Genomic DNA, 60,948 nt, shown 5'->3' on the forward strand with positions numbered 1-60,948 from the left:
GGAGCATGGATGGGCATGGATTGGGAGGGCAGGGCTCAGGGAGAGAGGGGAATTGCTGGAAAAGGATGAATGGAGGGGGCAGGGGACAGATGGGCATGGATTGGGAGGGCAGGGCTCACACTCTCTCTCTCATATACAATGTCTTTCTGACTCTCACTCTCACACACTCTGTCTCACACTGTATCACATTCACTCTCTATGTGCCACACAGTCACTCACACACTCGCTTGGTCTCATACACTCACTCTCACAGAGAATCTGTGTCTCACACACACTCTCTCTCTCGCCCACACACACACACTCTCTCTCACACTGTGTCTCACATACACACTTGCACACACTCTCATTCTCACACACACACTCTCTCACAAACACACTCACACCCAGACTCACTCTCTCTCTCACACACTCACACTTTCACTCTGACTCTCAAACAGTCACTCTCACATACACTCTCCCAAACTTACACACTCCGAGGAAAACCTTGCTAGCGCCCGTTTCAATTGTGTCAGAAACGGGCCTTTTTTACTAGTTAATAATAATTTTAGTGGTTAACAAAAATCCAGCAATGTTTATGGTAGGATATATTTGTATTATATTTTTTCTGTCTGAATTTAATATTCATTTTCATTTCTTTTCTAGGATTCCCTGTAGAATGCTGGAAGTGATGGACTAGGTCAGATATCCCGGAGTATTACAAAAAAAATAATTATATTGGCCTTTCTCAGATAATGGTCCACACCACCCAAGAGATGCACTTATGATCAATGTGAACTTGACCGATGAGCAAGAACAGCAGATATGCCGGTAAAAGATGGGGGAGAATCTTGGTGAAAAGATCAACATTATAGAAGTGAACAGACATGAATACCTGTCACAGATGCCAACGCAGTCAGAGGTGGGCAGTGCTTTTTTTTAATGCAATTTACATATTACAGTATACACTTGTACAGGAAAATGCTAAAGATACAAACTATTATATAAATGCAATTACATATAATAAAGGAAAAATATCTCAATAGCATCTATCAAGCCCACACTCGGAGAAAGACCAGGACAGAAAATAGAGAAGAAATAAATAAGTCAGCAGTAAAACTAACAGCAAAAAAGTAACTATGGGGTCCTTTTACTAAGGTGCCCTGAAAAATGGCCTGCAGTAGTGTAGACGTGTGTTTTGGATGTGCGCAGAATTATTTTTCAGCGCACCTACAAAAAATGCCTTTTTAAACTTTTTGCCGAAAATGGACGCGCGACAAAATGAAAATTGCCGCATCCATTTTGGGTCTGAGACCTTACTGCCGGCCATTGACCTAGTGGTAAAGTCTCACGCGGTAACCGGGCGGTAATGACCTACGTGCACCTAATGCCACTTGGTGCGCGTCCGATATGTGCAGCAGAAAATAAAAATTACTTTTTGGACGCTCGTATCGTCCATGTGCCAAAAATGAAATTACCACAAGAGCCATGCTGTAGCCTTGCGGTAACTCCATTTTGGCGCGTGTTGGGTGCGAGTAGACACTTATGCGGCTTAGTAAAAAGGCCCATATATTCCAGGAGCATCTAGATTTACAACAGAAACAAATCTTAAACAAGATGTACAATCAACGCTTCCTCATATTATCATAGGTTTTCAAAGGGAAAAAAGAATTTCTTTGTACCTTAAGGGTCCTTTTACTAAGCCGCGTAGGCGCCTACACGCACCCAAAGTGTGTCAATTTTGAGTTACCGGCTGGCTATCGTGTGGCCCTTGTGGTAATTTCATTTTTGACGTGCGTCCGCTATGCGCCCTGGAAAATATTTTTACTTTCTGGCACGTGGACGGTGATCGGGTGGTAATCAGCATTTTACGCACGTAGACTATTACCGCCCAGTTACCGCATGAGACCTTACTGCTAGGTCAATGGCTGCCGGTAAGGTCTCAGACCCAAAATGGATGTGCAGCAATTTTCATTTTGCCGCACGTCCATTTTCGGCAAAATTTTTAAAAAGGCATTTTTTTTTTACTGGTGCACTGAAAAATGATTCTGTGCACGCCCAAAACACACGTCTACACTACCGCAAGCCATTTTTCAGCGCACCTTTGTAAAAGGGTTCCTTATTTTGTTTGGAGGATTTTGTATATTATTGGAAAACTGGAAACTCCAAATTGGAGTGGTAAGATGGACAAACTAATAAATTTAACTGGACACTGTATGCTGTCACATCCTAAAGTATAAGTTAAAGCTATGAGTTTAAGAAAACGGTGTGGCAGAGGGCTTCTGCCAGCCCTCGGCGTAGTAGTTCTGTAAATTAGAAAAAGCATCCTCATGTGCTTTAGAGAAATACCATGATAAAGCGGACATTTTTTCCATAGTCTGCAGGTTAACAGTGCAAATTCACTTTCCACGTGGGGATGATCCAAAGGCAAGCTGCTAGTAGAGACGTTGAATGCAGACCAGGATCAGAAAGTCCATATATGAAGAGCAGCACATGTATAAATATAAGTCTGTTCATAGGAAGTGCTGAAGGGTATCATTTAAGATCGGTTTGTGCACATAGGGGCTCATTTTCAAAGCACTTAGACCTACGAAGTTCCATAGGTTACTATCCAGCTTATTTTCGAAAGAGAAAGACGCCCATATTTTGACCCAAATCGGGAGATGGGTGTCCGTTTCCCGTGGGCGCCCAAATCAGTATAATCGAAACCCGATTTTTGGCGTCCTCAACTACAGTCCGTCACGGAGACGAACAAAGATCACGGGGGCGTGTCGGAGGCATGGCGAAGGCGGGACTGGGGCGTGGTTATCGGCCGAGGAGAGATGGGCGTCTTTAGCTGATAATCGAAACAAGAAGGGTGTTTTTGACGAGAATTTGGTCCGCTTTATTTGGACCCTTTTTTTTCAGGTCCAAGTCCCAAAAAAGTGCCCCAACTGACCAGATGACCACCGGAGGGAATCGGGGATGACCTCCCCTGACTCCCCCAGTGGTCACTAACCCCCTCCCACCAAAAAACCCCCACTTTACAAACTTTTTTCCCCAGCCTGTATGCCAGCCTCAAATGCTGTACCCACCTCCATGACAGCAGAATGTGTTCTATCCTCTGACAGCCTTTCCCTGGTTCTGATGTGGGTCTCGGGTGAGTGTGACACCTTTTCTGTTAAGGGCACTGCAGAGTCACATCAGCAATGCATTGTGGTGGGTGTAGGGTATTGGGCTCCGTGATTCCACTAGCTTGTGTTAAATGCTCACGATGTTGGTAGGCCCATGGTGCTTTTCCCTCTGCTTACTGGGTCAGAGTGTGCCCTGCTTTGTTTCCGGTAGTCCATGAGGTAGTGGCCATTTGTGTAAGACACTTTTAGATCCCTTTCATGTGTTAGCCACGTTACAGCACTTAGTTCTTACCTTGAATGTTGCTGAAAGAGGGCATTGTACACCATTCTGCCAGCTCTGACCTACTGCTAATCTCAGTACCAGCCAGACTCGTTGCCAGTGGGGCACAACCTCTGATCTGCAGTTAACTGTGAGTAAAGGTGCTTATTCAAATAAAGGACTTGTGGTGGTAAATGGGAGGCCTCTAAAACCCACTGTACCCACATGTGGTTGCCCCCTATGGTAGTGTTGTACATTTGTCCCTCCCACAACCAAATGGCTTGGATTGGGGCGTTTCTGAGCTGGGCGTTTTTTAGTTTCCATTATCGCAAAAAAAAAACCCCCGCCCATCGCAGAAGGGACCAAATCTATGGCATTTGGTCTGTCCAAACCGTATTTTCGAAATGAAAGATGGACGCCCATCTTTTTCGATAATACGGTCTGTCCCGCCTCTTCACATACCCGTTTTCGGACATAGACGCCCATGGAGATGGGTGTTCGCGTTCGATTATGCCCCTCCACGGAACTTAGTCTAAGTGCTTTGAAACTTCTATGTGTAGATCTTGCTTCAGTAGTATTTAACTTGTCAAATCCCCCAGTTTTAGCCAGGTATGCTCTGGAGCCCAATTTGAATTTGCACATAATCACAATAAGCCACTCTACCTTCCTTTCCATTTAGAGCTGCCACAATACACAGGTCAACAACTGTAGCCAATTTTTTTTGTGAACTGAGCATTTGATAGTTGAAGAATTTGTTCATCAAACTGTTCGGTTTACTGTTTCTGTTCCTGATGCAGCCACCTTCCCTTTCACTGCAGTGACCACAAGGAGGTCTTCTCATGGTAATAATAATCCTGTTCAGAAAATGGAAATCCTCAAGTGTTGCTTGATGGTTCAGTCTTTTCTTTTCATGATCCCAGTTAAAACTGGAATGTTGTTATAGTTATGAGCAAGGGTACAGCATTTTCCTGTGGTAGGATGTTACAGTTGGCAGAGAGAAGGAGCATTGCAAGGTAGATTGCTTGCTAAGAACTCAGCCACGGATGCTGAAGGCATTTTTCTGCTGTTGCCCGTTTGTCTGGTGCATATGCCAACATCGGCAGAAGGAAGCTGGCGAACAGTTCAGCCTCATTCTTCTGCCATTTGTGTTTTTCAACTAAAGTGTCGTACAGCCCACAGGGATGAAGATAGGGAATCCGTAGAAGAAAACCTGCTAAACAAGATATGTACTTCAGAAAAAGCCATGGCTATGACCTAGTAGCAGGGACGGCCCTACCATTAGGCCACCTGAGGCGGGGGCCTCAGGCAGCACTCTTCTGAGGTGTCATTGCCTCCCACCCTTACTTCCCACCAATTTATCTTTTCTTTCTTGTTTTTCCAAGGCGGTGGCAGCGATTCCCAGAGGCTGCCCTGCCGCCAGTCCCAGCCCCTTTCCTCCAAGGAAACAGGAAGTTATGTCTGAGAGGCAGGCCACATTCTGCAAAATGGAAACCCCATTGGGCTTGTAACAATTAAGATAAGTGTGCTATTTTTCATTTGAATGCTATGTATATACGTATGGTGCAAGATATGAACATTTAGAAAATTTATATTAAAAAATTGGTGGTTGGAGGTTTTGACCGATGATGAATTATAGCCAAAGAAGGCTTGAGGCCTTGAGCAGAGGAGTAGCCTAGTGGTTAGTGCAGCGGACTTTGATCCTGGGGAACTGGTTTCAATTCTCACTGCAGCTCCTTGTGACTCTGGGCAAGTCACTTAACCCTCCATTGCCCCAGGTACAAATAAGTACCTGTATATACTATGTAAACTGCTTTGAATGTAGTTGCAAGAACCACAGAAAGGCAGTATATCAAGTCCTGTCCCATCCCCCCATCCCTTGTTTATAAACTGTCATGATGTGTTCAATGAACAGCAGTATAACAAATACTCAATAGAATAAAAATAGCATAGAATTCAAGAGTTCTCCTCCCTTTTCTTATCCCTCAGCCTCACTATGAACTGATTTCTCTTCTGAATGGCCAAGGATTGTACAGTTAGTCAAAGGATCTGAAGGCTGAATTCCCAGTCCTCACCTTGCCTGTGAAAGAATGCAGGCGAATGTTTTCCAGAGAGTGCAATTTTCATAGGAATGTGCCCAAGGAGTTCAATGATACAGCCTATGTGATCTACAGAGAGAGAGAGAGAGAAAGAAAGAAAGAAAGAAAGAAAGAAAGAGAAAAGGTATGTGAAAATGATTAGAAAGAGAAAATGAGAGCAAGGGAGATAAAATGACGAGAGGTCTGGATTTCATAATCTTTTGAGAATGAAATTACTGAATTGGAAAGGTAGAGGATTCATACCTTGGTTTCTAGAGAAACGCTTTCCAGCATGAGGCTCAAACAGGTAGCATGCAGTTGCCATCTCAAAGGCCTACAGGGAAAAAAATGTGCTTATTACCTTGACCACATCCAATTAAAACCATATACATGTTATGATGGAACTACCTATCTTCATGATTTTATCACTTCTATCCAGGTGCCTGTTATCTATTTCAAGGACCGTAACTTATCATCCATTATGTCTGTAACCAGTACTGAAAGTCAGTTCATTTGGTTACTATATTTATATTTCTTCCAGTCATAGCCAGTAGCTAACTACCTAGTCCAAAACCTCCCTCCATATTTATAGATACACACAATCATTATCGTCTTAATTTACTTCCTAATCAGCTCTGCTTTCCAAACACATCATTGAAACTCTCCCTTTGACCATAATCAAGATTGCTTGCTTTTTGTTTTCCTCTATCAGTGCAGCTTAGTAACCCTAAAATTGTACTTGCCTTCATGTAATACTAGGAATGAGTTCTATTTATTTATTTATTGCATTTGTACCCCACATTTTCCCACCTATTTGCAGGTTCAATGTGGCTTGCATAGTACCATCAAAGGCGCTTGCCCAGTTGGTTGATAACAGATACAAGATTGTATAGTGATCATATAAGTTATAATTGGAGGGTCGGAAGGGATGAAGATTGCTTCACTCAGATCTAACATCTCTCAAACCACCTCTACCAACTGTTGCCACTCGGTTTTTTTTCTGTTGGTTTGGCAGCTTCTCTTTCTCACCACCTTGTCATGCAGGTGCAATATTTAATCAGAGTTTCCCGTGTGCCTTAACTGCTGTCCATTTTTTCCAACTCAGTAGCACTATTGTTGCTTTGTGTTCCATTCCATAATAATCTCATTCCCCAAAGCTTTAGAAGTGCCTCTTTTTCCGTTATCCCATACTTACACTGAAAAGAAAAGTGAAATAATAATCGTGATTTACACACCATGCATGCTGTGCTCCAGATGTCTGCTGGAGTACTGTAGCCTGAACCCAGCAGAACTTCTAGAGCTCGGTACTGCTGCGTCTGGATCTCTTCTGAAAAGGACTTGTACTGAAAGAGTCACATGGCTAACATCAATGTTGTCGTAAGCTGAAAGCAGATACTTACAGGGACATCTCACTCTCAGAACTGGGTGAGGCTGTACAGGCAATGAAATTAATAGATTTTAAGAAAGGAAAATAAACAGGAAAATGATTTGTCAGGGAAATTACTTTTCCATAAAAAATGGTACTCAACTTTTTATTTTAATGTTTTTAGTTAAATCCTGGGAACAGAGAAAGGGTCTACCAGGATATGACTGCAAAAAATAAAATAAAATTTAATTAATTTAAAAAAAAAAAGGGGGGGGGGGGGAATGAAGAGGTTGCATAGGATCTTCATACCAGTTCAATGAAAAGTCTATGGTACTTTCTCAACACGTTCAATTTCACATCCACTTTTAGAGTATCTGATGTAAGTCAGAGCAAGATTATGGGTTATGAGATAGTTTTCAACCTATAACCATCTTTCTCACAATTAGTATTCTTTTTCTTTTTACAACATGGTCATCGTTAATATTTTTTCAGTAGGAAGGAGTAAGCCTGCATGCGTAGGAAGGAAGAGGGGAATGGGATACTCACTGTCCAACATGCGTTTCCCAGGTCTGCGATTTTAACTCCTACATTAGAGCCAAACAGATGAGTTGGGAAAATGAGTTCAGTCCCTGCACAGACAATACTATAATAAAGAGCAAGTCTCACAAATTGAGGTGCATTAAAGTCTTTTATCATTTGTTTTAACTCTCCCAGGTAATTTGAAAATGTTTGGATTCTCAGTTTCAAAATAGTAGAACACCTCCCACTCCAAATGTAAATTTTTATCAAAATCCAAAGTGATTTCGCGATGTATTACTGTATGGTTGTTCTTATGAACTTCTTCTGAGATAATGTACATACAACTCTATGTTTAACCACAATCTTCTAGAAAGTGGATCCACAAAAGACTTTAAACTTTATGGAGATTTTAAAGAGACAAGAATTCTTAGCGCGGGAAAATGCCTTTGTTCGTCAGCGGACTGAATCTCTTTCAACTTAACAGACTCGCTGAACTGACTCTTCATTGGGAAAAAACCCCGATATGCTTGCTTGTTTCTCTCTCTCTTTTCAATTTTTATTTATTATTTTTTAATATTGGAAGCAGATCAAGCTGAAAGCAAAAAGGATCCAAAATTTTACTTATCTTCAGGTCCCAACCAGCCTACAGGTCCCGTTTCGCCCTTGTATCTACGTCGGCATCGTCAGGGAAAACCTTTGTTGTTCAGACTATACTTCCAGTATGTCTTGTAAGCCTTTCCTGTATCGTTGTTATTTCTCTTCAGTATGCTGTTACAGTGACTGGATTATGTGGCATTGAAGGCACTATGTCAGTGGCCAAGGAAGTTTTTCAACTTTCCAAGCTAAGATAAGTGGGCAATAATAATTTTGTATTGAACTATTTTGAACTATCAGTTGGACATTCCACTTTTAGTGCAATGATAGAGAACAGTGACCTTAGCACTTAAGTTGGTCACTTTCAGGCTTATTTTTGAAAGAGAAGGGTGCCCATCTTTCGACACAAATCGGAAGATGGGCGTCCTTCTCCCAGGGTCGCCCAAATCGGCATAATCGAAAGCCAGTTTTGGGCGTCCTCAACTGCTTTCCGTTGCGGGGACGACCAAAGTTCAAGGGGGTGTGTCAGAATCATAGTGAAGGCGGGACTGGGGCGTGCTTAACACATGAGCGTCCTCGGCCGAAAATGGAAAAAAGAAGGGCGCCCCTGACGAGCACTTGGCCGACTTTACTTGGTCCATTTTTTCTTGCGACCATGACTCAAAAATGTGCCCGAACTGACCAGATGACCACCGAAGGGAATCGGGGATGACCTCCCCTTCCTCCCCCAGTGGTCACTAACCCCTCCCACCCTCAAAAAAAACTTTTAAAATATTTTTTTGCTAGCCTCAAATGTCATACCCAGCTCCCTGACAGCAGTATGTAGGTCCCTGGAGCAGTTTTAGTGGGTGCAGTGCACTTCAGGCAGGCGGACCCAGGCCCATCCCCCCCACCTTACACTTCTGGTGGTAAATGTGAGCCCTTCAAAACCTACCACAAACCCACTGTACCCACGTGTAGGTGCCCCCCTTCACCCCTTAGGGCTATGGTAGTGTTGTACAGTTGTGGGTAGTGGGTTTTGGGGAGCTCAGCACCCAAGGTAAGGGAGCTCTGCACCTGGGACCAATTTGTGAAGTCCACTTCAGTGCCCCCTAGGGTGCCCAGTTGGTGTCCTGGAATGTCAGGGGGACCAGTGCACTACGAATGCTGGCTCCTCCCACGACCAAATGGTTTGGATTTGGTGGTTTCTGCGATGGGTGTCCTCGGTTTCCATTATCGCTGAAAACCGGGGACGACCAACTCTAAGATCAACCTAAATGTTGAGATTTGGGCGTCCTCGACCATATTATCGAAACGAATAATGGACACCCATCTTGTTTCGATAATACGGGTTTCCCCACCCCTGAGCACTAAAATTATTCTTTTTTTAAATATATTATTTTTGCTGTTATAGGAGCAATCTGAGTCTCATATATAGTATTTACATACTTGTGTCTCAGGATAGGATAAAGATTTGTGTTATATTAAATCCCAATTGGTAGAAATGAATATGCATGAGATCTATTTGTGTGCACTGCCTCCATTATATTTAAATAGATCTATGGTTTACTGTAGTGCTGCCCCTTTTCCAGTTCTAACTATAAGGTGTTTTTGCCCATTTGCACCCCACCTGCTGAGGTGTCCTGAAGTCCTCGGCAGTGACGCCATGTAGGGGCATCTGTCATGAGCAGATGCAGGTTCTCAGCTTTCATGCACAGCAGGATATTCTCTGGTTTAATGTCTGTGTGGATAATCCTGCAGTTCTTATGTAAGAAATTGAGGCCCCGGAGTACCTATATGAAAACAGAGACAGAATTAACTTTGTCAGTTGTTTCCATGTTAGTGTCCAGCTCTTAATGAATACATGAATTCTTCAAACTGAGGAAATTCAGAAGGGCAAAGATGCTTCATGCAGTTGGGTGAGCTGGAGCTTATTTATGACAATTTTGCAACATTTTCAGGAAGTATGCAATTTCTCTAAATCCAAACAGGCCAGATTGAACATGGAATGCAATTCTACTCCGTCAGTGAGGTTTAGGTGTAAATCTATTTGTATATCCTTTTTGGAACTCTGCACTCCACCAAATGTAAAGCCTCAGACTCAAAGTGAAACCTCCAACTCTGTCGTGGTCCATCAATACAAAATCTGTTCTCCTGTTTGGTAATTCTTCCTCTATCTCCCTTCAAAGCCCAATCAATTAAAAAACCTGCTTCTCCCTTCCTGCGTCAAGCCCCCCTCCTCACAACTCTATGAGACTGGGCCAAAGACTGTCTCCCTATCCTCACCAAAATGAGGTGTAAGAGCCTTGACCCGCCAGGGAGGTTCATCAAGACCTCTCAGTGTTTTTCTTTCAGGATTCTCCATGCCATTTCCATCCCTTATCTCAAATGAATCTCATCGCCCTTGTCTCTCATCCTGAACAAATCTTCATTATTCCCATCCCTTATCCAAGGTATATCTTCATCACTCCCATCCCTTATTCCAGGTGAATCTTCAGTGCTTCCTTCTCAGATCCCATGCAAATCATCCCGTCCCTTATCCGAAATCTTCACCACTCTTGTCCTGAATGATTGTTATCTGAAGTGAATCTTCATCTCTCCCATCCCTTATCCCAAGTGACTCTTCAATACTTCCATCTCTTTTACCATGCGAATCATCATCCCTTCTGTCCCTTCTCCAGAGTGAATCCCTAGTGATACAGTCCCTTATCCTGAGCAAATCTCATCACAGAGGAATTTTCAGAACTTCATTCCCTTATCCAGAGTCAATCTCCAGTGCTTCTGTCCCTTTTATACTGAACAGATCTTCAGTGTTTCTTTATCTCAGGTGAATCTTCAGTGCTTCTGTCCCTTATCCCATGCAAGTCTTTAAGATTTACTTGGAATAAGGGTCCTGTCCCTTATTCCAAATAAATCTTCACAGGAAGCAGCAGAAGCAGAAAAGGTGTCTTTCCTGTGCAGCTGTGACAGATTCAAAGTGGTGCCCGGCAGCTTCCCATTGATGTACGCCACAACTATATTTACCTTTGGCAGTTTTGTAGCCCAATAATGGGCACCTAACTCCATGTTTAGGCACGTAAATCCCTTTGGAAACGATGTGTCCCTTGAAGTTTTAAAATCGGAGTGTATAAAATATGAGACCTCAAATATTGTGTTCATTTCTGGTCACCGCATCTCAAAAAAAGATATAGTGGAATTAGAAAAGGTGCAGAGAAGGGCGACGAAAATGATAAAGGGGATGGGACGACTTCCCTGTGACGAAAGGCTAAAGTGGCTAGGGCTCTTCAGCTTGGAGAAAAGGTGGCTGAGGGGAGATATGATAGAGGTCTCTAACATAATGAGTGGAGAGTGGAACGGGAAGACGTGAATCGCTTGTTCACTCTTTCCAAAAATACTAGGACTAGGGGGCATGTGATGATGCTACAAAGTAGTAAATTTAAATTAAATTGGAGAAAATGTTTCTTCACTCAACGTGTAATTAAACTCTGGAATTCGTTGCCAGAGAATGTGGTAAAGGCAGTTAGCTTAGTGGGGTTTAAAAAAGGTTTGGATGGCTTCCTAAAGGAAAAGTCCATAGACCATTATTAAAATGACTTGGGGAAAATCCACTGCTTACTTCTGGGATAAGCATCATAAAATGTATTGAGCTTTTCTGGGATCTTTCCAGGTATTTATGACCTGGATTGGCCACTGTTGGAAACAGGATGCTGGGCTTGATTGACCTTCGGTCTGTCCCAGTGTGGCAATACTTATGTACTTACGTACTTATGAGACAGAGAGACATGAAGTAGTGGTAGAAATGAAGAGACTGGAAGTGTGGTATAATAATAGCCTCTGGGGAAAGAGCCGGGAATCAGTTTCACCATTGCTTTGCAGAGACTCCAGACCCAGAGCAGCAGATGCGCCGTGGACCAAGCAGTTTGCAGGGAAGAAGAGGGGAGGAGTGAGGTCGGAGCAGAGCAGAGGACATTCTACTCCCTAATCTAGCCCCTGGCTCACTGCAACCAGTCCTCAGTTCCACCATTTCACTTCCTCTTTGTCCACAAATTAAACACTGAGCAAGATGATGCTGGAGGTACTGATTCTGCACAGACTGTGACTCTAAACTAGCTGCAGTGTGCTAGACATGATTAGGCCCAGGGCAGACGCTAGGGAGAAGGCCCCAAAGCTTGCTTGCAGGCTGTCTCTCTTTCAACTTCTGGTAGGCTTGGGGCCCCCTTTAACAAGGGCAGTTGCCCTGTTTGCCCACCCCTAATGCCAGCCCTGAGTGTGCATGTAGTAGAAAGAGCAGGATTATGTTCAGGCCTCTGACCAGTCCACATCACATAGCTCTTTCCACTGTAGTTCGTCTCTTTCTGGGCTTGTGATTAGCTCAGTTTTTACTTTTCTTTCCTTTGGTTTCTTTGTTTTGTTTCTGTTGTTTGTGGTTTTCTTGTATTTTCTTAAGGTAATAAATAGAAATAAATCAAAACAGAGAAAAGAAAATAAGATGATAGATTTTTATTGGACTAACTTAATAGATTTTTTGATTAGCTTCCGAAGGTAACCCTTCTTCTTCAGATCCAAAACCTTGTATTTTCTTGTATTCTGACTGTTTTTATGTTGTGTGTATTGAGCGCCACTTTGACCGTCTGTTTTTGGATCAGGAATGTAGTTTATAGCTTTCTGGTAAATAAAATATGCATCAGCGAAATAATGAAAAGAGATTGGCCAGTTCAGGTTTTCCTTCTGCATGCACTGATAAGCTGGAGTTGTAATTTTCTAAGGGAAATCAGAACAAACCTCCACATCAAATGGCAAAAAATGTAGACAAATTTAAGCTATACCTTATTATCTAAAGTCATCTGGTAACCCTATAGACTGTGATGGCTGACTGGATTTATGCACAACTTACGCAGGGCCAAAAGACTCTTTTAAAGAAAGAATCTGGCCCTACAGGGGAGAGATACTGTATTACTGGAACCCCCTACCAAGTTTTTCTATTTCCATTCTCACCTGTTGAATGATCTTCTTCACACAGATTAGGGGAAGGCCATGAGGTCTATGGTTCTTCATCAGATGCAATAGAGACGGCCCCAACAATTCGAACACAAGACACACATATGAGACAACGTCAGGGATTCACTAACAGACAGGGAAAAAAGTCTCTTCTTTGCCCTCAGTTGAACTCAGCTATCACAAATACAGCAGCAGGGGTGGACTGACCATATGGGTAACCTGGTCAGTGCCCAAGGTCCCAGAGGCTCTCTCTTCTCTCCCCCCGCACACTACAGCCCCTGAGTCTCAGTGGGCCTCCCTGGTCCTACCTTGAAGGGCTGTGGTGGTCTAGTAGCTTCTGCAGGGGCAGGAAAGAACCCCACTCTTTACTTCCCTCTACTGCAGCTCTGCCGTGCCCTGAAGAAGCTCATATTAGCCCTCTCCTCAAGTCACTTCATTGGCTCCCTATCCGTTTCTGCATACAGTTCAAACTCCTCTTATTCACGTACAAGTGCATTCACTCTGCAGCTCCTCTCCACTCTTATGTCTCCCTACAGTCCTCCCCGGGAACTCCGTTCACTGGGTAAATCTCTTTTATCTGCACCCTTCTCCTCCACCGCTAACTCCAGACTCCATTCCTTTTATCTTGCTGCACCATATGCCTGGAATAGACTTCCTAAGCCGGTACATCAAGCTCCATCTCTGGCCATCTTCAAATCTAGGCTAAAAGCCCACTTTTTTGATGCTGCCTTTAACTCCTAACCCTTACTCACTTGTTCAGTACCCATATTTTATCATTAGTAATTCCCTTATCTCTTAATTGGCCTGTTTGTCCTAATTAGATTGTAAGCTCTATCGAGCAGGGACTGTCCATGTTCAAGTGTACAGTGCTACCTACTGTGAAGAGTATTTATTTATTTATTTATTGCATTTGTATGAGGACATGGAGTGGGAAATGGCCAGGGAAGGGGAGAGAAGGGCTCCTTCGGGGTGGCCTGAGTCCGCCTGTAGGGGTGGTTGCTGTAGATTCCGGTCCCCAAGGATCCAGCATGTTAGAAACAGCAGTTGGTCACCTTCCTCAGAGGAAAGTCCTCTGAGGTAGTCCAAAGACTACAATTCCCAGCAGCCCCTGACGGAGACACAGAGTAGAGCCAGGTACTACAATTCCCAGCAGCCCCTGAGGGAGACACAGAGTAGAGCAAGTAAGAATTATTCACACTACCAGTCCCAGAGGGCTAACGGGGAGACTCTGAGTAAGGTCAATCGGGAATGAAGAGCAGCTTGGAGGGGACAGGGTAGAAAAACCCATGGATTGGCAATCAGGGGACGGTGGGGAGAAAGAGAGAGAGGAGAACCTGGAAGAGGAACCCATGGATATCTCAGCTCTTGCCAAAGCAAAAGGTAGAGAGTTAAGAGGGCAGATGGCAGCGGCAGCCTGGCTCTCTGGCTTGATGCAGGGAGGCAAAAGGTGGCTGCATCATAGATGGGATTAAGGAACGAATGTTTCAACTTGGGTCAAGTGGGAGGTTGTCAGGAGTTGGTGCTGACAGTGAAAGGGTGGGACCAGTACATTCCCCTGGCCTGGTAATAGGTGGACGGGGGGGAAAAAGGTTGAAGCAGAAAAGTGAACTGTTTAAATTGGGGTTTGTGCTGTGATGAAAGTGAACTGTTTATATTGGGTTTTGTGCTGTGATAAAAGTAAGCTGTTTAAATTGGGGTTTGTGCTGCAGCACTGACTCTCTCCCTAATCAGGAAAGTTGAAGGAACCTGAGAGAAATGGGGGGGGGGGGGGGAGGAGGAGGGAGCGTACAGAGACTCCCTTTCCGTAGGAAAGAGGAAGGGAGAGAGAGAGGGAGTTTGGAGCTGAGTGGGGAAAGTGGTGGTGGAATCCAGGATGCACTTGGGGGGCCACACCCACCTAGTAGTCTTAGACCCAAGCAGGGGACAGCAAAGAGGGAAACCTCCAGACTTCAAAAGCGAAGAGGTTGAGCGAGATAGCCCTGACTGTGGATTACAATATAGCTCTCCCCGTGGTCTGGTGGATTGCAAAGGACTCTGTGGAATTCCAAACCCCAGAACGCGGAGGGTAAAAAGAAAACTTCCAGACTGTAAAAGTGCAGAGACCGAGCAGGGCAGGACATAGGCTGTGAGGGGGCCCTATCACGCTCCTCCGTGGCTGGGAGCTTTACAGTACATCTAGTAGCGCTATAGAAATGATAAGTAGTAGTAGTAGTAATACTAAATCACCCCTTTAAGATAGGACCAGGAAGGGCCTACTGAGGCTTGGGGATCTGTAGCATGTGGGAAGAGGTTGGCAGTTGCTGCAGTAGGGGGGGGGGGCTGTAATGTGAGGGAGTGGCGGCAGCAGCAGCAGTAGCGGTGGGGGAGCAGTAGTGTGGCGGTGGGGAACAGCAGACAGTAGGTAGCAACCAGTGGGGGACCTAATGACCTTTACTGCCTGGGGGCCCAGATCACCATCAGTCCGTCCCTGTACAGCAGTTATTCCCCCAGACTAAGCCCTCTAATTTCTTACCAAAGAATTCGTTCACTCAGCTCTTCGTGAACTCCCAGTTATGCTACGTGTTTAGGGTTTTTTGCTGCTGCCATTTTTTCCGATCCCTGTTGAGGATGGGGAGAGGTGCTTGTACTGAAATATGAGAACTCTGCAATGTGGTTGGGAGGAAAGGACACGCCTTCAGTGGCTATGTGTATGCAGTGTTACAAACAAATCTTTTGGGAATGAACTTCAACCCTTTCAACTAGACAGGTGATTTGGAGGCTCAGTCCAATCCTTGTTGGCAGTATTACTATAGATTTATCACTGGCCAACACTCCCTTATATGATACCCAAAGGACTATCCCCCGGATTGCACATAATTCGCTCAAATTTGCATGCAGAAATTTGACCACAGTCCTGAGATGCATGTGCAACTTAATAGGTTAACCAACCATGAATAGTTAATAATTGGATGATAACAATCAATTATTGACATTTATTGGCACCTATTGAAATTTGCATGCACATCTGGCTGCACACTGTTCTATAACATTGAACACCCAAGTCCCATAGTGCCCATGGCATGGCGACTCAGGGGCATCCCAAAATGTTGTGCGCAGTGCTATAGAATTCCGGGGATTAGCGCTCAACTAGTGTTTTCAGCAGGTTTCAGTTGCTATAAGTCCTTGTGCTCAAAGTTGGCCTCAGAAATCGCCACTACATGCTGTTCTAGAAAGATCCCACATCCAAGAGCACCCTCTAGAGAATACCAACGGGTGCCAATTTTTCAGCACCATTTGCTGAATCAGGTCCGTATGTTTTCATTTATAGCTTTCAAAAGGTTTCTTATTCTCGGTGTTTCCCTTATATAAAGGATATGAAGACCATTCTCTCCGATCAGTTTGAAATCATCCAGTAAGTGGACAATCAGTGCTCCAGCAGGCTCCTTCTTCCTGGCACCATTCACCTGAGGAAGAGATGATATCAGAGCAGCCCTGAATAAATGTAGCCAGGAAGCAGTACCTTCTTCAGAGAAGAGAAAGCTTTCTGTCACTGCTTTTTGAGAGACACACTCTGAATACAATTTATGGAAGTTATCTCTAATGCTTGTTTATTGTCTGTAGTTTATTTATTGTGATTTATTAACCTTCTTCTTGAAGAGATTCAACCAACGCAATGTACAGCAGGTGCAGCTTGACATAGGAGTAGCCCCCACGCTCTGGAATTACTCCCAGAGGGGCTACATATAACTCAAGGCTATCTTTACTTCAGGAAGCAGGTGAAAGCCTGGCTCATCTCCCAAGCCTTTAATATGTAGGGTGACTGACTATATACCCATTCTGCACTTGGATTAGCTTGCTATACACACTGTAACTTAGACTAGTTGCTTATTTCTTGTTTAACTTGCCTTGAGTTGAGCTAACCACCAAATTATCCCAACTGACTCTGTACCACCATCATAAATCTGCTCCTGGTCCCTCAGCTATATGGTAAACCATATTGTAGAAACTATTTAACATCATATCTATGTTAGTTGAATGCTCTAATTCATGTTTATTAGGTGTATCAATGTTATGCTAACATTGTATTATATTAATGGTATTTGAATTTCAGTGTTGTTCAGTGTGTTTATTTTTGATATTGTTTCACGGTAGTTCTATTATTAGGTTTCAATTTACTGTTTTCAAGTTTACTTCATTTGTTGTATTTAGTTTATTCTTGGTTGTTTTACTATTGTTATGCTTTTAATGAAATTGCATGTTTTATGTTAAACTGTACCTTCTGTACACCGCCTTGGGTGAATCTCTTCATAAAGGTGGTTAATAAATCCCAATAAATAAATAAAATAAAATAAAACTTCCAATGTTGTAAACAGCACGACAATGACCAAATAGAAGCATAAATTCAACAATGAGGTAAAGCTGAATCCTAGCAATAGGACTAACATTTATTTATTTATTTATGGCATTTATATCCCACATTATTCCCACCCACGGGCAGGCTCAATGTGGCGTACAATAGTCTATTAAGCAACATTAATACAAAATACAGTAATTAGTGTCAGAGGAGGGAAAGAGGAACAACAGGAGGGAGAGGGAGAGAGGGGAAGGTGACAATTTGTCGCTATGGCAGCTGTGGTTCAGAAGGATGTAACACCAGGAGGGCTCACGGCATATGATCTACCGAAAAGGAAGGTCTTGAGCCGCTTCTTAAAGGTCGGGTGATCAGGGGTGAATTTGACTATTTGGGGCAGTCCGTTCCAGAATTGAGTGCTAAGATAAGAAAAAGAGGAAGCATAGACAGTCTTATATTTTAGGCCACTGAAAGCTGGATAGTGGAGATTGAGATATGAGTGAGCTGACTTGCGGCAGTTCCTGGGCGGCAAGTTAATGAGAGTGTCCATGTAAGCAGGAGCGTCTCCATAGATGATTTTGTGCACCAATGCGCAGATCTTGAAAATGATACGGTCCTTCACAGAAAGCCAGTGCAACCTCTCACGTAGTGGGCTCGAACTTTCAAATCTCGATTTACCGAAGATGAGTCGAGCTGCTGTGTTCTGAGCAGTTTGCAATTTTTTTTAGTAGCATGGATGTGCATCCCCCATAGATACTGTTGCAGTAATCGAGACGACTTATAACTAGGGACTGAACTAGGTTGTGGAATACCTCTCTAGGGAAATAAGGCTGAATACGCTTAAGCTTCCAAAGAGAGAAGAACATTTGCTTGACTACAGAGTTCACATGCTGCTCCAGTGTCAAAGATCTATCAATTATGACTCCCAAGATTTTTAGGGACTCCGAAATTGGCAGGACGAGCTCAGGAGTGATTAGTGTAGGAGGTCTGAGTTTGTTAAAACGAGAGGAGAGGACCAAACAATGTGTTTTCTCGGCATTGGTTTTGAATCGAAATGAGTTGGCCCAGCCCAGTCAAGCATGGTGTTAAAGCCTTGTCGGATCTTACTAGTTATTTCATTTAGGTCTTTCTCGAAAGGGATGAAGATAGTGATATCGTCAGCATAGATAAATGGGTTTAGACCCAGTTTGGAAGGAGCTGCTGCCAAGGGAATCATCATCATGTTGAAAAGGGTTGGCTATAGTGGGGAACCCTGTGGCACTTCACAGTCTGCTTTCCAATGAGATGATAAGGTAGAGTTGGCGTGTACTTGGTAAGTTCTTGATGTAAAAAAGCCTCTCAGCCAGGCCAGCACATTTCCACAGGCAAAGAAATAATCTAGGAGCTGCAGCAGGATGCCATGGTGCACCATGTCAAAGGCACTAGACATGTCAAACTGCAAGAGCAAAATACTCTTCCCTACTGCTATTTCCCTCTTGAAGTTGGACAGAAGAGTGACAAGCACAGTCTCAGTACTGTGGAGCGGCCGGAAACCCGATTGCAAGGTATGCAGAATATTGAACTTGTCCAAGTGCTCATTAAGTTGTTTATTCACCAAACTCTCCATAAGTTTCACGAAAAGGGGAATGGAAGCTATTGGTCGGTAGTTGGACAGATCACTACTCTTTTTCTTGCTATCTTTGGGCCCTGGGGTTAGTAAGATGTTAACGTAATTTACAGGGAACTTGCCATTACCAAGCATATAGTTGAGGTGCAGCGTCAGGTCATCCAGGAAACAGGCAGGGGCACATTGGAGTAAATAATTGGGACACATATCCAGCCTGCAGTATTTCCTGACAAATCTGCGAAGCTCCAGTTTGACAGAATCTACAGATAGAGGTGAAAAGCTGGAGAACAGACGGTCTACTGGTTGCTCGTCAGGCCCCGGATCCAAGCCACTAATAAAATCACTAATGCTGGGATTGTTCAACGGAAGGGAGCTATGCAGCTTGATGATTTTGTCTTGAAAGAATTTGGCTAAATCTGCAACTGGAGGAATGCCTTCACCAGTTGTGGTAAGCACAGTGGTATCCATTAATTTGTGCACAAAAAAGAAGAGCTTTTTGGCATCATTGTAATCCGGGCCAATCTTGGTTTTGAAGTAATGTTTTTTCGCCTGCCTAATTGCATAATTGTACTGTCTGTGAGACTGCTTCCATGCAGTGAGATGTTGAGTATCCTGGTGCTTTCTCCAGGCCCTTTCGAGTCTTCTGGTTTTGGTTTTGAGAGTTCTAAGATCATCGTTAAACCACGGGGCCGCGAGTTTCCTTTTTGTTGAGCACACTTTGAGTGGAGCTATGGCATCTAAGGTATTTCTACAACGGTTATCCCAATTGAGGAATAAGCTATCTGAGTCGACCGGGTCTGGCCAGTCAGACTCATAAGCAGACCGCCAGAATGCCGCTGGGTCGACATACCCTCTTGTCGTGTACGACGTAAGGGGATGCGCGCGCTGTGGTCCTTTTATCTGCCACAAAAGTGAACAATTGAGCTTAAAGTAATCAAACTAAGGGACAGCTGACCACAAGGCTTTGGTGATGCACAATCTAGTGTGATTTGCTGATTCGAGGGAGAGGAGGTAAAAAAGTGTGTCCTTTTGAATGGGTAGCCTGAGTATTCTAGTAGGTAAAGTTCCAAGAGCTGAGGAAGTCTAAGCAGTCATGCGTATCTGCTGAGGAATAGTGCTCAAGGTGTAGATTGATGTCTCCCAGGACGAGTACATTGGGACTGGACAAGCATGCATTTGAAATAAAGTCTGCAAAAATAGGCTGTGCTCTGCTCCAGTTGCTGGGCAGCCAGTATAGTAGGATACAAGCAGTGCTTTTTTGTCCCGCCCTTGCGGAAGTTACATCAGAGGGCGGGACAGAGTGGGAAGGCCGGCCGACGAAGCGATTTTTTCTTCTTTTACTCTCAGACGCGAGCAGCGGGCCTCCGCTTCGTAGAATTTTTTTAAATGCTGGGTCGGGTGGCAGGAAGGTCGTCTGGCGGCACAGAGTAGCGGAGGGACCCTGTAGGTTAGCTCGGGGGAGGGAGGGGTCGGGGAGGGGGGGCTCAGACGGGAGGGGGGGCTCAAATGGATATGGTGGCTGGAGGGAGGGGGAGCAGGGGAACGAGGAGAGTCACTGGACATGGGTGGAGGGCAAGGGGGACCGGAGGGGGTTGTTTGCTGGATGCCTGGACATAGGTGGAGGGCAGGGGGGCAGGAGGGTCGCTGGACATGAGTGGATGGAGGGGAGGGGGGTTTCTGGACATAGGTGGAGGGCAGGTGAGGGCAAGGGGGACAGGAGGGTTGCTGGACATGGGTGAATGAAGGGGAGGAGGGGTTTCTGGACATAGGTGGAGGACAGGAGGGTCGCTGGACATGGGTGGATGGAGGGGAGGGGGTTTCTGGACATAGGTGGAGGGCAGGGGGGACAGGAGGGTCGCTGGACATGGGTGGATGGAGGGGAGGGGGGTTTCTGGAAATAGGTGGAGGGCAGGGGAGGGCAGGGGGGACAGGAGGGTCGCTGGACATGGGTGGATGGAGGGGAGGGGGGTTTCTGGAAATAGGTGGAGGGCAGGGGGGACAGGAGGGTTGCTGGACATGGGTGAATGGAGGGGAGGAGGGGTTTCTGGACATAGGTGGAGGACAGGAGGGACAGGAGGGTCGCTGGACATGGGTGGATGGAGGGGAGGGGGGTTTCTGGACATAGGTGGAGGGCAGGGGGGACAGGAGGGTCGCTGGACATGGGTGGATGGAGGGAAGGGGGGTTTCTGGAAATAGGTGGACGGCAGGGGGGACAGGAGGGTCGCTGAACATGGGTGGATGGAGGGGAGGGGAGTTTCTGGACATAGGTGGATGGCAGGGGGGACAGGAGGGTCGCTGGACATAGGTGGATGGCAGGGGAGGGGGTTTCTGGACATAGGTAGAGGGCAGGGGGGTCGTTGGACATGGGTGGGTGGAGGGGCGGGGGTTTCTGGAAATGGGTGGATGGCAGGGGAGGGCAGGGAAGACAGGAGGGTCGCTGGACATGGGTGGATGGAGGCGAGGGAAGGGAGAGAGAGAGAAGAAATGCTGGACATGGCTGGATGGAGGGGAGGGCAGGGGGCAGAGGAGGGTTGCTTGCTGGACATGGGTGGATGGAGGGGAGGGCAGGGGGGAGAGGAGGGATACTGGACTTGGGTGGATGGAGGAGAGGGAAGGGAGAGAGCAGAAATGCTGGACATGGGTGGATGAAGGGGAGGGCAGGGGAGAGGAGGGATGCTAGACATGGGTGGATGGAGGAGAGAGAAGAAATGCTGGACATGGATGGAGGCGAGGGAAGAGTGAGGAAGGAGATGAGGGAAAAGGAAGAGAGGAGAAAAACTGCACATGGATGTAGAAAATAGGCAGAAGCTGGATCCACTGGACAGTCAAGTCTGCGGAGGACCCAGCTTTTACTTAACGGATGTAGGGCAAGAAATGAAGAAGAAAGGCGGAAAATAAAGAAATAGATGGAAAGGAAGCCCTGGAAATGGAGTTAAGAGGACAGATAGCAGCAGAATTGGATACTGGGCCAGCATGATCAGAAAAAAAAAGTCAACAGACAACAAAGGTAGAAAAAATCCTTTTATTTTCATTTTAGTGTCTGGAATATGTCCAATTTGAGAATTTACATCTGCTGTCTTATTTTGCACTGGCCAGGGGCATATTTTCAAAGCACTTGGCCTTCCAAAGTTTCATAGGTTTCTATGGAACTTTGGAAGGCTAAGTGCTTTGAAAATACTGGAGCAACAGCTTTCAGAAATTATTTATAATGAAAAAAAAAATCATATTATTTTTTTCTCCTATACTAGTATAATATTTTCAATGATGTCTGTTTATATGTGCTATGGCTGGTATAAGGGGTGTGGCTAATGTGGGGGTGGCTATAATAGGGGTGGAGTCATTATGTGGTGACTCCGCCCACAATGAGTACCGGCACCTTTTTTTCTACAAAAAAAGCACTAGATACAAGTCAGGTGACCAAACAAGGTTTTGTTATGGATTCTTATTGAGGCAATTTCAAGTTGTGGTGTAATGGAGTCAGCAATGGGTTCTATGATGAAGGTGGAATGATAGATGAGCGCAATACCTCCACCTTTCCTCCCAGGACGAGGCCAGTGCACAAGCTTATAGCCTGTGGGGCATAAATCGAGCAGGATGGGATCAATTTGGTGTTGAGCCCAAGTTTCTGTAATGAAGACCAGGTCAAGGCATTCCAGCGTGATCCAATCAGTAATGATTGAGGCTTTTTTGATTACGGATCTGGCATTTGCATAACCCACTAGGACATGACCCAGTATCAGAAATACAAACGTTTAACAATGCTGTAAAAGAATCATATAATCTGCTTGATTTTCAAAGCGATTTATTTATTTATTTTATTTATTTATAGCATTTATATCACACATTTCCCCACCCAAGGGCAGGTCCAATGTGGCTTACATCAGTCTGAAAAAGGCATACATAGTGAGTAATTACAGAGAAGGGGAAGGGGTAATAGAGTTGAGGATGTCATTATGATAGTTACAGTTCAGTAGTTATGGATGCAATGGCGGGACTTTTGCATAAGCTATTCCAAATAAGGTGGTCTTGGGGGTTTTTCTGAAGGTCAGATGATCGGGAGTAGTTTTAACAGATTTAGGTAATCCATTCCACAAATGAGCACCAACATAGGGGAAGGTGGATGCGTAAGTGGCTTTATACTTGAGGCCAGAACATGTAGGGTAATGGAGAGTTAAGTACGAATGAGATGATCTGTGAGAGTTCCTAGGTGGTAAGTTGATAAGGTTATCCATATAAGCTGGAGCTTCACCGTAGAGGATTTTATGCATCAGCTCCTGGCTGATTAATCACTTGTTTGGGGCTAACTGGTCATTTTCAGCAGCCCTTAACCGGTTAGTACAACTGAAAATGTCTGGTTATCTTAAAAATGGCTATTTTGGGGGCATTCCGGGGGCAGAGTCAGCAGTTAGCCGGTTAAGTACTATCTTCGGCACATAACTGGCCAAGGTAACGTCATAAAAGACAATCCTATCTTTATATGGTGTCCCATAGTCATTAAGTGCTGAATATCGCACTTAACCAGCTCCACAGACTTAGATATTCAATGCCAAAACCCAGACATGGCCTGGCATTGAATTTCAGAGCATCACACCAGCAGCAGTCGGCAAAACGATGAGCATTGCCAGCTGAATATTGACCCCCACAGAGATATGATAAATGTCAGTGGAATTATCAATGATACCATACTAGGTAGCGTGGAAGAAAATTCAAAGAATACAGACATGATGATGCTCACAATGTTGGCATAATACAATTAAAACATCTTAACAGGCTCACATTAGACACATTAGAATATTCAAATGACATAGATATTAAGCTAACACTGTTGGTACAATACAATGAAACAATAGGTAGCCCATGGAGCAAGTGCAAGATCTATCTATCTATCTATCTATCTATCTATCTATCTATCTATCTATCTATCTATCTATGACAAGATGGGTAGGACAAAGCCATTAGGATAAATAGGCTGGGGAGGGGGCTAAACTGAAGACTTCTGCAGGAATCTCGGCTGCCATTTTTAAAATACGGTGGTGCTGGGTGGGGGGGAATAGCGGCAAGAAAGTACATAAGTATATAACTATTGCCATACTGGGAGAGACCAAGATATTGTGACTGATACATAATTGCTTTGGGGTGGTGGTAAAAACACTAGTTATAACACCCCTGATCTGCACTGTCCCATGTTAGCGTACATTAACTTTTTTTAATGCAATGGATAACTGCAAGGCAGAGGCCCTGCCCATTCGCCATCCATTCTCCACCCCATTCGGTGTTGGTTAGTTAATGGTGTAACTGCCTAGCACAGCTTAGTAAATAGCCCCATAGTGTCAAGTATCAGTTGCTGAGCATTTTATTTATTTTCTCTCCGTTGTTTGATTTCATTATTGTTGTTTTATCTTGCCATGTTTTAACTGTGTTCATTGTGTCTTGCTTTGTGCTTTAGTGTATTACTCATTCTACTGGGCTCATTTTCGAAAGAGAAGGGCGCCCATCTTTCAACACAAATTGGGAGATAGGCGTCCTTCTCCCAGGGTCACCCAAATCGGCATAATCAAAAGCCGATTTTGGGCGCCCTCAACTGCTTTCCGTCACAGGGATGACCAAAGTTACTGGGGGGGCGTATCAGAAGCGTAGCGAAGGTGGGACTGAGGCGTGCTTAACACATGGACGTCCTCGGCCGATAATGGAAAAAAGAAAGGCGTCCCTGACGAACACTTGGCCGACTTTACTTGGTCCTTTTTTGTTTACGACCAAGCCACAAAAATGTGCCCTAAATGACCAGATGACCACCGGAAGAAATCGGGGATGACCTCCCCCTACTCCCCCAGTGGTCACTAACCCCCTTCCACCCTAAAGAAAAATTTTTTTTTTAATATTTTTTGCCAGCCTCAAATATCATACCCAGCTCCATGACAGCAGTATGCAGGTCCCTGGAGCAGTTTTAGTGGGTACTGCAGTGCACTTCAGCCAGGCAGACCCAGGCCCATACCCCCCCTACCTGTTAAACTTGTGGTGGTAAATGTGAGCCCTCCAAAACCCACCACAAACCCACTGTACCCACATGTAGGTGCCCCCCTTCATCCCTAAGGGCTATGGTAGTAGTGTACAGTTGTGGGGAGTGGGTTTTGGGGGGCTCAGCACACAAGGTAAGGGAGCTATGCAACTGGGAGCTTTTTCTGAAGTCCACTGCAGTGCCCCCTAGGGTGCCCGGTTGGTGTTCTGGCATGTGAGGGGGACCAGTGCACTACGATTGCTGGCTCCTCCCACGACCAAATGGCTTGGATTTGGTCATTTTTGAGATGGGCGTCCTTGGTTTCCATTATCGCCGAAAACCGGGGACGACCTAAATGTGGAGATTTGGGCATCCCCGACCGTATTATCGAAACGAAAGGTGGCCGCCCATCTTGTTTCGATAATACGGGTTTCCTCGCCCCTTCGCTGGGACGTCCTGCGAGGACGTCCTCAGGAAAACTTGGGCGCCCTGTTCGATTATGTCCCTCCATGTCTCTCACTAAGTTATTTGCTAGTGGAGCAAGTCACGTGGAGGAGCATTTTTGATATGACGTCTAAGTCGGACTTTGGATGTTTTGCACCACACGTCCCAAATTCAAATAGCAAAAGTAACCATTTTTGAAAAAAGCAAAACGCCTACCTTTTTTTTCTTTTGAAAATATTGTTTGTAATAAGGTTTTGTACTCTCTGTCAGGAATCCAATATTTAACTAACCCAGGTACGTACACAGTGCAGAATAGAGATCTCATCCATGGCAGCCTCGGAAAACTTTCTTCCACTCTTTGATACTTTCACAGCGACACATCTCTTCTGCCTTGAACACAGAATTATCAAACAAATAACCTTTCTTTCAAAGCTCCATCCTTTTGAAAGTTTGCTTTTTTAAGTAATTATTTGCTTAGGGTTCCTTTTACTAAAGTGTGGGAAAGTTTGGGCTTAGCATATTTTGACATTCGACTTTTCTGCATGCTAAACCCAGACTTAATGTGGCATTTTTGGGGGTTTTTTCTCTTTCATTATTTTTATTTGCAGGTTGGGTGCTAATTATCCCTTCAGCGCACTAGACCTGCAAATAATTAACAAGGGAGCAGTGGTGAAATAATAGTGGAGCAGCATCAGTCATGGGGTTGTCAGCTCTGCTAGTCCCCTGCCCCGGAACAGGAAGTTAATGTCAGAGGGGGCAGGAGACCAGCAGATCCAACAGTCCTGTGAATGATCAGTGCATCCCCTTGCTTGTTGTACACTGAATTTTGCCATATCACCAACAGTAGCTGCTTATAATCAAATAGATTAATTTGGATTTTCATAGCAATTAGCATCCAGATTGGATCATAATGCACATTGCTGTTCAATACAGAAATCGTTTTACAGATAGATATAGAGCAGATGGTCTAATACCAGATTCCTAGTGTTAGTCTAGAAGAAAAATCTAAAGAGGTGAGGACAGACGGCACAATGCATTGATTTGAGTGAGGCTAACTTGCTTAATGCCACATACAGAGTTAGTGGCCTAGTGGTTACAACACCAGTCTTGACATCCAGAGGTGCCCCGTTCCACTGCTGCTCCTTGTGATCTTGGGCAAGTCACTTAACTCTCTATTGCCACAGGTACAAAGTTAGATTATGAGCCAGTGTAGCTGAATATAACTCACTTTGAGCTACTACTGAAAAAGATGTGAGCAACATCCAGTCTGGACTTGACCTTCTCCTAAAGCCTAGCTCTGAGTTTTTGCCTTTCTGCTCCATCAAAGAACCACCCAATATGCCTTATTAGAGCAAAAATACATAATTGGACACAAAATCATTCAAATAAGGTTTCAAATGAATCCGTTGACCACCTATTCTGTAGACGGTTATATAAAACAGCTGGGTGGGGTATAATACTCACTGTATGTCATGACACAGCCAGACTGTTGAAAAGAATCCCCAACCCACTTTCTGAACTACCTTGTATCTTCCATTGAAAACGTCGGCTTTATTCACAGGGTGGTAACCTCCTGTAATAATGGATCATCAAGAGAACGTTATAATATAAGATGATTGCAAGCACTATGAACCTCTTGCTTTCCTGCCAAAGCACATTTCTGTCTACTTAGTCCCTCTCCATGTAGGTTCCTGTACAATTCTATTTATGTTCTGAAATTAATGAGACTGCTTTCATGTCACCAGCGTTCCTTCATACTGGTTTCCATACTTAAAAGAAGCTATGAGGGAGTCAGTTGTGCAGTATTGTTATCTATTCTGATGCTTGAGAGTCAGATTTTAAAGTGGCGTTCTCCCCTTTCAGGGTCAATCGATAGGCTGAAAGGTGCAGTTTGAAACAGCACAACTGCCCGCACATCAAAATTCAAGTTAATACATAACGGGGGAGATTCTATATATGACGCCTGAAAAATCCACACGGCAATAATTTTTGCCTAAGCGTATTGTATAATATTTACGTGCAGAATATAATGCTTAATTGATAGCCCAGCGCCTAAAACTACACACCTCCATTTACACCAACGAAAATGTGACGTAAATCTCTGTGCATAGATTTACGCGGACTGGGTCATATTCTATAGCAATGCACGTAAATTTGGGAATGCCCACTTCCCCACCCATAGCCACACCCCTTTTGAACTGCACACTTTAGAATTTAGGCACAGTTCATTACATCATACGCTTAGAGGGGCATAATCGAATGCGAATGCCCATCTCCATGGGCGTCTATGTCCGAGAACGGGTACGTGAAGGGGTGGGACAGACCGTATTTTTGAAAAAAAAATAGGCATCATCTTTTTTTTCAATAATACGGTTTGTGCCGGGCAAATGCATTGGATTTGTGCGGATTTGAGCTGGGCGGTTTTGTTTTTCAGCAATAATGGAAACCGAAGGCGCCCAGCTCAAAAACGAACAAATCCAAGGCATTTGGTCGTGGGAGGGGCCAGGATTCGTAGTGCACTGGTCTCCCTCACATGCCAGGACACCAACCGGGCACCCTAGGGGGCACTTGTAACAATTAAAAAAAAAAGTAAAATACCGCCAAAGTCCATAGCTCCCATCCCTTGGGTGCTGAGCCCCCCCAAATCCCCCCCCCCCCCCAAAACCCACTGCCCACAACTGTACACCATTACCATAGCCCTTATGGCTGAAGGGGGGCACCTAGATGTGGGTACAGTGGGTTTTGGGGGCGGTTTGGAGCACGCCCATTTACCACCACAAGTGTAACAGGTAGGGGGGGATGGGCCTGGCTGATAACAACTGCTCCAGGGACCTGCATACTGCTGTGATGGAGCTGGGTATGGCATTTGAGGCTGGCATACAGACTGGAAAAAAAAGTTGTTAAAGTTCTTTTTTTGTGGGGGGGGGTTAGTGACCACTGGGGGAGTCAGGGGTGGTCATCCCCAATTCCCTCCGGTGGTCATCTGGTCATTTAGGGCACTTTTTTGGGACTTGTTCGTGAAAAAAAAGGGTCCAAAAAAAGTGACCCAAATTAGCGCTAAATTCGGCCTTTCTTTTTTCGATTATCGGCCGAAGGCATCCATCTGTCCTCGGCCGATAAACACGCCCCAGTCCCGCCTTCACCATGCCTCCGACACGCCCCCATCAACTTTGCCCGTTTCTTCGACAGATTGCAGTTGAAGACGCCCAAAATTGGCTTTCGATTGTACTGATTTCGGCGCCTTTGCGAGATGGGCGCCCATCTCCCGATTTGGGTCAAAATATGGGCGCCCATTGCTTTCGAAAATAAGGCCGTTAGTGAGTTATGCATGTACATTCTAATTATTTCCAATTAGTGCTCATTGTTGTTTTTTATGTGCTGTTAACAATGCTGATTGGCTTGTTAAGCCAATTAAGTTACGCACGTTGTTATGGACTATGCTTAGATTTAGGTGCAGAACGCTAGGCATGATATATGAACCTGCTAATAAGTGGGAAAGTGCGGGGTATAAGTGTTACAAATAATAATAATATATAGAATCTGGCACAATATGGCATTGATTAAATACCTGATTCAACATGCCTTTTGGGGACGGGGATATGCAGGACCCACCTGGACAATATTCAGCAGGGTTTTCCTCCCATCCTGGTTCTCCCATGGCAATAAAACAATCTGTGCTCTTGTAACCTAATGATGGCAGGGAAACCAGCACCTGAAAATATGGCAGGAGATGTTGAATTCACATGTAGCTTGTAGCATTTGCAGGAAATAATATTTTGACATAGTGTATAGTTTTGTCAACAGTTAATTTCTCTGTTGCACTCAGTTCTTGTATGTATCCAAGATAGTTTATTTCTATTATTCACAGCTAAGACATATTCATTTTCCACACTCCCTCCCTCTTTTCCCTGCACTTTTTCCCTTTTAAATCTCCTTTCTCCTGCTCTATACCTTTCCTGTTTTTTTTCTTCCTCACCACCCTCAGCCTCTCATTGCTCTTCCCATGCTCTCAGGTTCCTCTGAACCAGGAATGTGTCAGGGTGTAGAGACATTAGCTTTTCCTCTGGGTTTAGAGGTGGTGTTGAAATGTTAAAACAGGGCTAGTTGCTAGTTGGAAAGAAGCATCAGTCTGTGTCAGCCTGAATTATGTTGATGTGTTCAAAGTGGAAGGAATCCCATCTGAGAACTTTGGTTAATGGCTGTGATCCATTAACTTGGAAGGGTGGCAGAACATGAGCATTTTTTGCAGGTGGCTTGCACAGCTGTTTAGGGGAAGGGGGAGACAAGGGATTAGTGGGGGATTTGTAGAAACAAGCACTCAGCACATCTGAATTAATGGTCCTGAACACCATAGAGCTAACAGAGCTAGGCGACATCTCCAGGCCAGTTCATTGACAAATCATTAACCTTTATCTATTCCAGGCTTGCCCAAGCTATGGCCCACCGGCCAGAACCCAGCCCATCAAGTGCTTTTTTTTCTGGCCCTTGGAAGCTTGGCAATTCTTGTGGTACTTACAGCAGGGATTCCTCATGTTTGCAGAGAGCTAAGTCATGGTGGGTAAGCAGGAATCCTGCCATTTTCTTCTGCTGCTGAAGCCAGGTGAAGGAATAGAAATTGGGTGAAGGCTTGGCTTGGGGGGGTGGGGGGCGGATACATGAGTGGGAGAAACTGGTGAAGGTTGGTTGAGGGCAGTGGTGTGCTGGTAAATGTTTAACAACAGGCTCTCTCCCCAGTCCACCTCTGCGCCCCCCCTCGTCCACCTTTGCGCCCCCCCCTCGTCCACCTCTGCGTCCCCCCCCCCCCAAATTGCAGAACTGGCTATAGCCGGGGAGTGAGCCTGGGGGGGGGGCAATGCATTACTCCAGGAAAAAAAATTAAAATGATCCTAGGTTCCAATCTAATTAATGTTTAAAGTGGGATAAAATGCCATAAATAAGTAAATAAATATAAACTTTTAATGTTGAGCACCTGATTCTCAAAGTGGACATATTCCAAACACTTTAATGAAAATAAAATGATTTTTTTGTACCTTTGTTGTCTGGTGACTTTGTTTTTCTGATCATGCTGGCCCAGTATCCAATTCTGCTGCTATCTGTCCTCTTAACTCCATTTCCAGGGCTTCCTTTCCATTTATTTCTTTACTTTCCGCCTTTCTTCTTCATTTCTTGCCCTACATCCTTAAGTAAAAGCTGGGTCCTCCGCAGACTTGACTGTCCAGTGGATCCAGCTTCTGCCTATTTTCTTCATCCATGTGCAGTTTTTCTCCTCTCTTCCTTTTCCCTCATCTCATCTCCTTCCTCACTCTTCCCTCCCCTCCATCCATGTCCAGCATTTCTTCTCTCTCCCTTCCCTCTCCTCCATCCATGTCCAGCAACCCTCCTCTCCCCTGCCCTCCCCTCCATCCACCCATGTCCAGCAACCCTCTTCTCCTCCCTGCCCTCCCCTCCATCCACCCATGTCCAGCAACCCTCTTCGTCCCCCTACCCTCCCCTCCATCCACCCATCCAGCAACCCTCCTCTCCCCTCCATCCACCCATGTCCAGCAACCCTCCTCTCCCCCCTGCCCTCCTCTCCATCCACCCATGTCCAGCAACCCTCCTCTTCCCTCTACTCTCCCCTCCATCCACCCATGTCTAGCAACCCTCCTCTCTCCTCCATCCATCCATGTCCAGCAACCCTTCTCTCCCCTCCATCCACCCATGTCCAGCAACCCTCCTCTTCCCCCTTCCCTCCCCTCCATCCACCCATGTCCTGCAACCCTCCTATCCCCTCCCCTCCATCCACCCATGTCCAGCAACCCTCCTCTCCCCCCTGCCCTCCCCTCCATCCACCCATGTCCAGCAACTCTCCTCTCCCCTGCCCTTCCCTCCATCCACCCATGTCCAGCAACCCTCCTCTCCCCCCTGCCCTCCCCTCCATCCACCCATGTCCAGCAATCCTCCTCTCCCCCCTGCCATCCCCTCCATTCACCCATGTCCAGCAACCCTCTTCTCCCCCCTGCCCTCCCCTTCATCCACCCATGTTAGCCATCTCCTACCAGCCTCCCTCCCCCAGCAGCCCATGCCAACCATCAGCCCCTCCCCTACTGAACACCAGACATTTTCTGCCTTCTTCCAGCCCCCCCCCCCCCCGGTTCCCGCTCCCCAGGTTGTCCATCATCTCTTGTCTGCCCTCAGCTCCCTGATAGCCCTTGTTTCCTTCCTGCTGCTGCCCTGCCTTTAGATATTGTATTTTTCCTCGAGTCGCGGCGCCGGCATTGAAAGCAGCAGGCTCGGCTCCATCCTTCCCTCGCATGATATTTAAAGGCAGGGCAGCGGCAGGAAGGAAACGAGGGCTGTCGGGGTGCTGAGGGCAGACAGGAGATGATGGACGACCTGCAGCTCGCGGGGTGGGGGGAGGAGAGGCAAGCTGGCTCACAACAACTGGCTCGCAAGATGCCAATAAATTTAACAACCGGCTCTTGCGAGCCGGCTCCAGCACACCACTGGTTGAGGGGTTACATGAGCTAGAGCGAGACTGGTGAAAGCTGGAGAGGGGATCATGCACCATCATATTTTGCCACTTTATGATAAAACATGTGGCAAAATACAACAGTGTATTTTTTGGCCCTCCAAATATTACAAAATATAAAATGTGTCCCCCACACATTCTATTCAATGGAGGCAGGGTATGCAAATAGATCTCATGCATATTCATTGGGGAAATTCTGAAAACCCGACTGGATTCCGGCCTTCAAGGACTGAGGTTGACATCCCTGCTTTAGACTGTTGCACAGTGCTGGTGGAGGGGGAAGGGGGCCTTGCCTGGTGGTGCTAAATTTAAGAATTTTGCTGTCATTCCAAAGGGGCTATTCCCTATTCAGTTTCACCTGCACCAGTGTTTAAATGAAATGTTTTTCTCTTCCAGAAGTTTCAGGTGGAATGAAATCCTTGGGGATAAATGTGCCAGCAAATGGATTCGCTAGGGTTGCCAACTGGATCCCGATTCGCCTGACAGGGTTGATCCAGTTCTGGGCTTACCCCAATGCATGCAAGTTAGGCGCAATCATATATTCTTTTTTTAATTTATTTATTTATAATTTCACATAATTACAAGATACACTTGTTATAGAAAACTCGGAATTGAAATATCAAACAAAAGAAATTACAATAATATTTCTCATATCAATAGAAACAATATTTTCCTATCTTAGACCACCAACACTTTAGGGGGGAGTCAAAGAAATTGAGGAGAACAAAAACAAATTATTTTTCTTATTTAGGCAATAGGACCTAGACCGCCCCACAGGTAGTCAATACTTCATTATTTCCCTTAGTCCAAGAGGTCATTTGACAATCTTCTTTGATCCAACAAAGCTTTTCAATTGTTTAGGTTCATAGAAAATGTACTTATTATCCAAGTATTTGATTAGACATTTACATGGGTAGGCTAGCAAAAAGCTAGCTCCCAAAGCTTTAACTTCATCTCTTAATAACAGAAACTCTCTTCTTTTTTCCTGAGTAAATCTAGTGACATCTGGGTAGATCCACAAGCGAGATCCCAAAAAAGTTTTTTGAGCATTTTTGAAATATAGTTTCATAATTGAATTAAGGTCTTGCTCAAAGACCAGAGAAACTAGCAAAGTTGAACGGGTGTGAATTTCAGGCAATGAGTTTTCAAGAAAAGCTGTTAAATTTTGTAATCCATCCTCTTGCATTCCCTGTACTTCTGATTTTCTCCTTTGTTCCTCCATTTTCTTCTGTGGAATTGGAAGGTAACATATTTTATTTATAGGAGGAATCATCTCGGGGGAACAATTGAGAACCTCAGTGAGATATTTCTTAAATAATTCTAAACCACTCAGTTCAACCATTTTTGGGAAATTTAATACTCTCAGGTTAAGTCTCCTATTATAATTCTCCAGCTGATTTATTTTACTATGAATAAAGGTTTTATCCTTTATCAAGGAGACAGTTGTATTTTTTATAGAAGAAATTTCTTGTTGAAAAATATCATTCTGTTTAATAGTATCTTGTTTAATTTTTTCAAGAGAGTCTTGCAAAGAATCTACTTTAGTCACTAGAGAAGCTGTATCAGCTGCTGCCTTTAGAACTGTTTGATTCAAAGTTTTTAACATTGCCCATATGGCCTCGAGGGTTACCTCCGTGCGAGCTTCCTGCTCTTGTTGTTGAAAACCTCTCCCGCTCGCTGCCTCCGCAGTGCCAGCCGCCGAATAATCCTCAGCGTCAACTTCGGACGTTGTTGGAGATTCCACCGCGTCTCGGTAGTTCGCGGGACACGGAGGTGGGGAAATATCCGGTGAGGATAGAGTGATGGTATCCTGTTCCAGGGAAGCCGTCGCTCCTCCGACCCCTTCCACCGCGGAACTCCTCACCGCTGTCACCCGTGGCGTGCTTGTGGCGAAAGCGTCGAGGGTCGACTGGACTGATCGAGTGGTCGTCGCTGCGGGTGGTAAGCTCTTGACCACCCCTTTCCTTTTAGTATGGGGCATTTTAGTTAAAGAAATCTTGTTTTAAATCAGAAAAGGAGAAAGGTCCAGGGAGACTCGACGAACGCTCTCAAGCTGCGTCCGCCATCTTGAAACTCTCCCCCGGCGCAATCATATATTCTAAGTCAGTGGCAGGCATCAATGGATACGCTTAGGTGTTCTATGATATCCCTTAGATTCTATTTAGCGCATCTAGAGAGTCGCACCGAAATCTAAGTGCTTTTTACAACTACAGTGGGGGAAATAAGTATTTGATCCCTTGCTGATTTTGTAAGTTTGCCCACTGACAAAGACATGAGCAGCCCATAATTGAAGGGTAGGTTATTGGTAACAGTGAGAGATAGCACATCACAAATTAAATCCGGAAAATCACATTGTGGAAAGTATATGAATTTATTTGCATTCTGCAGAGGGAAATAAGTATTTGATCCCCCACCAACCAGTAAGAGATCTGGCCCCTACAGACCAGGTAGATGCTCCAAATCAACTCGTTACCTGCATGACAGACAGCTGTCGGCAATGGTCACCTGTATGAAAGACACCTGTCCACAGACTCAGTGAATCAGTCAGACTCTAACCTCTACAAAATGGCCAAGAGCAAGGAGCTGTCTAAGGATGTCAGGGACAAGATCATACACCTGCACAAGGCTGGAATGGGCTACAAAACCATCAGTAAGACGCTGGGCGAGAAGGAGACAACTGTTGGTGCCATAGTAAGAAAATGGAAGAAGTACAAAATGACTGTCAATCGACAAAGATCTGGGGCTCCACGCAAAATCTCACCTCGTGGGGTATCCTTGATCATGAGGAAGGTTAGAAATCAGCCTACAACTACAAGGGGGGAACTTGTCAATGATCTCAAGGCAGCTGGGACCACTGTCACCACGAAAACCATTGGTAACACATTACGACATAACGGATTGCAATCCTGCAGTGCCCGCAAGGTCCCCCTGCTCCGGAAGGCACATGTGACGGCCCGTCTGAAGTTTGCCAGTGAACACCTGGATGATGCCGAGAGTGATTGGGAGAAGGTGCTGTGGTCAGATGAGACAAAAATTGAGCTCTTTGGCATGAACTCAACTCGCCGTGTTCGGAGGAAGAGAAATGCTGCCTATGACCCAAAGAACACCGTCCCCACTGTCAAGCATGGAGGTGGAAATGTTATGTTTTGGGGGTGTTTCTCTGCTAAGGGCACAGGACTACTTCACCGCATCAATGGGAGAATGGATGGGGCCATGTACCGTACAATTCTGAGTGACAACCTCCTTCCCTCCGCCAGGGCCTTAAAAATGGGTCGTGGCTGGGTCTTCCAGCACGACAATGACCCAAAACATACAGCCAAGGCAACAAAGGAGTGGCTCAGGAAGAAGCACATTAGGGTCATGGAGTGGCCTAGCCAGTCACCAGACCTTAATCCCATTGAAAACTTATGGAGGGAGCTGAAGCTGCGAGTTGCCAAGCGACAGCCCAGAACTCTTAATGATTTAGAGATGATCTGCAAAGAGGAGTGGACCAAAATTCCTCCTGACATGTGTGCAAACCTCATCATCAACTACAGAAGACGTCTGACCGCTGTGCTTGCCAACAAGGGTTTTGCCACCAAGTATTAGGTCTTGTTTGCCAGAGGGATTAAATACTTATTTCCCTCTGCAGAATGCAAATAAATTCATATACTTTCCACAATGTGATTTTCCGGATTTAATTTGTGATGTGCTATCTCTCACTGTTACCAATAACCTACCCTTCAATTATGGGCTGCTCATGTCTTTGTCAGTGGGCAAACTTACAAAATCAGCAAGGGATCAAATACTTATTTCCCCCACTGTATGTGCGTAACATAATTGGCTTAACAGTCTAATCAGTGTTGATAACAGCTCTTAACAAGCAATAACGAGCACTAATTAGTAATAATTAGAATTTACGTGCACAACTCGCTAAGCGCATTCTGTAATGCAATGTGCCTAATTTCTAATGTGCGCAGGCAAAAAGGGGCATGGTTATGGGCAGGAAATGGGCATTTCGTGGGCATTCCAAAATTTACATATGTAGTTTTAGCAGGGGCGTAGCTAGGTGGGGCCACGGGGGCATGGGCCCCCACAGATTTAGCCCTGGTCCTACTGCTTTCACCCTCCCCCGCCACATTCGACCCTCCCACTGCCGCCAACCCTCCCCTGCCACCGCTGTCAGGTACCTTTGCTGGCGGGGGTCCACACCCCTCCGCCAGCTGAAGTCCTCTTCAGCGGCAGTCTCCGATGCGTTGCTGATCTGGATTCTGTTTGTGTGAGTCCTGACGTCCTGCACGTAGGAACGTGCAGGACATCAGGACTCACACAAACAGAATCCAGATCAGCGAACACGCCGGACTCGGAGACCGGCGCTGAAGGGGACTTCGGCTGGCGGGGGTTGGGGACCTCCGCCAGCAAAGGTACCTGGTGATGGCGGGGGAGGGTTGGCGGCGGCGGGAGGGGGATCGAAAAGGGATGGGGGGGTCGGCAGCACCAGGGGGCTAAAATGTGCCCCCTCACCTCGGACTGTGGACCCCCCTCCCGCCGGTCTGGCTACGCCCCTGAGTTATAGAATATGGCCCAGTCTGCCTAAATATACACACTGGGATATAAGGCACATTTTTGTTGGTGTAATTTTAGGTGCTGATATATTAACTTAGCTTATTCTATATGCCACACCTAAATCTAGGCACCGCTTATAGAATCCACTTAATCGGCAATGGATTTCTGCACTGATCTTTTAGGCGCCATATATATAGAATCTCCCCCTACAGTGGTGGAAATAAGTATTTGATCCCTTGCTGATTTTGTAAGTTTGCCCACTGACAAAGACATGAGCAGCCCATAATTGAAGGGTAGGTTATTGGTAACAGTGAGAGATAGCACATCACAAATTAAATCCGGAAAATCACATTGTGGAAAGTATATGAATTTATTTGCATTCTGCAGAGGGAAATAAGTATTTAATCCCTCTGGCAAACAAGACCTAATACTTGGTGGCAAAACCCTTGTTGGCAAGCACAGCGGTCAGACGTCTTCTGTAGTTGATGATGAGGTTTGCACACATGTCAGGAGGAATTTTGGTCCACTCCTCTTTGCAGATCATCTCTAAATCATTAAGAGTTCTGGGCTGTCGCTTGGCAACTCGCAGCTTCAGCTCCCTCCATAAGTTTTCAATGGGATTAAGGTCTGGTGACTGGCTAGGCCACTCCATGACCCTAATGTGCTTCTTCCTGAGCCACTCCTTTGTTGCCTTGGCTGTATGTTTTGGGTCATTGTCGTGCTGGAAGACCCAGCCACGACCCATTTTTAAGGCCCTGGCGGAGGGAAGGAGGTTGTCACTCAGAATTGTACGGTACATGGCCCCATCCATTCTCCCATTGATGCGGTGAAGTAGTCCTGTGCCCTTAGCAGAGAAACACCCCCAAAACATAACATTTCCACCTCCATGCTTGACAGTGGGGACGGTGTTCTTTGGGTCATAGGCAGCATTTCTCTTCCTCCAAACACGGCGAGTTGAGTTCATGCCAAAGAGCTCAATTTTTGTCTCATCTGACCACAGCACCTTCTCCCAATCACTCTCGGCATCATCCAGGTGTTCACTGGCAAACTTCAGACGGGCCGTCACATGTGCCTTCCGGAGCAGGGGGACCTTGCGGGCACTGCAGGATTGCAATCCGTTATGTCGTAATGTGTTACCAATGGTTTTCGTGGTGACAGTGGTCCCAGCTGCCTTGAGAACATTGACAAGTTCCCCCCTTGTAGTTGTAGGCTGATTTCTAACCTTCCTCATGATCAAGGATACCCCACGAGGTGAGATTTTGCGTGGAGCCCCAGATCTTTGTCGATTGACAGTCATTTTGTACTTCTTCCATTTTCTTACTATGGCACCAACAGTTGTCTCCTTCTCGCCCAGCGTCTTACTGATGGTTTTGTAGCCCATTCCAGCCTTGTGCAGGTGTATGATCTTGTCCCTGACATCCTTAGACAGCTCCTTGCTCTTGGCCATTTTGTAGAGGTTAGAGTCTGACTGATTCACTGAGTCTGTAGACAGGTGTCTTTCATACAGGTGACCATTGCCGACAGCTGTCTGTCATGCAGGTAACGAGTTGATTTGGAGCATCTACCTGGTCTGTAGGGGCCAGATCTCTTACTGGTTGGTGGGGGATCAAATACTTATTTCCCTCTGCAGAATGCAAATAAATTCATATACTTTCCACAATGTGATTTTCCGGATTTAATTTGTGATGTGCTATCTCTCACTGTTACCAATAACCTACCCTTCAATTATGGGCTGCTCATGTCTTTGTCAGTGGGCAAACTTACAAAATCAGCAAGGGATCAAATACTTATTTCCACCACTGTATATGTGTAACTGATAGAATTCTATTTATTATCAGCTGAATTCAGTAAATGGTGCCAAACAATTAGTGCTAAACGCTATTCTATAAACGGCGCAGATCTGCCATCTTCTGTAACACTGGGCTCAAATTCTAGCAACGCCCCTGACCCATCCATGTTCCTCCCATGGCCATGCCTCCTTTTCTTAGCCACGTCTAGCAATTTATGTGCCCATCTTTATAGAATATCAACTAGGGAGATGCACAGATAAACTCCAATTGTTTCCAATTTGTGCCAATATAGGGCCCAATTATTGGTGCTAATTTAAGGCCCAAATTTGCATGCACAGTTTTGAGTGCCATTATATAGAATTTGTGTGTATAAATTGGAGACACGCCCATGTCCCTTCCACATGTGTGCCCCATGCAATTTCCAGGTTTGACAGCAGTGCATCTGCTTGCGTTGTGTTAAGAGTCACATCATTTTAGGCATCTGCTGTATGCGCTGGTTTTTTCCAATCTATTAAACACCACAAGTTTTCCGTTTTTAGAGTTGCTCCTTTCAGAAGGTTTCAAATTAGCTTATACATTATCTATTTGTTCATGAATATATGAGAAACTATGGTGCTCCTGACGCAGCCCTTGGTGGGCGAAACACGGCCTGTGTCGGGCAATTTGTTTACATGCGGTATCTTCAATAAAATCTTTCTGATGTTATATTGATCTGCTGGCTTCTTTTTCCATAATGCACTTACATGCGTAAGTATCATTATTCTGTGCACTATGCAAGACAGGGTAACTACATGCTCCCAGTTAGAGAATTGCCTTTAGATTTGTACATGAAGAAACGGAGGATGCAGCGACTTGCAAAGAGCGTCTGTGTGTAAGATGTGGGACTTGAACTTTTATTTCCTTGGTTCGCCATCTGCTTCTCTAACCACTAAGCTGCTCCTGCTTTTGACCAGTACTTAAACATGTGTAATAGTATGTACAGTGGTGGAAATAAGTATTTGATCCCTTGCTGATTTTGTAAGTTTGCCCACTGACAAAGACATGAGCAGCCCATAATTGAAGGGTAGGTTATTGGTAACAGTGAGAGATAGCACATCACAAATTAAATCCGGAAAATCACATTGTGGAAAGTATATGAATTTATTTGCATTCTGCAGAGGGAAATAAGTATTTGATCCCCCACCAACCAGTAAGAGATCTGGCCCCTACAGACCAGGTAGATGCTCCAAATCAACTCGTTACCTGCATGACAGACAGCTGTCGGCAATGGTCACCTGTATGAAAGACACCTGTCCACAGACTCAGTGAATCAGTCAGACTCTAACCTCTACAAAATGGCCAAGAGCAAGGAGCTGTCTAAGGATGTCAGGGACAAGATCATACACCTGCACAAGGCTGGAATGGGCTACAAAACCATCAGTAAGACGCTGGGCGAGAAGGAGACAACTGTTGGTGCCATAGTAAGAAAATGGAAGAAGTACAAAATGACTGTCAATCGACAAAGATCTGGGGCTCCACGCAAAATCTCACCTCGTGGGGTATCCTTGATCATGAGGAAGGTTAGAAATCAGCCTACAACTACAAGGGGGGAACTTGTCAATGATCTCAAGGCAGCTGGGACCACTGTCACCACGAAAACCATTGGTAACACATTACGACATAACGGATTGCAATCCTGCAGTGCCCGCAAGGTCCCCCTGCTCCGGAAGGCACATGTGACGGCCCGTCTGAAGTTTGCCAGTGAACACCTGGATGATGCCGAGAGTGATTGGGAGAAGGTGCTGTGGTCAGATGAGACAAAAATTGAGCTCTGGCATGAACTCAACTCGCCGTGTTTGGAGGAAGAGAAATGCTGCCTATGACCCAAAGAACACCGTCCCCACTGTCAAGCATGGAGGTGGAAATGTTATGTTTTGGGGGTGTTTCTCTGCTAAGGGCACAGGACTACTTCACCGCATCAATGGGAGAATGGATGGGGCCATGTACCGTACAATTCTGAGTGACAACCTCCTTCCCTCCGCCAGGGCCTTAAAAATGGGTCGTGGCTGGGTCTTCCAGCACGACAATGACCCAAAACATACAGCCAAGGCAACAAAGGAGTGGCTCAGGAAGAAGCACATTAGGGTCATGGAGTGGCCTAGCCAGTCACCAGACCTTAATCCCATTGAAAACTTAAGGAGGGAGCTGAAGCTGCGAGTTGCCAAGCGACAGCCCAGAACTCTTAATGATTTAGAGATGATCTGCAAAGAGGAGTGGACCAAAATTCCTCCTGACATGTGTGCAAACCTCATCATCAACTACAGAAGACGTCTGACCGCTGTGCTTGCCAACAAGGGTTTTGCCACCAAGTATTAGGTCTTGTTTGCCAGAGGGATTAAATACTTATTTCCCTCTGCAGAATGCAAATAAATTCATATACTTTCCACAATGTGATTTTCCGGATTTAATTTGTGATGTGCTATCTCTCACTGTTACTAATAACCTACCCTTCAATTATGGGCTGCTCATGTCTTTGTCAGTGGGCAAACTTACAAAATCAGCAAGGGATCAAATACTTATTTCCACCACTGTATGTGGGGGAGGGCTTGAGCAAGGAGGGTGTTACTGACAAGAATACCTCAAAACCAGTGGCTGTGGAGGGGCAGTAAAACTATAGCTTAGCAGAGCTCCTTTAATTTTAGCCCCGTCATTTGCTCTCCATCCACTTCAATCACCGTTCTACACTGCGATTCTGAATGTGTGGCACGAATGGACTGACTGACATGCAGTGTGACTATGGAGAGAATGTTAAGTGGACCCCTGTCACTTCCATGCTCCGTTTAATGCCAAGTTTTCTGGAAGCTTTTCACAGAGACATCCACTCTAGGAGGATGGCAATAGCTCTGCAGTTGTGTAATCGCAAATTGTATTTTATTAAAATCTTTACCATCTTCTTTAATCCTTCTTTCTTCTCAAAAACCCTGCTAATCAAAGTCAGAAACATACATACTGTCTTCCCTTGGAAGCATTCCAGAGATCCGGAAGAATGGATAGGTACTGCCAGCAAGATAATCAAACACAGTTATATGGATGGCAACAGCCAGCATGACCACATGTTTTTTTTTTGAATATAGGCTACTTGAATTTGTAATTTTGGATATATAAATCTGTATACAACCAAAGTTTTCCTTCCTAAAGGGGGTGTTGTTGAGATGTCCTGGGGGTGCTGCTCCTTAGACTTGAGATGTCTAGTAGAGAATGACACGGGGACGGGGACAGTGACAGAGCCCGCAGGGACGGAGCACGGACAGATCCCACGGGGACGGAGACAGATCCCATGGGGACAGAGTGGGGATGGGGACAGAGCCCGTGAGGACAGAGACAAACTTTGTCCCAGTGTCACTGTCTACTTTGAAGCCTGTTAATGAACTGGACTATTATTTATGTTTGATTGATGCAGACAACAATAATTTTATTTTTTGGAAAAACAAGCAAACATGCAGGCCACAGTTAGCAAAATTTGCATGTGGAATCCTGTACATCCTGCTACCAACAGTTGCACAGCATATTGTTCCTTTTTATACTTTATTAAAGGAACAATAAAAAGATTTAAATATAAAATTATAAGTGTTTGAAGATTTTGCAGATGAGAACAGAGCCCACAGGGATGGGACGGGGCAGAACCTGCAGGGATGGAGACAGGGCCTGCAGGGACGGGACAGGGATGGAGACAGAACCCACGGAGACAGGGTTGGGATGGGGACAAATTTTGTCCCCGTGTCATTCTCTAGATCAGGATGAGCTCAGTGCCAACAGTAGTCAAGAAAAGACTCTGATCTGAAGAAGGGTTACCTTCGAAAGCTAATCAAAAAATGTATTAAGTTAGTCCAATAAAAAAAGGTATCATCTTATTTTCTTCTCAATGTTTTTGTTTTATTTCTATTTATTACCTTTAAAAGTGGACTAACACTGCTACCACATCGCTTTACTCACATGTATGTGTAAATGTGTGTCTTTGTGCCTATGTGTACAGACAAAAGCAATACATATTCCCAATCACCCACTGGTAAACAATGTAATACAAAACCAAAAAATCCAGGGTAAAAGAATCTAAAAAGCCTAAATTCTCAAAAGTGAATGCAAATATTTTCTTCATAATCAGAAACACAGTGTGTGAGTAGCATTAACAGTGGGACCCTTAGAAGTGTAACTCACCCATGCGACAGAATTGTATGTATAGAACTACTAGAGAGGGTAGCCAAATGTTTTCATTCTTTGGATCCCGTCAATGCAAAAGCACCTCTGCATCTCTGCAATTCTCACAAGAGTGCAGACAAATAAACTGCCGCTGTGCACTACCAGGTCCACAACCTTATAACAACATTGCAACATAACAAAATCCACTTTTGAGAATTTAGGCTTTTTAGATTCTTTTACCCTGGTATGTGTATAGACAGACAGACAGACAGACAAGATGGATGGATAGATGGGTCCTCCCCAAGAAGCACTATTGCTTAGGCACAATGCACGTAAAACCCAACAATCTCCCATCCCCAAGCCATGAATAGACATAAAAACTGACCACCCCTCATTCCCAAACCACAGAAAGTACCCCATTCAGTTACAACAACAGGCAAGTAGGGCTGTACTGAATATTCATATTTGATTTGATTCGGCACCAAGCACATTATTCGTATTCGACCGAATAGTGATTTAAATTCAAATAAGAATAATCTGGGGTTCAATTGTGCTAAATTCTACTAAAATAAACACTTGATCTTTGATTTCACAACGTTTCTTTTATTATTTGTTACATTAAAGCTCAGTGCCCATGAATTCATGTTCAATATTTGCATTCGGCCGAATAGTAAAATATACTATTTGCTACAGCTGTACAGGCAAGTCTTAAACTTTTTCCTGAGTTGGCCTCCAACTGAACTTCCTCAAGAAGTGAATTCCACAATTGTAGTCCTGCATTTGCAAATGCTCACTGTTTGTACTGTACAGGTTCACCAAGAGGGCAGCCACAGATAACCTTGATGGATATAAGGGACCAATTTTTTATTACGATAATGAGGGCAATCCTGAAGCAAAATCAGAAGCTTAGCGGAGATTGGGTGGCAGAGCCGGTGGTGGGGGGCTGGCGGTTGGGAGGCAGGGCTAATGCTGGGCAGACTTCTACGGTCTGTGCCGTGAAAATGGCAGATACTAATCAAGGTCAGGTATACACAAAAAGTAGCACATATGAGTTATCTTGTTGGGCAGACTGGATGGACCATGTTACTATGTCTTATGCATCAAACTTGTACTGAACTCAGTAAAGCACAGGGAATCAATGAAGTTGCATTAAAAGTGGCATCACATGGTCCTTACACTTTTTCCTCAGTAGTTATCGAGCTGTGGTATTGTGGACCAGTCGTTGCAATTTTCTCCTTGGTATATCACTGTAGAGACCATTGCAGTAGTCTAGCTGCAATGTAACTTATGCATGAACCAATGCCACTAAGCTAGAGGTGCTCAATGTTGGTCCTCAAGGGCTGAAACTCAATCGGGTTTTCAGGATTTCCACAGTGAATATGCATGCAATCTATTTGCATACAATGGAAATAGTGCATGCAAATAGATCTCATGCATATTCATTTGGGGAAATCCTGAAAACCTGACTGGGCTGCAGCCCTCAAGGACTGACATTGAGCACCCCTGCACTGGCCTATGCCGTCCATAGATACCAAATTGCATATCCTTCTTAATGAACCCAATGCCGAAAGTAGATAAAACACCCCAGGTATTTGGGCTTGAAATGCAAGGCCTTCATCAAACAAAAACCCCAAAGTATGAATTGACGCTGCAATTTAACTCAGAAAACAACAAGGCAACCGATCTGCAAAATCCAACGTGGAAAACAAGCCAGCAGATCAGTATAATATCCAAAAAGACTTTATTGAAGATACCGTACATGAAACAAATGCCCGACACAGGCCGTGTTTCGCCCAACAATAGGGCTGCGTCAGGGGCTAGTCAGTCTCTTTATTAAATAAGATCGGTATCAAATTCTCTTTTGTTAGCAGACTATTCACTGATTTTCTGGTGTTGTACAGGATATGCTATTTTGTGCTGCTCAAGCTGGTTTTTTTATGAAGAGGACTTCATATATATTTGTTCTAACAGAGAATTTGATACCAATCTTATTTAATAAAGACACTGACTAGCCCCTGACGCAGCCCTATTGTTGGGTGAAACACGGCCTGTGTCGGGCATTTGTTTCATGTACGGTATCTTCAATAAAGTCTTTTTGGATATTATACTGATCTGCTGCAATTTAACTGACATCCTTGAATCTTCCTAATAGGTCTCTCTTGAACCTGGTATACCAAAATAATTACATCTTATCTGGGCTGAGCTTCAAATGATTAGAAGCTGTAGCAGATGGCTAAAGGACAGACATACATGCAACGTTTTAATAGCCAAACACGAAGCCTGGTCATAATCCACTGGAACCCTTAATTGGATGTCATCTGCTTTAGGGACTCCACTGGGCACATTCAGGAAGCTCCAATATCCAAAAAAGCACTTGTATCGCTCCATTACAATTAGAAAGGGCTGCCTGAATGAGCCCAGTAGAGTCCCTGAAGCAGATATATGAAATGAGACACCTTGTCGGACCAGTTGGCGGATTATGATCAACATTGTCATCAGCAGCTTTACTACTGTTTTTGCACCTTATTCTTTGGGGCTATTTATGATTTTTGGACATTGGGATATATAACTTGTTTAAAGAATGCTTCACATTATATGGAGGTATTAGATGTCTGATGATGTAATTAAGGGGGTCTTTTACAAAGGCGTGATAGTGTTTTTAGCACACGCTAATGATTAGCATGCTCTAAATGCTAGAGATGCCCATAGGACTGAACATAGACATAATATTGCAGATTTACAATGGCGGATAATAGATCACATTAAAGTAGGGTGGGAGGGTGGCAATGTGGAAAAGCTATTGAATTACAGAGAGCAGTTCTGGATTTTTATCATGGTCTTAATCAAGGAATTGATTGGATGACTCTTATTTGATTAAGGATTTGCATTCCTCTGTAAGGCACAATAGTCTACTAGTGAAATTAGTGTGCGAGCCTGATAGCTGTTTTGCACCGGAAATCTGATTGGCGCGGCGGATGAGTGAAGTATAAAAGTAACCATCTAGGAGATCAGCGGCCATTTTTGAAAAACCGCTGGAAGAAAACAGGTCTAGTTCCTATTAGTTAGACTTCTGCTTTAGTGGCTAGATCGAGTGAAAGTCATTTATTTTTGAAATGTATTTATTTTTGTAATCTGCTTTTCAGGAGACTACCTTGACACAGCATATTGCGAAACATGGATCTCTGTCGGTGAATCTGGGTCTCCATTATGCATGCTGAAGCTTAAAAGCTTAAATCTAAGTACTAGAATTAAATAGATACTAAGCTTTATGAATAGTTATGAAAAAAAAAGAGAAAACAAATCTTGAAAAATGTAAGCAAATAATAAGGATCAATGAGGATTACGATAACACCTCTGAATAGTGCTTGGCTCACTTAAGCTATTACTGAGGTAGTTATGCGGGTCTGATGATCCAATTAAAAAATTGAACTAGATCATGCTATTCTAAATATGACATTATTAAGGTGATACTGAAGTTGAGTATAATGAGATAATTGACTGAACGACTCCCTTCACTGTTTAAAATTTTGTATATGGCTAGTGAATACATAGGAATACATGGGCATCTCTAGTGTTTAGCACAAAGGCCGTGATAGCTCTGCATATAGCGAAGCATCTTTAAAGCAATGGTTGTTGCCAGTGGTGATTCTAGGTCAGCTGCTGCGCACCCCCCCCCCCCTCGGGTGCAACGGCGTCCATCCCCCCAGTGTGCAGCATGACACCCCCGTCCCTGGCGCATCAACCCCCCCCCCCCCCCCCCCCCCCGGGTGCATTCTTGGCTGCTGGAGGGTGCAGAGAGGAGCCGCGCGCCTGTCGGCTCCACTGGCTCCCTGCTCCCTCTGCCCCGGAACAGGAAGTAACCTGTTCTGGGGCAGAGAGAGCAGGGAACCAGTGAAGCCGACAGGCGCGCTGCTGCTCTCTGCACCCTCCAGCAGCGTGCACCCGGGGCGGACCGCCCCTACCGCCCCGCCCTTGCAACGCCAGGGGCTGTTGCTATTTTATAAGATACGGTTACTGAAGCATCTTCCCTCCATTTACACCTATTTATGATGGTTTGTCAGGCGCATAACTATACTCATGTCTCAAGTCTGAAAACGTTCTCATTTTGAGTTCAGAGACGTTGGTTTGGAAGTAGTGGTGGTGGAAGGGATTTGATTTCTATTCCAATCCGCAAACAGGTGATGCTCCAATATATATTAATTAATAACTTTTCATTATTAAATGTGGCTGATAAATCCAAAAACACTAACAGAGTGTCCTCACCTGAACTGGCAGATATTCAGACATCACCAAGTAAGGATATTAAAACTGTTTCACTCCCATGCCCCCTGTGAAAACCTGACTACCATTCTTAATATCAAAAAAATTCTGACAAAACATATCCCCATAGACTGAAAAGCACAAGGAAAAGGGGATAAAAAGTATTTTTTTTCATGCCATGCACAATTAAGCTGTAGAAACTGTTGCCAGAAGATGTGTCAAGAGGTTTGAGCAAGTTTCTGGAGGCAAAGTACATACAATATTATTAACCAGGTAACCCTGGGACAGTCACCGTTTATCCCTGGAAATAAGCTATAAGAAATAAATTTCCCTTTTTGGATTTGCCAGATACTTTGTGATAGACTGAACATTGTCAGAGATAGCCTGGCTAGATGGACCTTGGTTAGTCTAGCTTTCCTTATGTTCTTATAGGAAAGTGATGGAAGGGAAACCCAAAAGAAATGTGAGAACATTTTTTTTTTACTGAGAGGCTGTGAGCACCTGGAACAGACTCCTAGCAAGGGTAGAATTCAAGCATGCATGGGATAACTAGAGCTTCAGTGGAGAGGGGATCAGGAAGAAGACCATGCCCCTGTCTCCTTTCTCTAATTTTACTGTCTTTTCTGCTTTTCTTTGCTTGTTTTAACTTGGTTTGGGCCATGCAGTTCATTCCTTCCCCTTTGCAGGACACATCTCAGCCTAACGTGGAAATGAACTCTGTGACAATTACAACTGGTGACGCAAATGTTTTATTTTTATGCTCATAGTAACTATGTACCGTGTGTCGTTCTCGAAAATGTAAAACTAGTCTTGAACATGCAGCTCGCAGCTGGGCTGTAGACTAACCACTGTGTTTTTCAGAAACTGAGCACAGCCTTTGAACCTCCCGCTCGCTGTTGAGCATATCAATCTTCTTAAGCCCTGGCATTTACCATACCAGTGTTTTTTATCACCTGACATGCTGGTTGACATGAGGCATTATTATACCTTTTTTTTTTTTGCAAGCAAGTGCATTACCAGTTATCCAGCAAAGCGGGAGCAAGTTACATCCCCTTTAGTACAGACTGCAAAATACAGCTGCATGTGTCTCTCAGTGGACTATGGTTTTGAATGAATACACGAAATGCACAGAATGAATGCAGAGGTTTGGAGTAGGAAGAGACTTTGAATAAATGCAAAGAAATGCAAATCTATTATCCATCGAATCATACGTCCAGATAAAAATGAACGGAGAAGTGCCTGTTGACAGTGCTGCAGCTGGGTCACAATACTCACCTAATTCTTATCGTCTGATTAGAGAGAGAGGAGAGAGAGAGAGAAGGAGGGAGAGAGAGAGAGAAGAGAGGGAGAGAGAGAGAGGATGTATCCATAAAAGCCAACTTTTCAAAATGATTGGGGGTGCTAATCTCAATAGAAGTTACCCTTCCCTATACACAGTCAAGGCCCATTGGAAATTACCCTTCCCTAGACACATTCATGGAGTCAGTTCAATATTGGGGGTGCTTAAGCACCCACAGAGCCAGCTCCACAGCATCACTACAGGGGACATCTATGCAAAGAAACTCATTCATTCAGATAAGAATCACCTAAACTCTTGCATGCTTTTACAGCAAGGGCTCATACTCACCCTCTGAAGCATCTGCAGAAAGAGATTAGCTTGCCAGTTAGGGACTGGCAGACTAGAGGGCTCCCAGTGCTGTGTGCCACAGTCCAAGGGTCTCCCTCATTCTGTGAAAAAGGTTGGGAGGGGGAAAGTGGGTGTCCTGCCTCCAGTGCATAGTGTGAGAGATTTCCTCTGACCTCATGGAAGAAGGGGAGGTGGGATCTAATCCTGGTCCAGCCTCTGGAAACCCTGCTGACTGGAGCACTGGAGAGAGATATGGCTGTTCCATGACTTGGGACAGCTGGGAGGACTCTCCGGTTACTGTCACCTTTTTTGCTGCACCTGTTTTAACTCCTTCCAGACTCGGATTCAGCAATCTAGCCGTGGCAGGAGCAGTTCTGTCCAGTTACAAAAAGCAAGCTTTGTTAAACTTGGCCTATCAGTTTCTCATATCCCTGAATTCCTTCACTACCTGTTGATGACTATAATCAGATATTTCAAGCCTCGTCTGCTTAAGGGCATTTTGCATTCTCCCCTTTCATATATCTCTTTTTTTCTTACAATAAATAATATACCTTATGTGCCTCAGTATCAAAAACAGTCTTTTATTCCCCTCATTCTGAAAGAAAACATTGTACCCGAGACTTCCATAATGCCTCTTCCTTTAATCCGTTCCTGATGTTTTTAAGTGACGTGGTAGCCATGTTAGTCCACTTTTAAAGGTAATCAATAGAAATAAAACAAAACAAGATGATACTTTTTTTTTAATTGGACTAACTTAATACATTTTTTGATTAGCTTTCAAAGGTAACACACTCTTCTGGTAAAAGCAGCCCTAAGTTAGTCCAATAAAAAAGGTATCATCTTATTTTCTTTTCTAAGGGGCCCTTTTACTAAGCCGTGCTAAAAAGTGGCCTGTGGTAGTTTTAAGGTACACCGAGGCCACTTTTAGCATGGCGGTAAAATGACCGCATTTTTCTTTTTTCCTTTAATGGCCACATACTAATTTCCCTATTAACACCTGGCCATTAGCACGGGAGCCCTTATTGCCATCTATTTTGTAGGCGCTAGGGGCTCGTATGCTAATGAGCTGCTAATCAGTTGGCATGTGGCAATGAACCCACACTAACCGATAAGCGTGGGGAATGCCTACTTTCCACCCATAAACACACCCCGTGCTAAAAACTAAAACTAGAATGAAGAAAATAAGAAGCAACAGAAGCACTGTCAAGCTAGATGCAAACCATTGATAAAGAAGGCTTAAAGAGAATATGAAGAAAAACTTGCTGCGTAGACAAAAACTCAAGGTAACACCTTTTTCAGGTACATCAGAAGTAGAAGTCTGTGACGGAATCCATGGGACCGTTAGATCATGAAGGAGCAAAAGGGGCACTCAGGGAGGACAAGGCCATAGCAAAGAGATTGAATGAATTCTTTGCTTCAGTCTTTACGGAAGAAGATGTAAGAGATCTACTTGTACTGAAAATGGTTTTCAAGGGTGATGATGTGGAAGAACTGAAAGAAATCTCGGTGAACCTGGAAGATGTACTGAACCAAATTGACAAGTTAAAGAGTGATAAATCACCTGGACCAGATGGTATACACTCAAGGGTACTGAAAGTACTCAAACATGAAATTGCTGATCTGCTGTTAGTGATCTGTAACCTGTCATTAAAATTGTCCATAGTACCTGAAAATTGGAGGGTGGCCAGTATAACACCAGTTTTTCACAAGGGTTCCAGGGGTGATCCGGGAAATTACAGACTGGTAAGCCTGACATCAGTGCTGGGCAAGATAGTGTAAACTATTATAAAGAATAAAATTACAGAACACATAGACAAATATCATTTAATGGGACAGAGTCAGCATGGGTTCAGCCAAAGGAAGGCTTTCCTCACTAATTTGCTTCATTTCTTTGAAGGCATGACTAAACGTGTGGGCAATAGAGAGACGGTTGATGTAGTGTATCTAGAGTTTCAGAAAGCTATTGACAAAGTTCCTCATGAGAGACTCCTGAGAAAATTAAAAAGTCATGGGATAGGAGGCAATGTCCTTCTGTGGATTAGGAATTGGTTATTGGACAGAAAACAGAGGGTAGGGTTAAATGGACATTTTTATCAATGGAGGGTGAATAGTGGAGTGCCATAGGGATCTATACTGGGACCCATGCTATTTAACATATTTATAAATGATCTGGAAATTGGAATGATGAGTGAGGTGATTAAATTTGCAGATGGCATAAAACTATTCAAAGTTGTCAAAATACATGTGGATTAGGAAACAGGAAGACTGGGCATCCAAATGACAGATGAAATTTAATGTGGACAAATGCAAAGTGATGCACATTGGAAAGAATAATCTGAATCATAGTTACCTGATGCTAGGGTCCACCATAGGGGTCAAGAAAAAGGTCTAGGTGTCATTGTAGACAATGCACTGAAATCTTCTGCCCAGTGTGCAGGGGTGGCCAAAAATGCAAACAGGATGCTAGGAATTATTAGGAAAGGGATGTAAAATAAGACCAAGATTATTATAATGCCTCTGTATTGCTCCATGGTGCAACCTTACCTTGAATATTGCATTCAATTTTGGTTGCTGTATCTCAAAATATATAGCGGAAATAGGAAAGGTTCAAAGAAGAGCAACCAAAATGATAAAGGGGATGGAACTCCTCTTGTATGAGGAAAGGCTAAAGAGGTTAGGGCTCTTCATCTTGGAAAAGAAACAGATGAGGGGGGGGATATGATTGAGGTCTATAAAATAGTGAGTGGTGTAGAATGGGAAAAAGTGAATCGATTTTTCATTTTTTCAAAAAGGACAAAGACCAGGGGACACTCAATGAAATTACATGGAAATACCTTTAAAACAAATAGGAGGAAAAATAGTTAAGCTCTGGAAATCTTTGCCAGAGGAGATAGTAACAGCAGTTAGTGTATCTGGTTTTAAAAAAGGTTTAGACATGTTCCTGGAGGAAAAATCCATAGTCTGTATTGAGGCAGGCATGGGGCTATTCTTATGTTCTTATGTTATCTATCCCAACTGACTGTACCATGCATCTTGTCCCCACCTATACATCCGCACTTGGTCCAAGCTGTATTGTAGAAAAGCATTAGCATCATATCTATGTTAGTTGAATGTTCTAATGCATATTTATTAGGTGTACCATCAGTTTTATGCTGACATTGTATTTTATCTCTGTTATTTGAATTTCAGCAGTGTTAAATGTTTATGTTTTGATCCTGTCTCATGGTAGTCCTATTATTAGGTTTCAGGGGCCCTTTTACAAAAGCTCGCTGTAAAATGGCCTGCGGTAGTGTAGACACGTGTTTTAGCGTGCACGCAGAATCATTTTTCAGCACACCTGTAAAAAATGCCTTTTTTAAATTTTTGCTGAAAATGGACGTGCGGCAAAATCAAAATTGCCATGCATCCATTTTGGGTCTGAGACCTTACCGCCAGCCCTTGACCTAGCGGTAAAGAATCTGGGCAGTAATGACCTACGCGCGTCAAATGCCACTTGGCGCACGGCCATTATGCGTGCCCGAAAATAAAATATATTTTTCAGATGCGCATATCGGATGCGTGCCAGAAATGAAATTACCGCATCAGCCACGCGGTAGTCGAGCGGTAACTCCATTTTGGCACGTGTTGGACGCGCATAGACGTTTACGCGGCTTAGTAAAAGGACCCCTTGATGTTTCCTGTCCCAGGACTCTCACTGCACACCTTAATGCATACCGTTAAAATGGAGTTATAAAAAGCAATATGATATTACAGAACAAAAGTAAGATATAATCCAATGATCCACTAGTCTCCCCAGTTTGTCCAGGGAGCAGGGGCGTAGCCAGACTTCGGCCGACCCCTCCTGCCCCGCCATTGCCCCCTGCCACCGACCCTCTCGACCCCCCTCCCGCCGCCAATCCACCATCGCCTACCTTTGCTGGCGGGGGACCCCAACCCCCGCCAGCCGAGGTCCTCTTCTTCTCGCAAAAGGCTTCCTTCTGTTTCTGACGTCCTGCATGTTGTAAGTGTAGGACGTCAGAAACAGAAGGAAGCCTTTTGCGAGAAGAAGAGAACCTTGGCTGGCGGGGGTTGGGGTCCCCCACCAGCAAAGGCAGGTGACGGTGTCGGCAGGTTGGCGGCAGGAGGGGGGTCAGGCGGGTCGGCAGGGGGGTCCAGGGCCAAATCTACGAGGGCCCAGGCCCCCCTGGCCCCACATAGCTACGCTATTGCCAGGGAGCTGCTGTAAATGCTCTGTCTCCCTTCCCTCCTCCTTCCTTTCCCATCCTTAAATTATCTAGAGGGGGAGGAGAGGTGGAAGACAAGAACTGTTTGAAACTGGATCATTTGAGTTCGAACAGATTTGGGGGCATGGGGGCTGTAATTTATAGTGTGCTTTCCATAACACTGCCCTGTTCCTGACCTTAATGCTCCGTCTTCTCCTGCCAAACCAAGAATAGCCCAAGTGCTGACAAAATATAGAACAGAAATGGGAAAACTTTATATTCTGATTGGCACATCCAGCCCCACAGTAGGAAAATCCAATGTCATTACCGGCTGTCTGAAGAGCACAGGTGCTCGGTGTGGTTTCTAACCGTTGCTAGCACCAAACCTTTCCACAAGCTTCGAAACTATATGTGGAGGATAGCTTTGGAAAGGTTTCCTATGTGCAAAAGCCAGGCTTACAAATAAAAGCATGTTATTCAAAATCTGCCACCATATTCACAGGTAGGGAGCGATCCTATTACTACCAGTGTGTGTGCAAGGCAGACATGTTCAGAGGCAAAGCTGGACAGAGTTTGAAGTGTATAATACTGTAGTTGCAACATGCAGAGTATATATATATATATATATATATATATATATATATATATATATATATATACCAGCAAACATGCATGCATTTGTGCCTCCTGAGTAAATGTACATAATACACACATGCCTTCTGCCACTGGTTCCAAAAATAAGCAATAGTTTTAGAAGGGAAAATACATATGGATTTACATTTCTAAACTCGTTGCTTTCTGAAATGTACTGGCCACATCCATTTATGTAGTTGATTGTACAATTAACTTCTATAAGCAAAAGATCTAGTCCTTTCTGAATTTTTCTTTAAAGTATAGTTCATGATAGAACTTGGAAAATTAAGGAATAATGAGTAGGGGATGACAAAGCCTGGGAGGGTGAAAAGACTCCCGTTTTTTTTATCAAGATTGGTTGCACTGTCAGGTAGAGGGGCATAATCGAACGAGAACGCCTATCTCCATGGGTGTCTATGTCCGAAAATGGGTACGTGAAGAGGCGGGACGGACCGTATGTTCGAAAAAATTGACGTTTTTCAGCTGGGCGTTTGTTTTTTTTAGCGATAATGGAAACTAAAAACGCCCAGCTCAAAAACGTCCTAATCCGAGCCATTTGGTCATGGGAGGGGCCAGGATTCGTAGTACACTGGCCCCCCTGATATGCCAGGACACCAACTGGGCACCCTAGAGGTCAGTGCGGTGGACTTCAGAAAAAGCTCCCACATGCATAGCTCCCTTACCACGGGTGCTGAGCACCCAACCCCCCTCCCCCAAAACCCAGTACCCACAAATGTACAACACTATCATAGCTCTTAGGGATGAAGGGGGCACCTACATGTGGGTACAGTGGCTTTTGGAGACCTCCTATTTACCAGCACAAGTATTACAGGTAGGGGGGTGGGCCTGGGTCCACCTGCCTGAAGTACACTGTGGTACCCACTAAAAGTGCTCCAGGGACCTGCATATACGCAGGCCTCTAGGACTTATTGCTGCTATATAACCTTGGCACACCAGTTGACACCTGAAGACTAATCTCTCCGAAAACGTCCTTTATTGGAATAAGCATGCTTACTCACAGTTAACTGCAGATCAGAGGTTGTGCCCCACTGGCAACGAGTCTCCCTGGTACTGAGATGAGCAGTAGGTCAGAGCTGGCAGAATGCTGTACAATGCCCTCTTTCAGCCACATTCAAGGTAAGAACTAAGTTCTGTAACGTGGCTAACACGTGAAAGGGATCTAAAACTGGCTTACAAAAATGGCCACTACCTCATGGACTACCGGAAACAAAACAGGGCACACTCTGACCCAGTAAGCAGGGGGAAAAGCACCATGGGAGTAGAGCCTACCAACTACCAACATCGTGAGCATTTGCCACAAGCTAGTAGAATCACGGAGCCCAATACCCTACACCCACATAACAGAAAAGGTGTCACACTCACCCGAGAGCCACATCAGAACCAGGGAAAGGCTGTCACAGGATAGAACACATTCTGCTGTCATGGAGGTGGGTACGGCATTTGAGGGTGGCATAGAGGCTGGAAAAAAGTTTTTAAAGTGTTTTTTTTTTGTGGGAGAGGGTTAGTGACCACTGGGGGAGTCTGGGGAGGTCATCCCCGATTCCCTCTAGTGGTCATCTGGGCAGTTGGGGCACTTTTTTGGGACTTGTTCGTGAAAAAAAAGGGTCCAAAAAAGTGACCCAAAATCGTGGTAAAAACGCCTTTTTTTTCGATTATCAGCTAAAGACGCCCATCTCTCCTCAGCCGATAACCACGCCCCAGTTCCGCCTTCACCACACCTCCAACACGCCTCCGACAACTTTACCCGTTTCCGCGACGGATTGCAGTTGGAAACGCCCAAAATCGGCTTTCGATTATACCGATTTGGGCGCCCACGGGAGAAAGACGCCCATCTCCCGATTTGGGTCGCAATATAAGCGTTTTTCTCTTTCGATTATAAGCAGGATATTATATTAAGGAGTATATTTAATAATAATGCACAATAATGGTTTTATGATATACTAATGCTGTAGCACATGTTAGGAAATCAGACTGGAAAATTCAACAGTCTGATTACAGACTCGGAATCACTGTCCTTCAAATGCGTATTTATAACATACTGCTATAATATTCTTTGTAGTAGAGAAACCACAGAATTTGAACAATTATTTACTTCAGATGCCCCTAGTAAAGGTTTAGTTTCAAAGATTTATACTAAAGGATTGAATGAGGGAGTAAAGACGTTGAGGAAAACTTGGGAAAGTGATAACAGATTCTTGACAGATTAAGAAGGGGGAATCTGTTAGTGTAAATATTGAAGAAAACAGCTATAAGTTGTAACAGAGATGATACTATAAAGCCTGGTAAAATGGGGTACTTGAGCATTTGAGATTTGGTGACAAAACACTGGCCAAGGATACAGAACAAAAAAATCTTGCAGAAAAAATGTGCCACAAAGAGAACAGCGAAGGTGACTCAAAGAGACGATGATGCTGTGTGTGGTCTAAAAGGTTTATTGATCAACAAGAATGACTCTATGGTCAACACAACGACTCTACACAGCCGTATTTTGGCCTATCGGCCTGCCTCAGGAGTCTGCCTGTGTTGTATAGATGAGTGAGTAGATGCCATTGGCTGTATATATCTCAAGCTAAATCACTATGGATCTGCTGCAATCTCGTAGAAACTGGTTCTAGAGCAGATCCATAGTGATTTAGCTTGAGATATATACAGCCAACGACATCTACACACTCATCTATATAGCACAGGAAGACTCCTGAAGCAGGCCGATGGGCCAAAGCATGGCTATATCGAGTCATTGTGTTGACCACAGAGTCATTATTGTTGATCAATAAACCTTCTGGACAAAACAGTGGCTCCAGATTTTGAGGATACATTGATCCAGTCATAGCTCTGATTTCCCTATTATGTTCCCTGTGAAAAGTAAGACTACAATCCACGTATGCAGTGGCGTAAAACCAGGACTGGATCAGCTTATTCTGAAATTCTGGAGCCAGCTGGAAGCCTTAAACTTAAAACCCTTAGTTCAGTGGTCAGTGATAAAGTCAAATTTTATCAGAGAGGGAGAAAGCCCAGACTGACAGCATAGCATCTCAGAATGAAAGTGTGTCCTCTGCTCCCTTTATCTCCAGCTCTCATCTCCAGAACCCTTCAGTACACCACTGTGATCATAAATTGCCAGGCAGCCTATAAAGTTTTAATAAACTAGTTGGAAGAAGAAATTGGGTCCTAAAACCAGTTTTATCATAGAGGATCCAGTAGAAGAGCTACACACTTTGGAACACAGACTTTCCATGATTGTAGCGGGCAAGTTAATGGCTGGTTGAAGAGCAAACCCAAAAATAGACTATAATTTAATAAGAATCGTGATCTTTATTCGAAAGAGCACTTTTCCTGTGAGTATTGAAACCCACATGTACATGTATCTAATCACCAGCACACCAAGGAAACATTTTCCTCCCTACAAATTGATAAATACTGAACTACCTTCTGCAGCTGTATCTGTAAGCAGCTTCCGGAACGAAAGCCAGTTGTCAATGACTGAGGAGACCTCACCATCTCTGATACATTTTCCCACTTCTTCTTGATCGTGTTTAGAGATTTCTATGAACTATCACCAGTTTTTAATTTTTCTTTAACTTCTTTCTCTTATTATCTTTCATTTTCTCTGTCCTTTGGTCTCACCTTCCATTGCCTCAAGTATAAAGTTAGATTCTAAGCCTTCCAGGGACAGGTAAAAATACCTACCATACCTGAATGTAACTTTGAGCTACAACTGAAAAAGGTATAAGCTATATCCAAAATACTATCTCTTCCTTTCCCCTTCTTGTCTTTCTTCTTTCACTCTCTATCTTTTGAATCTCTTTGGAAATTGTAACATTTCTCTCCTACATTTACCCTCTCTCTATCTTTCTTTATAACATTCTGTATTGTTCTTTCTTAAACCCATCAACTCTGCATTCTTTTCTTTTTTTTTTAATTTCTTTGTTTAAGTCTTGTTTTCTTGTCCCTTTCTTCTTCCCAAATGTTCTCCTGCTCTTTTGTTACTCTGTCTTCTGTCTCTCTCCTCTTACGAGCTCAGGGAGGAGAAAGGACTCTGAGCAGACAGGTGCTCCTTGTTTGTTTAGACATGTTTTTCTCCTTCTGGGAGAAGGAAGGCAGCAGTTGCCTAGGACAGAGACCCAAGGGTGCACTGCAGAGCAGCTGTTTGCCTTCACTGCGTCTGCACATATTGCTTCCACCCAATGTGGATTGTCAAAATAGAGCACAATAGGTACAATTATACTCAAGAAGATTCAGACCAGAATGTTTCTTATCTATTTCATACACCTACATCTCCTCACCCTGACCTCCTCACAAGTTAAAGCCAAGTCAACAACCTAACTCCCCTGTTTAATAAGCCATTCTAGCAGCTGCTGGTGCATTAGTGCCAACACAGCCTATTCACTTTGAATGGGTTGTGTCGGCATTGCCACATGGCTTAGTAAAAAGGGGGGTAAATGAGAACTTCATAGTTTAACTGTTTGTTTTTTTTGTTTAATTAAAAAAATGCTTTTAAAAAACAAGCAGAGAGCTAAACACTCCCGTGAAATCATGGTTTTGGCTGAATATGAACTTCAACGGACTGAGGGAGTGTCAAGTGAAGTCAAGTCAACACTCGAGCACTAGCAGGACAGTCCTTTAGTTGGTAGGGCAGTCCTACAGGTGTTGCAGTGGCCATGGCAAGGGCATCCATACTGAGTCTCTTCCAATGCCATTGGTCCTGAGCAGTTGCAGTAAAATGGAAAGAAATAGAGATGTTCAATATTCCCCATTAGCATCCTTGATCCCAATGAAACTGTGCTTATCGTATTTCTGTGGTGAGAAGGGAATCACCATTACCTTTGGAGGCTTTCATACCACCATTAAAGCACAATAATCAACTCCATCCACACAAAGACTCTCCACCTCCAGTCTCCATCCCTTTAGCCCACATACACAAAGAGACCAATATATAGCTGGTTTGGCTTCCTGAGTCTTGATGTGTCTTTGTTTTGGGGGGCTTTTTGGACTGATTTTTTCTGGTAGGTTCAAATGAGAACTGTAGTGTGGCTGTTCTGGGGTTATCATGATTATTGTAAATGTAGTTTTCATGTCCCTGGAAATAAGAGATTATATAGCAAGTCATCCAATGAATGTTCATGCTTTTAAAATAGACGTGTCTGCTTACTGAAGCTTTTCAGTTTGAACAGGGGACAAATAGTCTTGGTTTATTCCATGCCAGTCTGTTCAAACCGGCTCCTCTACTTTTGTTCAGCTTCAGTGCTTGGCTATTAAAGTGGTTCCTGTAGAACCAGATCTTCAAACATAAGATAGGCTTTCAGTGATTCTGGAAGGTTGAAGGACTCAATGGTGTGAAGCCTCTGGTAGCCAAGGGTAGCCCGGATTTGTAAACGACTGAGGTGTTTCAGGGAGCGAGGCTGGTGAGAACAGGATTCAATCCAGGATATCAATGCTGTCTGGGAGGCGAGGCGCTTGGGAGGTGACCCGGTTTTCTGAAAAGTACAGAAGTCAGATGAGAAACATAGGGCCGGTTTTCCAGTTGGTTGGTTCACTGGATTAAGTTCAGTGCTGGCGCCAGCTTCTTAACTGAATCCATATGTTCAATACCCTCTCTGAAAAGGTAGTGATATTGAATATATGGATAGTATGGTGTCTGTTCTCTTAGTCAACAAAACTCTCCCAGTATCAGCAAAAAGCAAGTTAGACAGGGCCTATCAATTTACCCACATCCATTATTCTCAGTACCGCAATGCAGAGACAGAGCTGAAGTGAAAATTAAACAATAAAATGGAGGAAAAAAGCTTCAGAGCCCCACCTCCAGCAGTAAATTTTACTGAGGCTTTACAGACAATTACTTCAGAAGTATAACCCCCCCCCCCCCCCCACCCGTGAATAATTCACACTCAGCTCTGTACAATGCAGAAATTACAATGAAAAAAATTATTAGAACCAGAAACATATCTTATCTGTTTTAACTGAGGGCTCGGGCCCACCGATGGTGGCCAACGTTTCGTTGAACTGCTGCTTCAGGGATTACTGGGACCAACCTTACTAACCATGGTTGCTTGAAAATCACACCACTTCAATATGGTATCAGCTTGGGGGGGGGGGGGGGGGGTACTGAGTCTTCAGTTAAAACGGATAAGTTATGTTTCTAATGATTTTTTTTCACTATAATTTCTGCATTGTACAGAGCTGAGTATGAATTATTTACTGGGTCTTTTTATGACTATGAAGTAATTGGCCATGAAGCCTCGCCAAAATTTACAGCTGGAGGTGGAGCTCTAAAGCTTTTCTCTCCATCTTAGTGATTAATTTTCATTTTAGCTATGTCTCTGCATTGTGTATTAAGCGTAAGAAATGTGCATAAATTGATAGGCCTTGTCTAGCTTCCTTTCTAATGACATTAGCAGAGTTTTGTTAGTAGATAGTTCTTTTATTTTTCCCTTCCTCTTTATATTACAAAGTCTGTGCTATTAGCCCATTTATACAGACAATATCTGGCTGTTTAGTAATTTCAATGGCCAAATATTTTCTGTATAATATTTACAAATCTATGAATAAACAAACTAGGGGCCCTGTTTGTAAGGGGCGTAGCCAGACTTCGGCGGGAGGGGGGTCCAAAGCCCAAGGTGAGGTGGCACATTTTAGTCCCCCCCCCCCCGTCCCTTTCGACCCCCCCACTCCCGCCGCCGCCAATTTTGCCCCGCCACTGCCAGGTACCTTTGCTGGCGGGGGTCTCCAACCCCCGCCAGCCGAATTCCCCTTCAGCGCTGGTCTCCGAGTTTGGCGCATTCGCTGATCTGGATTCTGTTTCTGTGAGTCCTGACGTCCTGCACGGTCCTACATGCAGGACTTCAGGACTCATATAAACAGAATCCAGATTAGCAACGCGCCGGAGACCGGCACTGAAGAGGACTTTGACTGGCGGGGGTTGGGGATCCCCGCTAGCAAAGGTACCTGACAGTGGCAACGGGGGAGGGTTGACGGTGGCGGGAGGGGGGGGGTCAAATGTGGCAGGGGAGGGTCGGTGGCAAGGGGGGTGAAAGCAGGGGGGCCAGGGCTAAATCTGTGGGGGCCCATGCCCCTGTGGCCACACCTAGCTACGCCCCTGCTGTTTACTAAGGTGTGCTAGCGTTTTTAGTACACACTAAATAATTAGTGTGTGCTAAATGCTAGAAACACCCATATATTCTTGTGGGTGTCCCTAGCATTTAGCATGCGCTGAATCCGCTAGCGCGCCTACATCACGGCTTAGTAAATAGGGCCCTAGCTGTTTTCCTGCAGTTGGTAAACACATAATTTGCTTTGAATAGTGGTCTGATAGTAGATAATGGCAGATTCAGACCATTTGACCCATTCAGTCTGCCCAGCAGCTGCGTACTGAGGGTGGGGCTGTGGGGGCGGTCCGCCCCGGGTGCACGCTGCAGGAGGGGTGGAAGGAGCAGCCGCGTGGCTGTCAGCTCTGCCGGTTCCCTGCTCCCTCTGATGTTACTTCCTGTTCCAGGGCAGAGGGAGCAGGGAACCGGCGGAGCTGACAGCTGCGCAGCTGCTCCCAGCACCCCAGGAGGTAAGAGCAATGCACCGGGGGGGGGGGGGGGAGGAGGGGGTTGGAGGTGATGCACCAGAGGGAGTGACTGCAAGGGGTGTTGATGCTGCACCCGGGTGGGGAGAAAATGCTGCACCTGGGGGGGGGGGGGGTGCGTAGTGGAGATCTGTCCCGAGTGGCAGTCGACCAAGGAGCACCACTGCTGCCCGGTCACAAACTGGATCAAAGTGCAAATGGAAAACATTGTCAAACACGAAAATCTAGCATCTTAGAACATAAGAGTAGCCATACTGGGTCAGACCAATGGTCCATCTAGCCCAGTATCCTGTTTTCCAAACAGTGGCTAAGCTTCCGTTATTATTATCCACTATTTCCTCTTTTCTACCCAATCTAGGGTG

At 44.6% G+C, this 60,948-nt stretch overlaps 1 protein-coding gene across 1 annotated transcript; it reads right to left on the reverse strand.

The window, feature by feature from the left end:
• Positions 1-3,874: 3,874 nt before the first annotated feature.
• Positions 3,875-48,222, reverse strand: LOC115473284 (SRSF protein kinase 1-like). The gene is made up of 12 exons (XM_030208111.1): positions 48,164-48,222; positions 28,867-28,966; positions 26,719-26,827; positions 25,557-25,644; positions 16,235-16,322; positions 12,877-12,983; positions 9,512-9,674; positions 7,336-7,418; positions 6,659-6,766; positions 5,688-5,757; positions 5,421-5,513; positions 3,875-4,558 (listed from the first exon to the last, which is right to left on the reverse strand). Exons 1-12 carry the CDS (start codon positions 48,173-48,175, stop codon positions 4,374-4,376), a joined length of 1,206 nt encoding a protein of 401 aa, XP_030063971.1. The 5' UTR covers positions 48,176-48,222; the 3' UTR covers positions 3,875-4,373.
• Positions 48,223-60,948: the final 12,726 nt, after the last annotated feature.

Source organism: Microcaecilia unicolor, chromosome 6, assembly GCF_901765095.1.
Source record: "Microcaecilia unicolor chromosome 6, aMicUni1.1, whole genome shotgun sequence".
NCBI lineage: Eukaryota > Metazoa > Chordata > Amphibia > Gymnophiona > Siphonopidae > Microcaecilia > Microcaecilia unicolor.

Excerpts from the sequence above, each read along its gene's own strand:
- LOC115473284 (XM_030208111.1), bottom strand. Across the intron at positions 5,758-6,658 it reads TCTGGAGCACAGCATGCATG|GCCTTTGAGATGGCAACTGC; the intron begins GTGTGTAAATCA and ends TTTTCCCTGTAG. Across the intron at positions 4,559-5,420 it reads TGCATTCTTTCACAGGCAAG|GTTTTCTTCTACGGATTCCC; the intron begins GTGAGGACTGGG and ends CTTGTTTAGCAG.